Raw genomic sequence first — 71,213 nt, forward strand, 5'->3', positions numbered from 1 at the left:
CCAATAACTAGCAACTTTCATGACAATAATTTTAAAATGTTATAAGTTTGCGTATTTCTGTGCACGTTGGGTTTAGACACCGTCTCAAAACAGGACGAGGAGTGGACTTCTTAAAGTTTCGGGTTCACCCCCCCATCATTCGCCTCCAGAGTCTTCCAAATTGAAACCTGCTGCATGTTCAAAGGAAGGATCGAGCGTCCTGCCAGGGTGGATCCTCAGGAAAGTCCTGACTTTACCATGAAAAGGGAGCAGTGGGGAAAGCAAGTGTCATCACCGCCGGCTCATCAACATTGGATCAGCGCGCAGACCGTCCAAAAAATGGAGGACGGAGAGTTCCAAGCAGCTGACCGAACCTTTTTCCTCTCACGTGTAGTTCTTAATGCACAAAGAGCCTCGTTTCTCGTAAAAATAGCTCTTAAAGGCGAGAGAACGTAAATGCTGTAGGTTAAGGCGGGGGATCAGAGAGATGAGTCGGCAGGTTTAACACATGGAGCAGATTCTGAGGTCTGAACTTTCACTCCGTCCCTGCAGAGCGTTCCTTCCTTGACTTCAACCCGTTAATGTTTTCTCCGTTTTCTTCAGCTGAGCCTGTGAATAGAAAACAGTAACTCCAATCCGTCCTCCCTGATCTTCTGCAGCTTTGGGTTGACCTTTGACCCCTGCAAACCGATCAGGATCTTCTGCAGGGAAACATCCACACAGTGCGATGTCCACATGGTGAGGAGGGTGTGTTTGTGGTATTGTGAGTGTGTCTGACTATTAGGGTGTCTTTGTGTCAACACACCAATAAACCCATTCCCAGCTGACCTTGGACCCTCTTACGTGTCTTTGATGGAAACCATGGGGAGATTTACCTTCATTCTGTCACACTTCTGTTAAGATCTGCCCTGTTTCAATCATGCGATAGATTGTGATTCTTATCAGAATCATCAGCAAGAACCTTCTGTCAGTGCTCTGTTCTTTTTCCAGGTTTAACAGCAGTGGGGGGGCTGCTGCAGCAAAGGTCGCCCTGGGAGGATCGGCAACGGCTTGACTTCTAATAAAAAACAACAACCTGGGGATTATACAGACACTTGGTTCCTGGAATTTACTATATGCAGTATAAAAAGAGCTCCGGGGGGGGGGGCATAGATGAGACTTGTGATAGCCACAGGGAAGCTGTAAATCATCTATCTTTCATGCACACGTACAGGAGAAACTGGCAGTCATGTGACCTCAGGCATTTTCCTTCCAGTATTAGAAATCATCTGAGCAAATACAGACCAGAATTCCCTACTGTTGCCCCAACGCATGGATTTGTCAACAAAACTCTTTTAGAAGAACTGAATACGTAATTCAAAGCAGATAACTCAAATCAGACAATCATCAATCCTCCTCTGAGCATCATCGGCTGGCTGACAGGTGAATTTAGTGTTCAACCCTCATGGGCTTCACATCTTTCTGCTGCAGAAACTGTACTAATGTAATCGTTTGCTGAGAGTCCAGCTGTTACACGCTCGATGCAGCACCTACACTCATGCCCCCTGGAGAATGCGAACCCCTGCTTTTTTTTTTACCCAATTATTTCAGAAGAGCAACATGTAACCATAAATCCTGTGCACACTGCTTGATACAGCTTGATTCAATATCACATATTAACCTAAAGGGCAAACTGTACATGTATGATGGGTTGTATGATTCTATACCATCACCTCAAAATGAACAACACAAACGAATGTGTCAAAAACTAAATGGGCTTATGACTGAAACTAATAAGGAGGGTGTTGCCTTCTTATTAGTTTCCCTTTCTACCGGTTTAACCATGAAGAAACTTAAAGTATCTGGGTAAAGCTCAACAACAGACACACACAGACAGACACAACAGTGTCTGTCTGTTTTGGCCATCGGGTCTTCCCATATAAGGGCAGTGGCGGCGGTCAGCGGCGGCGTTCGGGGGAGGTTGGGGCAAGGGTTGGGAGGGGGATCGGCTGCGGAGAGATGAGGTCAGATTTGGTGTCATCACACAGACAGACAGACAGACAGACAGACAGACAGACTGCTGAGAAGAAAACATCAGTTATGCCACAGCAGCCTGAGAGAATGTGTGTGTGTGTGTGTGTGTGTGTGTGGGGGGGGGGGGGGGTTGTGTGTTTTGCTGATAAAGCATTTGTCCTGACATTTCGCCTGTAATGTTCTAATGTCAATCATGTATGAAAAGCTTCAGATAGGAGCCTGTTTTCCACATTTCTTGCTTGTCACACGCCATAAATGGCAGCGACCATATTTAATGCCGCGGTGAAGTACGTCACATCTAACTCTGGGAGGAAACCTTACATTCTAAATCCAGGAGATAGGCAGATGTTTTGTAATCGTAAAAAGCCCTTCTTTCTATACGGATGGCCAAATCCTGTAAGATAAGACGGTTATTAGGTCATCGGACTGGATGTCCTAACCGTGGTCTCAGCTTTTAATTATCCAACACACCTGTCCATAAAAGGTCCACCTTCTTGAAAATGTGGCATCCATGTCAGAACTATGCAATCCTGCTTCTCTATCATCAGTATGCCAGGAATGCTCTCGAGAGGTGACTGCAAGACCAACCGGCCTAAACCAGATCCACAAAGCGAGCATTGTTCCTCCTGGCTGTGATCCTAATGACTGACAGCTACACTGACCACGCAGTAGCAGAACAGCCTGTGTGTGTTTGGTAAGCTGGGATGCTTCAGGTTGTGATCCCAATTATTATTAATTACCACATCAGCTCTGCTCAGAGATGTACACAATGTATGCACTTTGCATACATTGTCAGGAAAAGAGCGTCACGCCGAGTCCCAACAAACACGCAGCATCGGCCGAAGCCTCTTACCACACTTCCTGCCCCCTTTCACAGCTCGCGTGTGGCTGAACTCATCGGGGCGCACGCACATTTTGGACTTTTCCCGATGTCAAAATAAAACATCACGGCACATTTCGAAAAGTTCAACAAAATAACTCAGGAGCCACAAATACTCGACTTGCCGAGTCTTCACATGTGCAGCTGCACTCGTGCAAAAAAAAAAAAAAAAAGCTCAGGCTAGCTTGTTTTACAGTTGGCGGTGATGTAAATGCTGATTAAATGCTGAGTAGCAAGCCATCAGGTTTTGCATTTCAGAGAGGAAAAACTTTGAATTAAATGTTTGTCTTCCTAAATCTCTCCTCATCTGTGGTGCAAACAATACAGCATTGATTCACGAGTGGAACGAGACCACCTGGCTGCTCACACTCTGGTGCCGCTATGGCTCCTTCCACAGCAGACCCGAGGTCAGAGCGCATCCGATGGTTCAAGTCGAGCCATGAAATGGCTCTAATTGAATTTTAGTGAATCAGCGGGGATATGAAAAACAAAAAAGAAATGTAGTGAGTGGTGTCAGTAGCGTTTGCACAACCAACTCAAAGATTTAATGATGGGAGCAAAGTTTCAAAGGATCGGCTTAATTCCCAGTTGCCAGTTCTGCCATTTTAGAATCAAACGCTATTCCAGCTGCAGAACATGGAAGGTTCAAAGTGAGCAGGTGGCTAAGCACATCTGAGGCAACAGGAGTCCGACCACGGAGGATGAAAGAGCAGGAAGTACACAAGAAAGAAAAACAGGTGAAATTCATGCAACTGTTGTCACTAATAAGGGAAGCTAAAAGACAAAACATTAGCTACAGCTTTTTCAAATAAAACATTCATTGAACCTGTGGCGATACCTGGTTCAGACACTTCAAATGCCCTGAACTTGACCTTTGACTCATTAAGTCCGTATAGCCGGGTGACTAGATCATGTGACTGGACAGGAAGTGACCCTTCCAAGATGCTGGTATCGCCTGTCTGCAAATATTAAGGAAGCTAGCTTAAAAAAACCTTCTTTTTCAATACCAAAGGAAACAAAACACATTTAACAGAGCTTTAAACATTTTCTTTATAAGGTTGATATAAAACAAATAAAGCAGAAGGAACATTTCTGTTTGCTTATTTTTGAATTAGGAATATATTTATGTCAAAGTTCCAATCTGATAAATACACCTCTATGTTTGGGCATCCATCCATTTTATTCTTATCTGGAGAATTTTGTTTTTAACTCCGCGTGCGTAGGTTGAATGTCTGTTGACAGTCAGCTGCTCAAGTATGATTGCACAGAATAAATTCCTCTGCCTGTCATGTCCATACAGCAGGAAACACACTTTTCCTGTTTATGCTGCCTTACGTACATTAAATGCACACACGTCAGAGGTCAAATCCCTTTAAAGCACCAGAGGACATAATGTGTGTTTTGGCTGAAATCAGTGGATATTTGCTGAATTGTTTTGTGGTTTTTGAGCTACAACACATACACAGAAAAATGAATTTATTTGGGAGAGCCAACCGCTCTTTAATATTAAAAAACAGTGGGGAAGTCTCATGTTGCTATTTTGCCCACAATAATAAAGGTAACAATGAAAAGAAAGTGGAGCTAATGCTGGACGGTGGCAGGTTTTGTGGTTAATTACTAACATTTTACACAAACTGACCTGATTGTGAAAACTGGTTGGTGACAAACTGGGAAATTTAGATGATGTATAGAAGAGGTATGTTATAATAGTACATATAGTGTTAAGGAAAAAATAATAATAATTGGTGAAAATAATAGAAAACTATGTTCTGACCACTAAGTGATAAGATTAGAAAAGTGTCCAATAAATTAATCAATCAATCTTTATTTATATTGTGTCTGTTACAATCAAGATTGACTCCCCTTTAACAGGAAGAAACCTTGAGCAGGACCAGGCTCCTATGGGGGGGACCCTCCTGCTGATGGGGGGGGGGGGGGGGGGGGGGGCTGGGTAGAGAGAGGAGAAGGGGGAGGAGAGAATAGGCAGAGATCATGCAGGTGCATTAATTATAATGAGCTGTTAGTATAAGAGTTGAGTGGCTTTGCGGGGTCAGAGGTCAGAGGTCAGCAGTTCAGCGTACAGCTATGTTAGAACTTCCAACAAATCCTAGTTTTCAAAGCAGGTAAAAAAACACTGACACAGGTGTGCAGCTTTTCCACAGGTCACTATCGTAACTATAGTAACCTGTGTTTGGTGTTCTGTGCAGTCTTATCATCCGTGAGTGAGACAGAACTCCCCAGACGTCTGTGATTTCCTCCAAGCTTCCTCGCTCTGAATGAGAGGTTTTTCTCTGAGAAGACGCGTTCCCGGTCTGGCCGTCACAGTTATGGATCCATCTCGAAATCATCCCGTGCACCCCTGAGAGGAAACAGAGCCACAGAAATGGCACTTTGCATTTCCGTACTCATCCCCAGCCGCTGAAACATCAGGTTGGAGGTTGGAATCTAAATGGAGGCCAGATTTAATTAGTTTCCCTGTGACCCTGCTGGACAGTTCTGAAAAAGAAAACAGGTCCTTAATGTTGTCACACAGACAACAGTTTACCTACATGGGCTCAAGACCCAGAGAGGAAGGTGGTTAAAAAAAAACCTTGTGGAAACTGTATTTGAGAAGATCCAGAGGTTAGAAAAATGGAATAAATGGGCTTGGTAATGTCAGAAAAAGGCCGAGATGTTAAGCAAACACAGCGTATTCCAACACTGAAAAAGGGAACTGACGTGTCGCTTCTCAGGTGAAAGAACACTTCCGTTGCTGACATTTTTAAAAAATGAAATAGTAAATTGTTGAAAACTACTCAAGCAGAAATAAAAAGGGGTTCATCCAAAATGTACTGATGGAGGACAGAGAAGGTTTCTCCCTGAGCAACCCTGAGCCCGACCCCCCGAACAAGCAACAGTGGCAGAAAAAAACTCTCAACTTTCAACAGGAAGAAACCTTGAGCAGGACCAATTTTTTTTTTAGCTTTGGTGCTTTAGTCCGTTGAATTAAATGCTCATCTGTCATGAACCACCTGTGGCTCTAGACACAAACAGCAGAAATGTGGTGGCTCTCATGACCACCCGCTCTGCCCGGACATTAACTTTTATCTCCTGTCTGTGTTATTTGGCACGCTCTTCAGCTGGAGCGTTCATTCCTCACATCCACTGTTCTCCAACGGGCTCGGGCCACCCACTGCATCGCCAAACATCGCCGACTCTGTCAGACGCTGGCAGCAGTCAAGCATCTTCCTGTTGCAAACACACCACCTATTATGCCTGCGTTTCTCTCTATTCAAAGCTGAGAGGCTGGAGTGTTCTGGATATCGCACGATTTTCACACCAGTGATGTCACCTGGGGCCTGAGACCGTCCGTGGAGACTTGAGGGTTGCTCAGAAGAAGCTTAGCTGTGCTGTCTGTTGTGGCCAATTAGCTTTTGTCTTCATTGCTGAGCCGTGTCTTTAGCTTGCAACAATCCTGAGGACATCAAAGTGATGCTCCCTGTGTGACCAACGCAATATGGTTAGTTTTAAAATGTAGATTACTGAAGTCGCTGCTCTTTACCATCAAAGTGTAGCAATATATGCACCACAGGGAAGCCTAAGAAAGAGAAGAACACTTACAATTTTTAAAATGTTAGCAACTTTCAGTCAAATCCTTTCATTTGATGCTATAGTTGTGTTTACAAATGTAATTCAAATCTCTCCTGATCTCCCGGTGGAATTCACAAAATCTGAACACATTTGTGATCCGTTCTTTGTTATTATCTGTTTATAACATTGCAATTTGGTCACGATTCTGCACTCATTCAACAACCAGCAGCAGAAGTCAGGAGCACTGTGGCATTCAACAGATGTTCAGGTGTCACGTGGAATCGACTCAGACAACAAAGGCCTTTGGAGGAATAAAAGAAAAAAAAGCACCTGGAATTTGGCTTTTTGTCCTCGGACTGTTTACCCCATCTGTTCTAGAACATTTGGAGATGTCAGTGGCATTTGGTTAGCCTGTAAATTAAATCCAGCATGGAAAAATATCTCCCCTCTAAAACATTGACAGAGCCATTACATCCCTAAAATAATCCCACAAATGCATTTGCATTTAGGTTAATTCCAAATATTTCAACAATCAATCAGGGACCAAGTTTGGCAATTTCTTATTTTCCATCTTAGGACTCCAACCGTTATATTCTTTACACAATAATGCCAGGTCTTCCTCTCCAAGGTCCCCCCCTAAAGTTTTAACAAAAGTGAAGGTTGTCATACATCATTACAGGCTGAAGGGTGCAGAAAGTGAGAACAGGAGGTGGGAGAAAACCCTCAAATTAGGAGGAAATGGTCCAGAACTTTAAAAAGGGGAAACATATTATAGCCGTCCAAGCTTTGGAAGCAGTTGGAAGTGCATAAAAAAGAGCCGAAAAGCTGTACATCTGCCAAAAATGTGTTTCCATAAGGAAGAATGTAACACAGCCAGCATTCACGTGAGAATGGGGGAGGTTTGGTGTCATCGACACAGATGCAAAACCTCATAAGATCATAAGTAGGTGATTCTATCAGGTCAAAGCTGCAAGAGAGCTGAAGAAAAGAGCTCCTGAAGACAAAAACCCAACATGAAATATTGCGTAATGTCAGTACATATCAAACCATTTTACAAAATGTACTTTACAGACTTGACAAAATGACTTGATGTCACACCAGCAGTTAGATGGAGCCAAAACGTGATCTACATGCACGCAGAAGAACAACCTCTGGAGCTGCTGATCTTTTGTGCTTCTTTTTTACCACTCTAAAGGCAGAAAACAGTCTACAGTTCTGTCTGGAGTACTCGGTACCCCGAAAGGCCGGGGCATAGACTAAGACCAAGGGAATCAATGAATAATTGGTATTTTATTGATTCAGGGAATTTTATTTATTTCCTGGACAAATATAGTAAGAAATGTTGCTAAAAACATCATCTTGACCTTTGACCCTATAATATATCGTCACGTCATCAGGAAATCAAATGGAGGGCGGTGATTTATGTGCAGTTAACCACTGGGGATGGTTCCAGGTGCTAATGTTAAACCATCAACTCTGTCATTACATTTTATACCCACATTGGACATGAATTCCTCTGCACCATTAATTAATAATACCAGTACCTGCCAGAGGTGGAATGAACTCACTAGTTTCAAATATCCGGGACTAAGAGAGATAGAAGCATTTATTCTTCAAATTGTGAGTCTTTTTTGTTCATAATATGCTCAGCTTCATACCCTGTATTCATCAAAATAACCACACCCATAACTATTAGCCGTCCATTAGCCGTTCTGACCCCAGGATCTGACGCTGCTTACACACATCCCAGGTTCACACTGATATCGGTACTCTCTAAAGGATAATATTTCCATCTGCTTCCTAGTAACGTCACAATGGCTCATTCCCAGGATTTGATTGGCTGTTGTCAGACTGGTCCCAAAATACCTGAATAGACCTGAATTCAGTAAATTAGGGGGAACAAATTAGTTCCTGGCTTCCTGTTTTAAATGTAAATTATAGTCGTCGGGCACAGAAGACATCTAAACAGGAAGGCTATTTGAGCACAACTTAGGTTGCTGGAATTTACTTATTTTGGTAGAATTTTTTGGCTTCATGTCCCGAACAAGTCCGTAAAAGTCATGTTAGTTGTTTCTAGGTCTCTGGTCTGTAGATTTTCATCTCTCGCTGTCGCCTCGTGTCCACGTGGGGTAACCCTGGCTGTAGTCTTGGTCACTGCGGTTGGAGGAAGCAAACTCTGGTTTGTTTCTCTTCTCTGAACCACCGAGAATCATCTGGGGTGGCAGATAGTCCGCTGAGGATCAGCCTCCTTGACCTTAAATGACCCCAGTGGCCAGTGACCCTGGTAGTCCTGTAATGCTGACAAATCATTGTAAACAGATGAGTTCTACACAGACATCTCTGCTTTCTAAAAATTGAAGCTTTGTAGGTCAAAAACGATCAGTATGACGCATCTGATAGTGTGAGAACATTAAAATGTATTGTATATTACATATAAACATATCACCTTCAGTGGGTGGAGAATAAAGCTATCAGAGGGTAATGATCGAGCATTTTATCTTTCTGTCCCTGGAGCTCTGTGTTTTTTCTGAATCAGCGTCTCTGGATCAAACACATTCTTCTCCAATCTGGGCAGTAATGCAGTGATTTTGTTCAGTTCCTGTGGTGCTTAAGGTCCATTATGTAACAACACTTTAGACTACTTAAGAGAATTTCAGCCAGTCTGTGAGGATTGTCTTCCATTTCTTTTTAACTGTAATCGACATAATCAGGTCAATGTGGTTTGGCAGCCCCAAAAAGAAAAATTAATGTAGTCAAGAAAGTATAAATTTTAAGACTTGTCACATACAGATTTCTGTTAAATTAAGTCACATCCTGATGGTTGATAACAGGTCTGATGACCGTAAGTAGAAGCGCTCTGGTATGTGCTAATGTCTGACACAATTATAACCTTTGGCAATTTGGTCACGTCTGATAGTGAACAGTCTTATCAGGCTGTAAGTGCTCTGAACTCTGGTCACGATCAAGGAGAAGTGCTTCCACTACAGCTCAAGAGCAGACCTGCTGTTGAATGGCTAAGAGTAATCTGTGGCCAGAATGAAAGGCGTTAAATGCCCCTCCAAAAAACAGGGGCATCTGTGTGACCCGAGCACACTGACCCCAAGAATTTCTGCTATGTGACCAGGACAGAGAAGCAAATATCTTTTAATTTTCATTTCAATTTGCTTATGAGGATGGGAAAGATGTGATTTAATGGTTGACAAAATTATAACCCTTGTTGCTGTTGTGGTGTTCTTGGACAGTTTGCTGCAATAATAGCTGAAGATGTTAGAAACAGTCAAACAGGAGACGAGGGAAAATGAGACTCGGTCTTAGTCAGATGATTAGATAATGGATCCTTGGTGCAATGCTGGCATGAACCAGCGATATCAGGGCACATAAATGTTTCGCAGTTATGGGAAACCAGAAAGACACTATTAGTGCAAACAGCCATCATTTACAATAGATGCGAACTGACAAATGAATTCCTTCCATTTTGCTAAATCTGCATTTTTGTAACCACAGAAGGACGTGAAACCGTTGACGTGAGACTTGGTGGTATGAATCCATCATATTTGTGGAAAAGCTGCGCAGGATTTCCAGAGATTGGATTATTATGGGTGGAAAATAACCTCCAGTCCTGCAACGATCTGGTGCAGTTGACAAACAAGCTTGTAAACTGGCATCCACACACATCTACGTTCTCCACACGCCCACCCGCTTCACACCGGTCAGTGAAAGTTAGAGTGGGTGGAGAAGACGATGGAATCCAGACACCCACAGCTGAAACTGCCAGATTATAAATCACTTAATTGCAACCAGAGAAGAGACGGTCCTTCTGTAACAGCGTCGAAGCTTTTCCACTGCAGCTCCGGGCACTTCGTTCCACTTCCAAACACCACGGCCAGATGATGGGGAAGAGCTGTGTCAAAACAAGGAGACTGCATGGAAAATCTAAGGGCACGTCAAGATCGCAGTTAGATTTCCACCAAGCGTGACATCCCAGATCATACATTGTCTAAACTTCATGTTTCCTCTGGACACTGCTTTTAAAGACTGAAAAAGAGCTCCAGATTGTCCTGCGTTACACTCCGAGATGGAATGTAAAATAATATATTTATTGAAGCATGGTGTTGACATGTTGGAGTCCTTTCTCTTTTCAAAATTTATTTTAACAATGTATTTTGATAGCATATTGTCAAACTGCTTTCATTACATGTGATGTCCTTTAGCCTGACCTATCTATAAGGTAGCTGATCCACGACACCAGGCTGGTGGAACCCACCTGCAGCCTTTGTTTAGTTTCAGTACCTTAAGGCCATGCAGAAAAACTTAAAACAATTTTACCAAAGTAAATAAATTCCTGGTAATAAAAATTCCCGGAAATTTAGGTGGAAAAGCAGCGACTGATGCTGATTACCTGGATGAGTACGAACATTTTCACGTGCTGCCATATCTACAGAACACCACAGCCACAAATTTAATATCAGCAAGATTTGTGGTAAAAAATACTTAAAGGAAGTATGTTTTCACACTTTAATGAGTGGTGACAACCCGGATGTTGTCAACATCAGGACTCTGTACGGAAGATCAGGGATGAAGCCCGGGACAGGCTGGATGACTGCGATGACAGCAGGTTAGAGGAACAAAGACGCGGTCAGACAATCTGAACATCGGCAACAGCGTTTCAGGGACAAGAGCGTTTCATCTGATCAGGATCCTCGGCTATTCCCATGAGTATCAGTCTCACAGAGGATAAAGCTGAAACTGAAGACAAGCAGAAGCCATGAGACAGTTCATACGCCTGCTGAAAACTACCAAAAAACCCCACCCAAATTCATCAGAGAGGGCATCAGATGTACCTCGACACATAATTCTGGACACAGACCATAAAAAAGCCGGCACAGGTGAATGGAATGTCGTTGTCTTTTGTAAATTTGACTGCAAAGCTGTGTGTTTTCAGCCCAAATCAGAACATGGGTTTTGTTGTTGTTGTCTTACAACTCAGTCAAATAAATTGCAATGTAATGCAATAAAAGAACAAAATTTTGAGCAAATGAAATTACAATGCCAAAGTGAGAGAACCACACGCTGCAAAAACAGAGGTTTCGTGCAAGGCTCTACTTTCCCCTGGAGGCTCTGGTCCTTTAACTTATGCAACTGGATGCTCCGGATGTCCTATCGGTCTGTCGATAAAGCTGTGGACAATCTGCGGAGGTGCATCGACCACAGACCGACCCAACCTTGCTGCTCCAAGGATTATAATTATTCAGCGCCACCAGACTTTTCAGTGGCTCAGATCAGATCTGGACTCAATGAACTTATATGGAGAATTCAGCAACTGCACAATTGTACCACATCTCATTTTGCACATATATTTCCTGCACCTTTGATAGATTTTATATTATTTATTTTTATTGAGTATAGAGTATATGCTGTGTGTGTGTGTGTGTGTGTGTGTGTGTGTGTGTGTGTGTGTGTGTGTGTGTCTGGCAGCCGACAGGCGGCTGTGACAAGATAATTTCCCTCTCAGATTAATAAAGTCAGTCAGTCAGTCAGTCAGTCAGTCAGTCAGTCAGTCAGTCAGTCAGTCAGTCTGTCTGTCTGTCTGTCTGGGACAGGAGGGCTGAAAATGGATGGGGTGGAGACAGTCACACAGAGAGGAACCAACAAAAGACAATGACAAGGTCATGAAATACCTCCTAAATATGAAACTACGGGAGAAACCTGACAACGGGGACTGGCTGAGATAAAAGGATGCTGCTTGTCACTCTGGAGTAATATGAGGAGAAGGAGAAGCATACTTCACTAATCCTCTGAGAGGTGTCAGGGCTGTCTAGCGTACACCCACATCAGGGTTGGTACAAAAAGTGCTTCCTGGTTTAAGACAGGAAGCAAAAACCTGAATTTGTAAAATGTATTATGTAAGGACAACAACAAAGACAGAAGGTAACAGGTGACATCTACCCTGAACAAACCTAGAACCCAGCAGAAAATTAAAATCCATCTAATCCAACAGAAGATGTGTGGAGTGCAGAATAGAACTTTATCTATATACCATCTCTTACAGTCAATGTCTATAGGTTCTTTACAGATATCCATAGTCTGACCACCAACCAAGCATCAGTTGCTGGAAAAACTCTATTTATCAGGATGGAACCTCGGCTCATATGGAGGGACTCTCCTGCTGATGGTCTGCTGGGTAAATGAAGAGGAGAAGAGGAGATACAGCAAGTTTTGATGTGTCTCAAAGCTCTAGGTCACATAGTAACATAAAATACTTACCGAATATTTGTCTGGCATATTCAGAGGCAGCCAAAATATGACGCTCTGAGTAATGAAGAGATTGTACTGGAGATAACTACCAGCTGCTTCGCCCTTCATTATCACCTTTTATCCTGCAGATTCCAGGGAAGATATTAATTCCAAGAAGTATGTTCACGCCCCTTAGGGTGGATATTTTTGTACTCCCAAAAAAAGGAACATCATGGAGTGACATGTTCTGTGAACACCCAAAACAAGAAGAAACCCAAGGCGAGCAAAGTGCTAATTATTTTTGGGAGAAAACCGTTATGCTGTGAAAAAGAGACATGGGCCAACAGGTTTAAACATTTGTTTGGGTCTGAGGCGTTTGTGTTGGCGTGGCTGTGTCTATACCATAAAGGCGTTCTGCGGCAGTTTTTTGTTGCAATAGCATCATTAGCACATACCAATGATGCGCTGACAGCCGCTGAGACGGGGAGGAACTGTTTATTTATGAAAATGTATCTTTGCACTTTGAATACTTACTTATAATCCCTGACACAAGTGTGAGGAATTTTCAGGACGTGTCACACTGTCGCAGCAAAACGTCACAAAGCATTCCACTTTTAGAAGCTTCAAAACTCATGAGACGCAAAACAGAAATAATTGTTGCTCCTTGTTACTTTACATCATGTTCCCATAGCCTCCAGTTGTCAATTCACAGTATAAAATATAATTAAAAAATATATATATATATATTCCATCCGTTAGAAGCCATCGCTCCAATTCAAACTGAGCTAACAGCTAAAGCTAAACCCACACCTACAAGCTCAGTAATTTGTGGCGGCGTTACTTGTCAGACACTTAATGGCTGCAAAAATATGTTGACAAAACAAGACAAAGTTTTCATAGAGTTCACAACAGGATTTCAAGCGTGCTACACACTGTGTAAGCGCGCCAACAAAAATGCCACAGTTACCAGTAACGCCCAGTTGCTGCTCTCATTTGTGTGTGTAAAGATGTCTCGAAGACGTTAACAGACAAATTAACAAATTGCGGAAATTACGCTTGAATAAAAGTTATTGTAACACTGACACGTGTGCTAAAATCAAAACGTGCAGACCCACACAAGGAGAGAGAGAGAGAGAGAGAGAGAGAGAGAGAGAGAGGGCGAGAGAGTTCTGCATAGTTCTTCTCCTCTTCAGTCAAAACAGGCGTATGTCTGCTGTGTCTCAGGAGTGAGACAGGAATGCAGGCTCGGGCTATTTTGAGTTTTTTAACAGCGCGCCAGGGTTTTGTGAGGTCTGACCCTGTGAAAATGTGACGTAACACTTTGTCAATATTTGGAGGCCCACTCTTCTTCTGTCAGTGGTCAGTCTTACTGACCACACAGTGCTCAGTTTCAGGAGATCCCATCACAAACACACACCAAGAGGCCTCAAAACACACATTTCCTATCTTCACGGGAGTCGCTGAAGAACACCGTGTCCTAATATACACTGAATAAACAGTCAGCAGCCTTTTGGGCTGCGATGGATGCGTGTTGCCTCCATCCAGGTGTCAGAAGGCACAGTAGGATCACACTCACTGGTTGGGTTTAGTTTGGGTTTTTAGTTCACAGCCTGAGCTCATTCACGTGTTTGAATTAAGGCCCTTGTCATAAAATGTTAATAAAGATGTTGCATGAGGATGGCAGCATTTGTTTGTGTAATTAACACGTATAATTAGTTTTACGGCTTTTCGCTGAAAAGTGAAATATCACAGATGTGAAAATACAGAAAAACACTTGGATGAACATGACAAAAGCGTCCCTTCATGTCAGTATTCAAGATGTTATAGTTATGAATATGAAAAGGGCAACACCAAAATCAGGTGAACATCATACAAGCGTACATGTAGTTTCTGTCAGAAATAAAGAAAAGCCAGGCCTTTAAGAGCATGTTCGCATGCTACAGTTGTGTGTGGCTGCTATACTAAAGTCTTAGAGTCAACTAAAACCATTGTGTAACAGTTTGGGCGAATGAGGCAGGACAAAGATTAGGTGCAGATGAATGGCAGATTTAACAGAATTTATTTGAAATGCTTATGAAAACCCATTCAGTACAAACACCTTTGAGTGAGCATTAACTTCAGTTCCCATAACAACACAAACTGTAGTTCACAGAAGAGTTGAACAGCTAAAACAAACTCTGCATCCACCTCTGCTCTGCAGCCTAAATAATCAGTCTACACAAACACAGAGGCTACGGGGAATGTTTGCACTTGGTTTATAGCGAGTTTCCTGTTAATTATCTCCACCTTGGCAGTGTAACAAAGTCTAATTAGTTCCACCAGTTATATAATGTACCAAAAATATTTTAACGCTGGTCGTGCTAACATTTAAGATGGGGGATGAAGAGCCGAGCGAGCATCTTATTCTGGACCCCCTCCATCACACTCTGTGACCCCCTCCATGCACTCAGAACATTGTAAGCAGGGCTCGTGTGTCCTTTCACAAAAGCTGCCAGAGTTTTCAACTTGGATGAAAAAACCAAAACAGTCAGAAGTGGCGAGGCGGAACCTGCGTTCCTTCAGTTAACGCAATAAAGAAACCTAATTCTCCCTTTCGCCAGCAAATGCGACTACATTTATAACCATTAGATTACACAACACAGCCGAACATTCGTGTGCCAGCTAACTTTACTCACATGAATAACTACAACTAATGCGTTTGACAGCCGTCATTTATCAACAAGAGTTCATTCATGTTAAGCTGATGGATTCACGTCTGGAATTTGTGCTAATAGTGAAGTAACTGGCAATGACCAAATCCTCAGACACAATGTTTACTGGCTCATTTTTCATAGTTTGTGTGTAATATAATGAAAGGTGTCACGAGTGGGTAATGGTGTGAGACTGCAACTCATAAGGGACGGCCTGCTTGTTACGATTTGGGTGTTAACCCACGTTGGCTGTCTCATAACAGTACTAATATTTTCTCTTTTTATCCTTTCTGAAAAGCAGATTGTGAGGAAATACAACACAGAGGTTTGGCCTCTCCGCTCGGCTACTTCGGCCAATTTATGATGTCAAAAATCAGTAACGATCAATTGGTTTCATCACGCATTATTTCCGAGAGGGGAAAGGAAATCTCTGAGCTATGACATCTGCATCACAGTGGTCGTAGTTAGCTTTAGAGCAGAGCGTTAGCATTTGAATAAAATAAAAATAATAAACCTTGAGAATAAACCTTTTAGCACAAACCTGCCGCGGGCAGTGAAAGCTTTTCTCCTGATGCACACGTACATACAAACATCGAGTTTATGGTCTACAAATCTCAAAATAAACCTGAATTTGAAAAGAGGTAGATTATCCACCCTTGAGTGCAAAGATTCCTCCTCTATTTCGATGCTGTTGGGCCTGTAGAAGACATTACAATGTCTTATTTTAATGGAATTATGTTATTATAGATTGCCGTAACCAAAACAATTGTCTGCTGTGGGAAAGCAAACGCTAAAGCTGGAAAACTGCTTCAATCCCATTCCCACAAACCTGGGAATATCTTGGTATCCATGGCTAAAACCCCGGAGCACTTCCTCAGTCGAAGAGCTTTTCTCCATATGTTTGTCATCATCATCAGCTGACTTGTGTTTATCCCTGCAATTTACTCTCCACATGGCCCCGCCTGTCCTGCACGTGCACGGGGACTTCTGGGTAACGACCGTGGAGCCGTAGGGGTGGTTTTCACCGTTTTACGTGGCCACAGGGCCTGGACGGATCTCAAGAAGAGACACTTTGAGGCTACCTTGTACTTCAGTTATACACTTCAGACAATGTGGTATCGATCGGAAGCGGCTCACTTACTTTGGCAGCTCGTGTCAGACCAATGGGAAAAGACGAAACACAGACTGATTCAACAGCTGACAGCGACGGGCCGTGCAGTTCATGGACACACAGCTGCCACTCACACCTCTCTAATGTTCCTGTCTGCGTAATTTGCTACAAATGAAGAAGCAATTTCCAGGCTTCTTCACACAATCGGCACTTTTTGGGGTGCAACATTCAGGATCCCAGAAGAATGATGAAACTGGTCCAGCTCCAGATTGATCCCGATCCTGGAAACTCATGGACACGCGGATTAAAGCTGAAATGAATGTGTGGCACCGGGGCGAGTGTGTTCTCTCACTGATGGATCTGGACTGTCTCAGTCTCAGTGTGTCCACCCTGTCCTCCTGGTGCAATATTTCTGCCCTGATAAATTACACGGCCATCACTTCCTCGCCGCTGATGGTTTATTTGTTCTGTGAAATAATGACAGCATTTCGAGCCTGGTTTAAATCACCGATTTATGAAAGCCTCTTTATTTTTATAAGGAGCTGGATCGCTCCTTATAAATGTTAGTGAAATTCATCATAATCACTACCTGCTTTGGACTTTGACAGAGTGAATAAATCAAACGCCACATGTCTCGTGTCACAACTGCCTGTTCTGAACTAAAGTCATGCAAATTCCTCTTCCTTTCTGGAACTTCTTAATCTTCGCTCGCTGCCATTCTGCGCGCAGTTGCGCAATCCTTATTAAAAGGTGAAAGTGGATTTTATCTATTTTCTCAATCAGTACATTTGCAGCCAGTATAAAGTTATTGTTGGGTTTCATGTCTGCCTGTCATCCAGAGAGGAGGAGAAAAAACACTCTTGATGGGTCAGCTGAGCTTTGCTACTGCACTTTTTCCACTGCTGTCTACGGGTGCAATAATAAAGCAAATTTTATGACTCCAACACGTGGCAATGGAAACTCTGAGAGAGAGAAAAATTATGTGTCAATTAATATACAGAGAAAGGTGTCTTCTGGTGGCGGGCTTTACGGTACAAAACAGAGTTTACGAGCAAAATATGGCGAAAAAGATGCAACACGTCAATGTTCCCTCAACAACAGTGGAAAACTCATCAGCCCACCATCACTTACAGTTAAAGCTGACCTTCTGGAGGCTCTAAATAGGCAGCAGTGTCTGCAGGGTGACTACATGTGCATGAGGAGCTGTGCACGAGTGTTTAATTCACCGCAATGACCGTAACATTGGTGGGAATTCCAAAAAATGGATATTCAACTAACTCATGCGGTCATCTCTTATTGTAAAGAGCCATGCAGAACAGTCAAAGTGAGGGCTATGGATGCAGCTGCAGCTCACACGCGCTCACTTCCGCATCGACGCTTATCCTGCACAATCTTTCTGAATAATGAACAGGGAAATGGTTTCTAGCAGGGGCGTGTGAACACCGGGGCTCTGCTCCTAACGCCGCTCCAGGGGGACAGAATTAGGATGGCTACACTGTTAGAAAAAGACCGTCGTTTTTACAGGAAAACGCTGGCAGCTGGGGTTACCAGAGAATTCCTGTAAAAAAACCAACAGGACAGTAAATAAATTTACAAAGAAAATATGTAAATGGTTTTACAGTGAATGCCAAGGCTGAACTGTTAATTCTACAAAAAAAATCTATCAATTTCATGGATCATTGTTGTATATAAATAGATCATTTCCTGTACTTTTTACATGTAACTACTTATTATGCGTCAATAAATTGTAAAATTAACGTGGAACTACCAGGCAAAAACGATTTAAACTGGTAGAACAACAGTAAAACTTTGCATGTTAAATGGAGCTGTTCTGTATATTATACATACAAGCTACTCATTATATGCAGTAGCTGTATGTTTTAATAATCAGTTTAAAATGATTAGAACTACACCAAAAAAATGCAAAAATACATCATGATAAAAGACAAGAGAATATCACTTTTAGGAAATTTATTGAACAGCCTTTGTGATTAGTTGCAAACAATTAGATTCATTTTTTCAAAATATAGAGCATGCAAAGAAGTTGGGGCCCAGGGTTGTGTTGCTGGTTTCTTCCTGCAGTGGGGTGGAGGAGCCACTCATCAGCCACGGCTGGCGCCGCAGGCAGACGCACCTGCGGGCTCTCTTCAATCTACCATGCTATTTACCATGCTATCTTCCCTGCTTGTTCGAGGTCTCCATGTCGTCTGCTGGATCTGTGAATGTGCAGAATCGGACTCCTGAGATTCCTGCAGTCCAGGAGGACTGCCTTTGTGTCCTTGGTGTCTTCCCGGCACGGTCGAGGTCCCTGTGCCGTCCGCAGGACCGGTGAACGTTCGCAGGTCCAGCAGACGACATGGAGACCTCGAACAAGCAGGGAAGACGCAAGGGAAACAGGCAGAACAAAGCATCAAAGCCACAACACACAGGAGTTCTGTCCTTAAATGGCACGGTAGATTGAAGAGAGCCCGCAGGTGCGTCTGCATGCGGCGCCAGCCGTGGCTGATGAGTGGCTCCTCCAAGCAACTGCAGGAAGAAACCAGCAACACAACCCTGGACCCCAACACAAAGAACTTTCAAGCATTGGCTCTTTTTAACTGCTGAACAGACAGCGTTACAGGTCATACTTTATCTGTGTTATTTTTTGCTAGAACATATTCTATTTGAGTAATTGAAGATAGACAAGATTTTTACAATACTGTGGAACATTGTTGGATAACAAGGACAACAAGCAGGTGCCAGACCCTCTTCATAGAAAGTTACAAAATGCACCTTTAAAAACTTGCATGTTGTACATTTAACAAAGTGAAAATTAACAGCACCTCGTCTCTAGCAGTCAATAGAGTCCTTGTTTAGCCTTCACGCCACTCATGATCAGCGAGATCCTGCATCAGGGTCAGAACTCGAGGGTTCACGTTGAGACGACGCTTTGAGTTTTTATTCTCTACTTTGGTTCCTTTTTCTGGGTTTATCAAGAAAAAACACCTGTAGAATAAAAGCATATAAAAACATATTAAGCATTTTAATGAGTTAAAAGAAGACTACAGGAATGAATGAATACACACATCCATATATAAACAAACAGTCTGAGTCTGGGTCCGAGCCAAGACTCAAAGTCATATCAAAACCAATGCTGCACCCAGAGCCAAGGCCGAGAATCAGACCCACACCAAGACCAGGTGTGATTACGGCTCTTAGTCTGGGTCTGACTCTTGGCCTTGGCTCTGGGTGCAGTCCGGACTCCAGGTCCCAGGAAATGTTTACTCACCTTTGAAGAAACTCCAGTGTAGAAGCCAGCTCAGATGGATAATGGATGTTGAAACAGTAGTAGCTCCCAAACATTAGCCACAATGCAGAAATGAAGGAAGAGATGTTTGTGTTGACAAGGTTCCGATCCAGACTCAGCATGTACCTTGTTGAGGAATAGCAGGACTGGCCTATAATTTAACAGGTTATATTAATAAGTGTGTGGTGGTCATAACTCAGTCACTCACATAACAAATTCAGACACATATGCAAGAGACTTACCACAGACAATAATAGTGGGTGTCAGAGGCACCTGCCCTAGCTCAACCTCTTCTGCCAGACATGTATCATCTACATGGAAGAACATGGGCTCCTCCTTCTCGTCAAAGTAGCTGAGCAGAAGCAGCAGCATCTCCTTCACATCTTCTGAGCAGCCACTCTGCTGTCACCGCATCCTCTGAAGCCTTGCATAAGTCTGATGGAATCTCTTGCGGACACAAACTGTGGTCAAGTAGTTGAGAAGCCTTTTCCCCTTCAAATCCATTCTTTATGATTCCTACACATGTGAGAAGTAAATGTGGATTTTTTTGTAAAAACGTGCTTACAACCACTTACTGGACATGACACAGACCTGCCTTCGCCAATGTGATCCTTTAAGTGTGACACTAGCTCTTTCACTGTTTGAAAATGGCGGACACACAATGAAACCGCACATTTTAAATCCGCAACAACAGAAACAGCTTGTGGCTCAAGTATATTGTGCACACGGTAAAAATGGCCCTTGAAAGCCGAGTAAGTAGTAAAGGTTTTATTACAGTTGGCGCCAACACATTCAAAAAGACAGCGTGGCTCATTCCTATGCACTCTGCAATGTTGCACATAGCATCTTAACGTAACCAATTTCTTTTTACAAAAGACACAGGTGATCATTTTTAAAATTTCAAGTGTTTGTCTGTCTCTTTCTGCTTAATAATTACGAACTGATGTACTGAAATATGGAGAATTGCTAACTTAAGCCATTTGCTATTAGCACACATTTTTGCTAGGTCTCCCAAAGAAAGTAAGAAAACTTACCGTGCAAACCTTAGACTTTCCAATTGCGCAGTCACTATAGACCCTGCAAAATCTTGTATGTAGTGTGTCGATTTTTAGTAAAATCTTTTGAAATGAAAAATTTCTGCGATTTCTGCTCTGTTCCGACCCGTTCACGAGTGGTGTCAGTTGTGTCCGTCAACGAGGAGCTCGCGCCTTTTCACGTCTTTCCATTATTATCCAATCAGAGACGAGCGTAACCCGCGCAATTTTAAACTCAAAAATAGAAGTATCGGAAGGAGGCGGCTTTATTGCCCAGGTATCAGCCTCTGGAGAGAGGCGCTGTTAGGTCGATTAGCCAGTGATGACGATGCACTGCCCATTACGAGTACAGTATTATGAATATTGTACCGGTATTGGCTTTCTATTTGAATTATCATATAAATAAATATTATTATATAAATAATAATAAAAATAATTGTTGTTGTTGTTATTGTTGCTGTTATTATTATTAACATCAATAATAATAATGGGCTGTAATGCATTCAAATTTAAAGACAAAAAATATATAAAGCAAGGGTTAAGATTGAACAGTACAATAGGCTACTAAAAACAATGTCATTATACGTTTATATTTTTTAAAAATATAAATAGATAGGCAGTAAACGGTTTCACGTTACAATGAAATTTTGTGTGAAATCACATTTGGTTGACCTCAATTAACATAATTTCATTAATGTTAAAAGGAATAATTTTGATAAAAGAACAAACTTGTGAAGGGAATAACATATAGTTTTTGTATTTTTTTAAAAAAAAAAGACTAAAACAATAGTTTTTGCAATATTTGCACGTCAATTTATCAAAGTTGCTTTGTTATGAGTATTGCAGTATTTCCCGGTTTCTTTTACCAATATTTGTAATTTTAACAAATAAATTCCATTTAAATCACATATTGTTGTAGTAAATCTAACAAAAAATTCTGTTTAATAGTTTACAAAATTTCACAGTGATTTAAACAAAAAATATATGTATTTGGGTTTACAAGATTTTTTTGTAGGGATTTTACAATGTTTTTATGTACATTTCACGGTCTTTTTTTAGAGTGTAATATAACCCAGCGGAACACTGACGAGCCCGTGTTACCCGTTTTTAAGCGTGCGCATCAGAAAGAGGATCTGGTGTTTGACAAAGGTGAAAGGTCATCGCAGTAAAATGCACAACACATCAGGTGTGGAAAAATGATGTCCGAGGGTTTCTGTGGTGAAACCAAGATGAAACAGGCCTGAGAAACTTTGGATGACCTCCACTATTGCCATCAAAGCAAAATAGTTCAGGTTTTTACTCTAAACGAGATGAAATAATTTCTCTTTCAGAAACTTCTTCAGTGATCATTATCACCTTTTTTATTCATGCTGTACTTTTGGATTATTTTCCCCATTTTACTCTCAAACAAACATCGAGTCCCAAAATCAGACGAACAGCAAACAGGGAGGATTAAGGGCTCACAATCTTTATCTTCCCTGTGATATCGCCATGTGTTTAAACAGTTTGGAGCAGTCGGCTGTATGTTTTCCTGCAGTTTGGTGCTAAGGCTCCCTGTCCCATCGCTTCCTCTTGTTTCTCCTGAAGGCTCCATTATCCTCACATCTAAACGAATCCCCACATTTTCAAAAGGAGCCTCAGACGGAGAAGAGCGCTCAGTGACGGCTGCAACACTGGGAGCTGTTTTGGTTTTGATGGAATCACATTGAGAGTGTTGAAAACGGACATTCCATCACATTTCCTCATCGGCAGCCCGATCGGGGGCTGCTGTGATCCGTTCTGGTCCCGGCGTTATTAGCTTTATCTGTGGTGGGCCTGCCACTGAAATATGCTGCTCCGCTGTGCTCCTGAGACTACATTTGCAGATATGATCTGAGTTTAATTTAACCCCGCGTCTGCAGTCGGAACGTTTCACCAACAACTGGGCATTTGAGGCGAATGCTCGCTCGGCTGTGGGCATCTTCACCGTTCAGAAGCAGGATTTGTTCCTTGGGATCAAAAACCAAACAAAGCAGGTGATGATGTGAAACGAGCAGCTTTTTTGTGCGGTGAATGCAGAAGCGGTTTGTTTAAAATGCTCCAGCAGCTGCTTTGCATGATGGACAGCTGAAACACATAAACATCAAGCCCAGAAGGTTTTAAGCATATTTAGACAGCAGAGATGCCATCAAGGCTGTTAAACCCCCCCCCCAGAGGAACTTTGACCCCCTCTTTTTCTTCAAGAATTTTCACAGTAACCTCGTTGCCTTCAACAGAAGCAAAAAAAATCGCATTTTTGTTTACCACAATTTTTAACTTTTTTTCCTCAAATTCTTTGGCCTTTGACCTGTTGACAGTGGCGAGGGGCTTCACTCCAGGGCGACATCACTTCTCATCTGAGAGACTTCTTTAGATCTGCTTTGATATGCACAAGAAAGCACCCAGCGGACAACAATGTGTTATATTTAAGTTTCAAATGCAATTAAATGTCCTAACTTGCACCTAAATCTAAACTGGTCTTAGATATTGGTCAATCACGCATGATTGTGATGATTATGAACCAGCGATTTTGGCAGTTTTGTACATCTCCTGTGGTCAGCTTTGCCTCAGTATGTGTGTGTTCCAGCAGCCATCTGCCTCTCCTGTTAGCAGATTCCTCTTGTTGTTTTGTTAGACACTCAAGCCCAGTGGTTCTGGTACCTCTGTCTGATCTAACTGACCACATATGAAGCGGATATAGACCGTTTTCGGATTGTCATCTTTCCAAACTCAACACATGCACACAGCGAAGCCTTCATTCACAGATTCAGCGGCCTCTTATGACAACAGCAGGTAAAAGCAGGGCTCTGCAAAAGTAAGTAAAAAAGTAACAAATGCGGTTTAACAAGAGCGAAACAAAAGTGTTTTGACGTAAAAACACACGTCTTCTCAGCCACAGCCTTCACCTTTGACGGCTCCACCCTTCAGACGTTTTTCCAGTCTGTATAATGAAAACACGTGCACATTCCTGCTAAACTCCTGCTTCACCTTCAGATGGCATTGTGTGTCAAATTAAGTGTATTTAAGCCTGTTGTGATGAATACCACAGGACAGATGATTCATGCATGAGCCCCAATAAATGTTCTCTTTCAGGTGGCCGCGGCAAATTGGGCAGAATGTTGCGTAATCGTGTGATACAAATAATGACTTTAAAACGTTCATCGGCCTTTAAGATTAGCAGATCAACAGCTGCTTCGATTGCTTCAAGAACTTTACACCGCGTTATAAACAAATAACCTTTATTTCTATTGTGTCTGTTAGGATCCAGATTGTTTCTAAGAGCTTTACAGAAAACCCAGCCTGCCCCCCCCAAGCAAGCAAGAGTGGCCAGGAAACCTCCCTTTTGAAAGGAAGAAAACCTTGAGTAGGAGTAAGAAGTTACTAAATTGGTTTAAACCTGGTACTTTTAATTTGTTCATTTTAAGTTTACAACATATATATTTTTATCCATTATTCAAAGGAAAAACCCAAATACCCCAAACGTAAAATGTAAATAAAAGCAATTTAGTTTAAAAAATCTGCTCTTTTGCTTGCACATATTGCTGTACAACAGGTTGTGACAGCTGGGAGGTGCTTATTATCATTTTTTTTATTTAATGGGAGCAAATGGAGCCGTACAGCGTGCACATGCGTCTATGCAAGGCACAGACATGCCTCAGAGTAGCGTATTTACGCATGCATTTTTGGCATAGCTTGCTATCCAGTCGCAGGACTTGCGGGATGCCAGAAACATTCATCCAACCACCTCACATCTGAGAAACATCCTCCGGCCCGTCACAACATGCCCCCTTCAATCAGCTCACATTTATTTTCCTCCTCAATGGGCCTTTATGGACCATTTTCATCGCACAAAACCACCTTTGTCCGCCACGCTGTGTTTCTTGTATTTTTTGCATTGAGAGTCTTTGATGTGTGTACGTTTCCACTGGAACAGACGGAGTCCCTACAAGCCAAACAGCTCTTAACGTGAGCGGGGTTCACAGGTCCTCCACTGTTTTGTATATTATGTAATTCAGTCTGGCAACTGAAGAAGGTCGATGGGGAGAAAAGTCCTGGGATGCAATAAATCAACCAGAAGGGAGACGGTGTCTCTTAAATCCAGGTGTTGCAGGCCAGAGTGCATGAGAAGCCTGAGTGAGCCTTCTCTGCGTGACCCACCGCAGCGAACAGGGTCGGTATGTGCTGAACCTGAATGCTGGGAGACAGCAGGGAGAAGCTGCTGTTTTGTCACAATGGCATGTTTTTGTTTGTAATTGTAACTGGACCTGGTTTGGTTCCTGTCCCGCCGTTACTGGGGCGACTGTTTTTGACTGGACGTTTGCAGCACCAGGCAGATCACAAGGTCAAAAACTCAATTTGTGACAGGACTGAATCAGCATATTTCAGCTGCTTTCCTGACTGTTTCCTGATTAATCCTGATTAATCCCTCGGATGCTCAATCTGAGACACTGACAGACAGAGGGAAGCAGGGAAACTGAGATAAAGACTGGAGGAGTTAATTAAAAAGTCAATTCCCCTCATAACTAGGTTTGGTGATGGGGGGGGCGTTGAGCAAGGCAGCACCTGGGATTGAAGCATTTAAGAAATGTGGTCAGGTGATGCGAGGGCACCGCCACGCTGCCAACGTTAAAACAGCGAGACCTCATGACAAAGCATTTTAGCGCTACAAACAAGATACAAGGTGCTATCGATTCAAAAAGAAGGATTTTGATACTTGCTCATGAGTTCTTCTAGAAGCTGTGTTACAATGAACAATGGAGCCCCTTTAGTCCCTTTAAATATTTAAAACGGTGCTTTTTGTGTGCAGTATAATGGCTGCTGTTGTTAGAATCTCTATCAAAGCCCTTGAATGACAGCGGAGCCAGCAGACCTTCACCTCTCTCGGAGTAAAGAGGTATCGGGGGGATTTTGAACGTATGTGTGGGTTTATTATTCGGTAAATTGGCCCCCCATGAAGGCTTTACGTCTTTAAATACTCAAGGTTATGGAACATTGCCTGCTGCAACATTTTATGACAAAGTTCACCTGCCTGTAAGGTTTCAGTTTAAGCCTGTGCATTGATCCTTTTGTCACCACAATGATCGTTCTGCTGTGTTTAATTAAGCATGTGTGAATATCGGTACACCGCAGGAATTCCAACAACGGAAATTTGGTTTTGGGACCACAGAGCAAATCTCTCAGAAGTATTAAAGTTGCTATAAAAAGTAATTCAAGGTCATAGAGGGTGTGACCCCGCTCTCCCTCTGATCTTGAATAATCCCTGTTCATTAAACCCGTCTCACTGGAGCTGTGATAGTTGTTACATTGTGTTGGTTAATTTCACACTGAAATTTCAAAACGCAGCTCTGAGCCAATTTTCCAGTAAGTTGACTCAAACAAAAACAAATCCCAGCAGATATCCAGTATTTATGGGTAATATTCAGCTCCATTTCTTCTACTGGAAGCTATGGAGATGCAGATCAGAGCTGAAGGCGCGCTGGCAGGTGTTCATTTTGGAGTTACCGCAGCAGAAATAGCAGAAAGAGTTTCTCCGGTGGGTGGTCAGAGAAGCTAGCTGCCGTGGCCCGATCTTCCATTCCCCTATGAGGTGATTTCATCACTGGGGCCTAATGAAGTGATCCCTCTAAGCTCTATTACTTGTGAGGTTTTTCCTTATTCTCTCTTTCCTCCAGGACTCCTTGGCCTCTCCATGTCCCAGAAAGGCTCATAAGTATTGAACCCTGAGAGGAAGTCACTGTTTTTCTCCCATCCATCCAGACATCTACTCGGTTTCTCCCCCCCTCTGAAAGGGAATGCAGCCGCTGGCATCATCTCTGCACAGCCTGTCATTGTGGTTCATATTTTCCCAAGGATTATTGTCTCTGACCTCTTCCTCCCGGACAATCATGGTATCACTCGCGCCGTCCTTGATTACAGCGGCTGACTGGCCGACGTGGAGGGAGGTAATCGCCATTCACCGCCTAATCCCCAATTCTTTTCTAGGAGAGCTGAGAGGATCTTCTCACCGGCCATCACTCCTCTCACTGCGTCTCACTTTCTTCCATTTGCTCTCATTTTTGGGAAAAGGAATGAAAAATGACAAACCTTGAATGATATACAGGATAAAGATACTTATTCAACCACAAGGTGTGAAAGTAAGGTTTTTAAAAAAAATCAGAACTTTGTGCTGTAGTGCAAGTGACACGGGAGGAGTATAGAAGTTGAAGTTCATTATTGAACCATAATAAATCCCTTTTAAATGCGCATGAGTGCCCCGTTCTACCAGCTTGCATACTGAGTGATATTGAATCAGTTTGTTTGGCAGTTTCCCCATTAAAAATTCAATAATTGTGTCTTTTTTCTGATCACAGACCATTTCTGCTTCTCTGCCTTCTTCCTTTAAGATCGTCAAGGACAAACAATAGCAGCAGGTTGGCTTCGAAAGACACAAACGTTGCCCAGAAACTCTCCGTAATGTTGGACTCTGTGTGCCATTTCCAGAAGATGATTGCAGGATAAAACACTCATTACTGTCTCACATCAATGTGCTACTGATGGTCTCTTTTAGTGCAAGCACATGTCACATGCATGACAGAAACACAAGCGCCACACTGCTCGCTGAATTCATTAGCGTCCTGGTTGCCGTGGCTTCGCCAGCTGCTCACACTGATAGATGTAATCAGTGTGTATGAACGTGTGAAGGAGGAAAACTATGAAATATTAAACAGCAGATGTGATGAAGTCGTGCAAAGCCTGAATATAAAACTGACATTGAGATGAATGTGCAGCAGATTTTGGGAAGTTGTCCTGGTCATGTTTGTCTGGTTGTCTGTGTCATCCTGTCAACAGGATGTGTAGCGTCTGTCTGTCTTCCAAACTCTCCTGCTCGGAATCATCGTCTCCTTTTCCCACTCAATCGGTTCGTTCATTGAGGGAAACATGAGTTTCAGACTTTCCGTGGGTCATGTGTATCCAGAACTGCTTTAATCAGCAGATGTTTTTCCTCTTCTTTGGACTTGGATCACGAATATGAGCTCTGTGAAAAGCATGTTGGGATGTTATCAGTTATCAGAGGGATCAATCAGGTTTTTAAGCTTCACTTAATAAACACCACATGCAGTTTAGGCTGTTGTTGTTTAAAACTCGATATGAATCTGGTGGACCTTCTATAATTTGTTGTATGTTACTATTAATGTACAATCAAAAACAATTACTGTTGCTTCAAATTTCCCACAATGCAGTGCTGTAGTATTAGCTTATTCTACTCTCTCTGTGACCCTGTTTTCCACGTCTTAGGCTGCCTGTATGGCCACACTTGTGAAGTGGCTCTACTAAACGGGTGCTAGACTCTGGAAGCCCCCTCTGATATAAGATCGTGATTCAACATTCCATCCTTTGATCTTGGCGCTAGAATACTATATGGGGAGGAAGGGAAAAACAAGGCTGGTGTAATTATGGGAGAACTCATTTCTCCTGGCTTCCTGTTATTGAGAACAAGCTGCAAATAGGCTGATGGCACGGTATCAGCGACATTAACAAGGTTTCCTCTGATGGGGTGACTGCCCTCTTTGATCTGAGTAGAAAAAGCCACACACACACACAGCCAGGGCAGCGGGATATAGACAGGAGGAGATTTAAAAAAAAAAAAAAAGAGTTTAACTTTGAAAAACAACCAGAAAGTGAGCATCCCCATATCGATATTCTTTGGTTTTTGTTTTGAAAATGGCTCCATAGCCTTGAAATGACTCGGATGTGATATTATTCTGCTGATGTTATAAGATTCTCTCTTACTTCCATCCCGTTTCCCCACACTGCTCTGCCTTATACTCTCAGCTGGAGCTTACCTGCTCAGTCACTGTTCCAATTACCTTTGTAACAAACCTCTGCATAGAAGCGAGTTTAAATTCAGTCTGTTTGAATCAGACATCTGATTCAACCCACCCCAACCCTACAGTAAGGCCAAAAGATAATTTGAAAATAGATGTACAGACGACGTGTCCACACTGATATATATATATATATATATATACTGTATATGTTTCCTTTCTTGCATTGTTGCCGTCAAGACTTATCTGGATAATATCTGGATATGAGCTTGGACTTAAACCTTAACTGCGTCTGGTAATCTGTGGCTGACATCTTCAATGGAAAATGATAGATCCCATACAAAAATTGGATAAAGTGAAAATAAAAGGAGAAGACATATCCAAATATTTATATTTAATCCCAAATTGAAATGTTTGCGTATAACATTTCCCCAGAACTGTGGTTTCCCACGGCTCCCAAGTCAGAAACGATGATCCGATGGTGTGGTGGCGCGCAGGCTGTAATATAAACGCAAGCACAATTAGAAAAGTGGGATCCACCACTATGATTAGTGGTGCACGTCTGAAGCGTAAGGGGAGCGCAGGGTAGAAGATTCGTATGGGGACGGTGTTTTAAGGTTGTCTCCTCGTGCATTTGGAGACAGTTTGGAGACTGCTTTGGTTTCAGTAAGTAATTCCTCCCCAACATCCTTGAAGCCTTAGAAAGAATGAGAAAGAAAAGCTCCCAAAAATGCAAAACAAATTCAAAAGCCTCAAACCGTCAACTTAGAAAAGGGATCTGTTTTCTGAACCAAGAAAGCAGGGTTTTTTGGTTTTTTTTTTAACAATCCAGACCTCATTGAAACCTCATCTAAAGGTTTATGGCAACTCCTGTGCAGATGCAACTGAGCAGCATTTGTATTTGCAGATTATTTCATTTTCATTTAACTCGATGGTTCCATTAAAAACCCAAAGTCTTGATATTCTTGTTCTCTGCTGATTCACTGAGAAGCGTCCTGTTTATTGTATGGTAATGTCAGTGGAAAACCATTCTCAGCCAGAGTTTCAGGCTGGCCCCCTGTGACAGGTGTGCTGATCTGTCATTACGTTCCTTTTCTCTGGTGTCTGTGCCTCCGTGTAGAACTAGTTGGCCCTAAAGACCCTCAGTTTAGGTCACTCTAAGCTGTTAACCATCAAAAATCCAACATAAAGGATCCATCTCTTGCTGATTTAGGTCATTCCAGCTGGTTTGACATATAGCTAAAACATTTTGATGAACCTTTCTGTCTTAAATGTATTCTTTAATACAAAAAGAGTGTGAAGGTAATAATAGACTCTGGGTCTCTTGTACTGACCTTCATATCATCTTGGGATTGGGAATTATTTCAATACCATAAATCTGTCCTCTTTTGTTTGATGTTGTTTGATGCAGGTGATCACTGACCTTTGACCCTGCCTCCCCAACTGGTTTTGTGTTTAAAGCACTTCCACTCAGGACGTCTCATCCTTATCCTCTAACTGATGTCCAGCTCGCTGTAACGTGCGACTCTGAGGGCTTCTTCCTTTATTTTTCCCAGGGATTCTGTGCAGTTTTCCCAAGAACTGACACGAGTCATTTCAACGAATTGGTCACAAAGATATCTCCTGCTAAATTGCCTGTGCACTGTGAAAGAACTTGCCCCAGGCTGGGTGAAAATGCTTAGTCACAGGGCCAGCAACGTGATGGCTGTGCTTGCACGGGCAGGACGCGTGAATCAGGGCTTTAAGAGGGGAATTTCACGAGAATTTAACCCGTATCAAGGTGTGTGTGAAAATGACACCTGTACTCTTAGAACACAATCACCACAAAAAATGTGCTTTTGTCCATAGACGAACAATAATGGTCTACTAGTTCTTACTTGAGCTTAACGCAACAATAATATAAAGTCAGTGTGTTAATTATATGAGTCTTCTTAAGAGGATTGTGTAAAAGCAAGGAGATGTTATGAATGTGGGAAGATCCTCCCTCTCTCCAGTGGAATAACAACGTGTTCATCTCCCAACGGATTTATGCAATCTCGAAACACTCAAACATCAACTAAACAAAAATACCAGAATGTGCTACAGGGTGAATGCAGACGCGTCAGAAGCATAAAGATTATGGCAGGAGCACGACTTAAGAGGAGAACCATTAGCTCTAAAGGCGTTGATCGTCACACTTTGGTATTAAATATTCACATTTGATCGTATCTACTAGGACGATCTTAGACTTTTATTTTCTTAACTGCTTAAATGGTTATTTGAAACATAAACAAAAAACATTCTTCCGCTCTACTGGTTCATTATATTTAGTCACAGAGTGCAGCACCATTACAGAAATGGGGATCTCAGCATCCGTCCATCTGCTGATTGGTTGCTCGTTACAGAAGCACCTTTCATTTAGGGACAAACTCAAGCACCAGACATCCTTTAGATTCCTCCTTCCTACCATTAAACACCAGCCGGGCGCTCAAAGCTTCTTTCAGGAGCCTCGCCCGTCTAATGAGTCATGTTGTGATTGCTTGTCTGGGCTGCTTGAGTCGCCCCTGTATGCAAATCCTCATGACGAGAGGCAGACAGATGTCAGCCACATGTGCTTTCATTTTCATCTGTTCTCTGTCTCTTTCTCCTATCTTCCGCCTCTTTGTTTCAGACCACAGTAACCGGCGTCGCTTGTAGCGTAATCACCTCCCCAGTGAAAAGCCACTGGAGTTTCCCAAAGTCATTGGGCTGGAAGCAGAATTGTCTGATAAATCTGCAGAATATCAGAATCAGAATATCCCCGGCCATAGCAACAGTAACTAACAACTCTACCTCTGCAAAGCTGCAGGGAAATAAGAAAGATGGAGGTGATTTTCACCAACAAACTATGGATTCATTTGAAGAAATAGCGTTGGGTTTGACGATATTGGACGTTCTGGCACAGCTGGCACGAGTCTGTGTTGTACAACCAGTAAAGAAACTCATTGTTCTGCCCCCTCATTTTCTGACTGGCCCTGCAGGTTCCCACAAGAGTTTCCACTCTAACTTGTCAAAGCAACCTCTTTCTTGATCAGCAAAGATTTTCGGTCCCCCTCTCTCTCTCTCTCTCTCTCTCTCTCTCTCTCTCTCTCTCTCTCTCTCTCTTTCTCTCTCTCTCTCTCTTTGCCACATTTAGTGCAGGAAAAAAAAATCAACTTTCAGTTTCTTGATTCCTTTCCAAAATCGCTGGACAGAGGAAAAACACATGCTCATGTCTGGGGTCGGTTTCACATTGACATTAGGTAACGGGTCTCAAGCTCTGAAGATTAAAATCAAAACTGTGATGTGAGTTTCTCATTAAAATAAGTAATTGGATGAATCTGAGCAGAATCCTTTTGAAACAGAACAGTCACGTAGGGTAAGTCACGGCCACTCTTGAGCATTTTACCTGCAAATATATGGGATAAACCAGCCAAGATATGTTGGAATATTGCTCTCTTAGTCTCTAAAATATACTGACTTCTGACCAAACGACTTAGCCAAAATATAAAACTAACACTCCTTGAGGTCATAGAATCTGTTGAATCGGTTAATGAGAAACCTTGAACCACCAGCAAGAGCTGCACAGATGGTGCACATGTGTGCTGGTTATGCAACATCTCGGCGAAGGTGGAGTTGCTGTCTGCACTTCAAAAGCCAAGTAGTGCCAAAAAAATGCTGATTCAAGATGTCAGGCCCAAGTGGAGGATAGACATTAAACCAAATGGCTCTGAACCAGAGACAGAGGACACGAGCAGGCAGCTGGCGCACGGACTGCCTCTCCCTCTTAGACGCAGCAGGACAGGAAGAGCTGAGGGGAAATTGAAGTGATATTACGTTGCTGGCTTGTGGCCTTGAACAGCTCACGCGTAGTGAATACTGTCTGATCACAGAAAAGTGCACGGATAAGGAAAAAGGGAAAAGGTTTAGAGCAGGATGAGCTGAATGAGGGAATCCGGGTGGGTTGAACTGAGAGATTTAAACAGTCACAGAGGTCAAAATACAGCCCTCAGAAAATGGCCGCCCTCAAGGACGAGAGGCACCTTTTTCACACGCACGTGGATCCGAAATGTTGCTGTTTTTATTTTTTTTTTCCAATGAGTTTTCCAGTCAGTTGAAACTTTGATTATTTCACTACCACTGCGAACTGTGTATGAATAATGGGATGGCTTTTATTTGAAATTGACCGATCGGTTATTATTTTCACATCTAGCGTGCTCGAAGCAGGAATGATAAATGGCACTAATCAAGTGTCAATAAACTGATTGGAGGTTGCTGGAGAACAGTAGGGTAGTGGGTTCTAATTTTACAGGATACCGTCACAGAGGGTGGAACACGTGAACCACATCAATCCTTCTGAAATCAGTATCACATGATGTCCACAATTAAACCGTTATCAGTCTAACACTGAAGTGCTTACAAGCACGCGGACCCAGTGGTTCCTCTGCATAACAAACAAGAACGTTTTCATGAATACATGAGCTGATTGGATGTTTTTGTTCCTTGGACTAACAGATGGCCACCCATGTTTAATATGGAGCCAAATGCCTCTTTTTTGTTTTAACTATCTGAAGGAGCTCTGTTCTATAACTATGTAACTAAATATTTTGAAACATTAATGGCAGAAGTTTATCCACCATGCAGAGAGCTAGGGAGCTGTATATTTTACCGGACAGACCTGTAATATTCTAAGAAAACCCCTCACATGGGTGCTGTAGTTCTGAACAGTATAGTCAGGCCTGGAGGTGTCTCCATACTGTATGGTGCTAAACGTAACAGTAACCATTTGCTGTCTTTTCCATTATTGGCTGCTGTGACCTGATGTGAGCCACCTACTGCGTTAACATCATAAGGAAGCAGCCATGACAGTTTCACAGAGATCAGATCGGATCCCAAACGCAGCCCTGGCAACCCCAAATCCCTGAGACAAGGGGGCCGAGGCAGGTGCCGATTCTATCTGAGCCTGATCGTCTGTCGAAGGAAGAGTTTTAGAAGAGTTCCTTGGACTAACAGATAGCCACCCGTGTTTAATATGGAGCCAAATGCGCCGAAGAGTTTTAGGAACTCGTTTGAATTTGAGTTGATGGATGTTTGGTTCTTTCAGCACTTTGGTCTTTGGGTGGTCAAAATTCAAGGGATGTTTTGCCATTGAAACAGAGCAAATGCACAATATGGTAAAATACCAGAACCATAATCCTCAAGTAAATGTATTTGGTGGTATTAACTCAAAATAAATCTCTAAAATGGTTCAGGAATGTTGGAGGAGCACAACAACCTGTTTGAGGTGTTGACTTCTCCTCTAAATTCCCAGATCTCAGCCCAGCGAGCATCTGTGGGATGTGTTGGACAAACAAGCCTGATCCACGGAGGCCTCACTTGTAGCTCACAGGACTTAAAGGATCTGCTGCTAACATCTTGGTGCCAGATACCACAGCACACCTTCAGGGGTCTGGTGGAGTCCAGGCCTCTGCGATAGTCGTCAACTTTGACCCAGAACCGTGTCTGTCTGCTGAGAATCTGCCTTCTCGGCACAAATGCCGGAGTTCCCGGCCGTCTGTTCCAGCTGGAGGCGCCCAGAACGTCACCGGTGGTGCCAGGTTGACTGAACTGTTTTGTTCCTCTGTCACTGCAGCTTCAAATTAAGTGCAGTTAGTTGGTTTAAGCCTCCTTTGTCCAATGCTGCTAAATCAAATCCACAGTTCTGATCAAACCCTACTTGACTGGTCTGTCCAGTATTTGGTGGGATTTTAAACTTTACACATGTACAGTCCACAAACACGCACGGGCACATGCAATCCTGCGTGAAAATCCCACGCGAATGCATTTCCCATCTGTCTTTGAACGTAACTCTTCTCCCGCTCTCATCCTGTTGTTGCGGTGCAGCAACACGAGCGCGACCGGCCGTCGCTCTCTCTGCTGCGTCTGGCACGCTGAACCGGTGACCTGGGAGGACGTGAGGACGGGCTGCAGGAATGCAGCCGGGACAGGTGCTGTTGTTTGTTGTTTGTTTGTTTGTTTCTTCCACAGGACCGAGCGGCGGGGCCGGTGGAAAGGACTCCAAATATCCGCTGGTGAGGCAGTCAAGTCGCTTTGCAGAGGGATTTGCTGCAAAAAGGAAGAGCTATGAAGTCTGACAGCTGTTTCGACGACAGATCCAGTTTGTTATAATGAAGAAAGAGCAGGAAATGGAATTTATACTAATGATATATGGCAGCTATAAACAGATATTAACAGGTTTTATTAGTCTTATTAGTTTTCCCCCTTGTTTTCAACAATGGAGATCTATTAAACTCGTTACATGCAGTAACAGCAAACATGCACATTTAAAAGGTTCTTATGAAAGCACAAAATATATTTTTAATGCAATTATGGACGTCATAAAATAACAATAATGTATAAATATTTCCATGAACTAATATAAAGCGATAAAACACCCTATTTATTAAGCAGCTATTGTGCTACTCAGTGATGCAAGTCTCGACTTTTTTGCTTCTTTCTCGTCCTCAAAGCGTCCAGAAATCATCTGATTGTAGCCTGGGGAGACGAGCTGACCCTCCTGGATCACCCTGGTGTTATTTCTGACCTTTCAGAACCAACTGTGCTGGTCCGGAACTGTGAGTCAGGGCTCTTTCCTCCAATTTGTGTTGATTTTGTTGTCTTTATTTGTATCACAGACACAGACGTGAAGCAGCTTCTAGTGTTTTTTTAGAGACTTTTCAAAATGCTTTTTTGCACCTGTTTAAATCAAACACGGCAACTCGGAGAAAGACGGGGTCCTAATGCTTAAATCCGGAGCATACAGCGAACATGAAACTACAAATGTGGACGCTTAAAGTAAACATATGAATGAACGTCTGCGTGACGGACATTTCAACGCAGGTTTTGTCAAGAGGATTTAGCCGACAAAAGAGTCGTCCCTCGGAGACCAAAGACGCTGGGCGGTTCTCAGTAAAAAGACACTGGTCCCATACAAACCTCGAGGGGAGACGTTAGGTGGAGGAACATCCTTCTGGAGACCACCTGAACATCTAATCGCTGATAACATGAAGGGACACGGGATTCGACCACAGACACGCAAACGTTTCCTGGCTGAATAGAAGGTGGAAGTTTGCACACAAGTTACTGACAATGTTGGTGTACAATAGGACAAGACTTAATGTCTGGCAAGAAAGCCAAGCAAAATATCCGACTTTATGCAAATAATCTATAATATGTGTCGTATCTCCAGACTATGTTGGCGTTGCAGTGTAATTACATTCTGATTTATTTAACGATGCTACATCTGATGAAGTTACATCAAGTTCCCACTCATGTTATTAAAAAAAGACTGATGTGTTAGTGTGGTCTATTATTGCCTATTCTGTCATGAGGGAAGTGCTGGATGTCAGTTCTAATGTAATAATATGTAATTACTTATTGTAACAAAGCATGACATGTCGTACACAAACATTCAAACCTGAATCTGTGTTCTGGATTGTAGCTCTTTTGGCTCTCTTTGTCCAGAAATGGAAGGCTTTGGGTCTTTTCTTCGCCTCATTGCAGCCCTGACATGTTCTTTAATCCTGGTTCAAAAATGAAAATCACTTCGGTACCCCAAATAGCTGTATAAATTCACTTTGTGGTTATTATTATTATGTTGATGTCAGAATATACGCACAAGCACTGCCAGCCATTTGTCCTGAAATGCTTAAAGTGACCTATCACACAACTGTAATGACAGCGAGGCTTATTAATAACGTTCTCTCAGTGGAACAAACAAAACAAACAGACTGTGTGAATTTGATGTGGTCCACATCCTCTTTCCCACCAGCAGACAAGTATGGAATTTTAAAGCACCGGTGGTTCACTTCACATGTTAAAACACACGTAACACATACTAAATCATGTTAAGCAAAACTGAAGCAAGAATCTCAGAGTCAGAGCGACCAGAGGGGAGTCACAGAGTTCGCCTCCCCTCAGGACACTTGTCCAGTCATGAAGAAACCCCAGAAGAAACACACACACACACACACACACGTACAAATGATTAGCCTTAACTGAACTTTGAGGACAATGGAAGGGGTGGACCGGTGGCCGTTGCTGCGGTTCACCACCAGGGGGCAGCAGAAACGGTCCAGTCCAGTTTTTGACCGAAACTGCAACACGAGAAAATGACACCAGAATAAAGAGAGTAGGTGCTGCAGATTAAATCTAATGGGGATGTGGGTTTCTTTAGCTCTCGTTGAGATTCCAACGAGCTGAAGATGTCAGAAAAGTTCATTGCTAGCATACTGTGCCCGCATGCAGAGAGCAAATGTGCCCACGCTAACAGGATAATTTCAGCCTGCATGTCCTTGCCGAGCCCCGGTCCACATCTGTTGCCCATAACTGCATCTGCATCATCTAATTTTGCCGTTCTTGATTCTGGCTGCACAGGTTCAGACCCATCCAACCTCTAGTTCGTGACCCCATCCCTCTTGTACCACTCTGGCTTTGTCTATTTTTTCCTCCCTTTCCTATCAGAGGGAAAGGCTTTGGGAACGTGACAACATTGGCGGCACACCCGTCGGTGCAGGAAAACCATAATTAAAAGGTTTTTTTCCCCCCTCGACCCATGTGCTTCTGAACGTGACGGTCCATCAGAGTCAGCTTTGTGAAAACATTCCGGATGAGGTCAGATTTGCTTGCACTGATGACGCAGGGACAAGGAGGGCTATTGTTGCACCTCTTGTTGTGTTGATTGAGCTGAGGGGCAATAAGAGAGATTTCAGTCCAGCCTTTGGGTTGATTAACAGGCAGATGGACCAAGGCACCCAGGATATTTATGTACGCTGAGGAGTTATCTCAAGAATGTGGACGTGGCAGGTGACCTCTCTATCACCAAATAATACCGGCTGACAATAGTTTATTGCTGCTTTTGCCCAGGGGTCAAAACAGCAGCTTGTGTTTGTTTGCGCAAGGAATGTGCGTGGAACCATAAAGCACAACCACTGTTTAAATTCCCCCCGAAAAATCACATCTGGAGCAAAAACAACACGCTCACAATGACGTCTGTGGAGATTTGGAGTCCTAGAACGCATGAACTCGTTATTAAATCCATCCTTTTAATCGGGATTTAAGTCATTACGGTATCAAAGTGTTTGAACAGGTAAGTTTATCCTCCGTTAATAGTATCAATGTGTTGTCTTCGAGGGAACGTCTCATCCTCTGGACATTAAAGTTTCCACCTGTTGTTTCTCTTCTCGCAGCCAAAAAAACGTCGACCGGCTTTGACAAACATTTACAAACTGAGCCAGAAACACGATCCTCTCCGTTACTGTCAGCACGTGCATACGGTTCAGTTTCCCCAATGTTGTGTGTGTTGTGTGTTCATCCGATATATTTGTAGTGTTTAAATGAATCTGAATGTCAGAGAACGGAACATTAAAGGTATTTATTCAAACAGAACTGACTGGAGACCTTTTTCATGCTAGCAACAGATAGCAACACTTAACCTGCATCTTTTAATACATATTGAATAAAATGCTAACAATCACATGCTGTTGACGAGCTTGTTTACTATCCTGTATTCACTCTGCCTCCATATATCCCATCATCCTCTGCTGCTGCAGAGATCAGTGGTTGTACGCTACATTTCACAATGCATTATGGGATATGATGAGTGAATTAAATAGGGTTTGTTGGTCATTAACATCCGGACACTGCTACAAAATGGCATACTCACTAATTAGTGCACTATATAGGGAACGGGGAGTGGTTTCAGGATCCACTTTGTTCCCTAGCTGTTTTTAATGTGAATTCAATGTGTTGTGTATGTGTAATTACACCTGAACTTCTCTGTTCTATAACAAAATGTTCATCAACAACAAAAAACAAAACAGTGATATGAGACTGACATTAGCGTCTGTTTTCTTGGCGTAAACAGCTGGTCAACAGATGCGACACGGCTGAGACAGACCCCTGAATTAATCTGCCAGAGTTCACTGGAGACCCCATTAGAATGAAACAGAATTGGCAGTTACGCTCTCAGAAGCAATTATATCAGGTCATTCAGGACACCCAAATGTCTTTTCTTCCCCTGAGCTCTGGAATGCAAATTACATTGTCCATTGGAAGCCCGTGAAAAGAAGCTGGCGCACCGTGACCTCCTAATGGGCCTGAGATGGAGCTGGATCAGATGTACATTCCTAGACACTATTGGATATTTAGGAATCACTGAGGGGATGAGACGTCAGCGGGCTCAGTCTCTCTCCGAGCACAAGGACCAGCTAGTGACTCCTGCACAGCAGCGTCGTGGGCGAACACACTTAGGTAGGTCTGTCTGTCTGTCTGTCTGTCTGTCTGTCTGTCTGTCTGTCTGTCTGTCTGTCTGCCTGCCTGCCTGTCTGCCTGCCTGCCTGCCTGCCTGCCTGTCTGCCTGCCTGCCTGCCTGTCTGCCTGCCTGCCTGTCTGCCTGCCTGCCTGTCTGCTTGCCTGTCTACCTGTCTGCTTGCCTGCCTGCCTGCCTGCCTGCCTGTCTGCTTGCCTGTCTACCTGTCTGCCTGTCTGCCTGTCTGCCTGCCTGCCTGGGTGTTGCACGTAGTGCCCTAACCTCCGTGATCTTCCCCGGTGACCCCAGGCAGAGCAGAGCGTAAACTACAAACTCCACACAGCACCTGTGTGTGGTTGTCAGGTGACTCCCCCTGGTCAGGTGGCCTGACACTCATTTCCATAATGAACATATCAAGTTTTAATTTCATGGACATCACTTCAGTGACAGCCGATGCGCATCATCTCAGCTTATTGAACAAGGCCAGTTCTGAAGGACCGAATCATATGTTTCATTCCCATGGTCTGGCGTTCAAAGGGGCCGATCCTCAGCCTAAAGCCATGAGAGAGAGCGTCATGAGAATGCACGTCCTCCTCTAATCTGCACCAGTAAAAGAATTCTGAAACTCTGAATCATCAGTTCTCTGAAGCTGCGAGGAAATCTTGGCCGAAGGAGCAGAAAGACAGAGAGAAGATGGAGAAAGGATATTGGCAACAGAAAGAGGTACAGAAGGTCAGAGGTGTTTTTCAGCTGTCCCAAAAAGTCCCTGAGGGACTTCCTGTACCTGAACTGACTGGGACAAAGAGAGGACAGTGTAACACACATGAGTGTGAGACACAAGTCTGCCCTTTTCTCTTCTGCTTTCTCATGAGTCTCCTTTTCCTTCTATTCTTTCAGTCATCCCATTTCCTTGACACCATAATCAGCTTTCCCGTGCAAACGCTACATTTCTTCAGACGTGTCATAAAGTTGGCTCTCCAACTGTCTGCTGTCACCTGTCAAAATGACAAAGTCTGAAATGACTTTCCAACAGCAGGTCTAACCTTCTGGACAGAGCTCATAATTTGTCATTTTAGGGGAAATATGAATGAAATTTTAAGAGGGTGAAGTTGGGAATATCATCAACGCAGTAGAAACGTGTGCTGAAGAACAGCAGAAGAGTAAATGGACGTGATTACATTCCACGGCGGCGCTCACACATATCAGAACAGGCGCGCCTTTATTTTGAACTATTTCAGCGTACGCTACAGACGTGCTGACTGTCCTGCTGCCCAGGCACTGACAGTGTGTCCTGCACAGGCTGAAACAGGCCGCCTTCAGTCTTCGTCCACATCCTGAACGAGACAGAGACACTCAGGCACCAGTCAAGTCAGCTCAGCTGTGACCTCAGGACCCCTCGGGGGAGAGCTTCAGGTTTACCTCCAGTCTGCTGTGATGACGCTCTGTAATCTGTCAGTACATCTGAATACCATCATGTCATATGCATCATATAAACAACAGACTGTGGGTAACTAATCGTGCATGTGTGTGTGTGTATATATACGCTTCAGAGCAAATCTGAAATGTGACACTAAGTTAAAGAAACAGGAGGTGATGCTGGACAGTAAATAGGTTTGTAATTCAACTCAGTTAATGGGTGATTCTGGTTGAGTATAGGTTTAAGTCATTTCTTTAACGATAGATGTTCAATGACACATCGATCTCATTTAAATTGTGTTTTTATTTTTAAAAGTTTAATGTCCTGCCTTTCTTTTTATTAAAAAACATAAAAATAAGTAGATAATAACTGAGTGTTGCTCAGTGTTGCTGAGTGTTGCTGTCTGAACATGCAGCATCACTGTAACCAATCACGCCCATTTTGCTACATTATTACAAATATTATTTCAATAATCGTTAGATTCGATGCGGGCGCTTCTGTTGTCACTCCAGTGAACTCACGACGACGCCTAGTGGCGGTGTTTGGTAACGGCAGCAACGCGCACCCCGTTGAAACTTTGCAGGTCTGAGATATTGCACATAAAAAGATGTCTGAATACAATGAGCACATATTCTCTCGCGTGTGCGTGGTGCATTGTGGGACACATAGTTCATTAGTGTTATATTACACGAATATTTATACTATTCAGGTGGGCATTCGGGAGAGGTGCTGATTGATGGAGGCTGAGAGGAAACAAGGATTCTTTTAAGAGTCTGAGTGCATCTCTCTTTCTCTCTCTCTTTCTCTCTTCCTCCCTCTCTCCCCCCCTCTCTAAGCTCGTCCCTTCTCTCCCTCACTATGATTGGACGAGGCCACTTCTTAGGAATGGCACCAAACTATTTAAATAGCACTTTGTCCCCCTTCAGCTTGAAAGGAACGTTTTTAGCCGCACGGGAATTTTTCTATCAATTAAATAAAACTTCTGAATAACTTTATTGGACTTTTTTTTTTGCTCGATATATATTTTCCTTTTAATATTTCACTAGAAATTCCTCTTGTTTGGATTATTGACGGATTACTTTCTGGATTTTATTGCGTTATTTGAAGTGCTGTTTGTGAAGCAGGTTGGTGACAAATATCCTCAGACTAGAGTCACGCTAAATATTATTTCCAGGTCTAACCTGTGCAAAACGTTGATTAACCTGACACTTGTGGTCGCTTGTTGCAGGCAGCAGGTCGGTGTTTCACCATGAAGCTGACTGGGATATTTTTGCTTTTAATACTTTGGACCTGCGAGTGTACGAGAGAGGCAGGTAAGTTTGGCTGCGCGTCAACCTGAACTTTATACACTCTTAAGACCATGACAGTTTATTTTGCATGAATTATTAATTAATAACTAAAACATATGCGGTCCACCCAACGTTCTTCTGCTGCTCAGACTGCTCTTTTCATCTTGCAGAGAGCCGTGATGACAATAGTGTCTATGACTTGTTCGAGCTCGTCCAAGTCCCCAGGAAGAACCACGGGGTCACGCTGGTCAAAGGCGATGATCCCTACAGCCCTGCCTACAAGATCCTCAACCCGGACCTGATCCCTGCGGTCCCCGATAATGCTTTCAGTGACCTCATCGACTCCATTCACGCCGAAAGAGGGTTTATCCTGATGCTCAATTTCAAGCAGTTCAAGCGAACCAGGGGAAGCCTTCTCACCGTGGAGAAGAAGGATGGCTCCGGACCCGTGTTTGAGGTCATCTCCAACGGTAAAGCGAACACGCTGGACATCGTTTTCTCCACCGAGAACAAGCAGCAGGTGGTTTCCATCGAAGATGTGGACCTGGCGACGAGCCACTGGAAGAACATCACGCTGTTCGTGCAGGAAGACCAGGCGCAGCTGTATGTGGGATGCGAGGACGTGAACACAGCCGAGCTGGACGCGCCCATTCATAGCATCCTGACGCAGGAGACCCCGGCCAGTGCGCGGCTGAGGATCGGCAAAGGCGCAGTGAATGACAGGTTCATGGTGAGAGTGACGGGGGGGCATGGGCAAAACGCAGAATTTACCCTAGAACATTGATCGTTTGTTTCAATTATTCCTATTATAGTAGCCGATTAAGTCCTAATTTGATGATCATTTGACGGTTGCAGGGCGTCCTACAAAATGTGCGCTTTGTGTTTGGAACCACACTGGATGCCATCCTCCGTAACAAAGGATGCCAAAACTGTGAGTAATTATTCCAGCCTGTGATATTATTTACCACTTGTCATAAAATTAGATAAAATTCTATTCTTTTCAATTTTGCCTGTGGTGTAAAATGTATATATTTTATACCAAAAACTGTTTTGACACGTCCTTTGTTTTTCAGCTGTTACAAGTGAAACTATGATCCTGGAGAACCTTAATGGCTCCTCAGCCATCAGAACAGAGTACACTGGACACAAAACTAAAGGTATCACATGCTACATGAAAGTCTGATGTTCTGTGAACTGCCGCTCAGCTCTGGTCTGACTGATCTGTCTGGTTTTGTCCCGGTGAAGACCTGCAGATGGTCTGTGGCTTTTCCTGTGAGGACCTGATCAGCATGTTCAAGGAACTGAAGAGTCTCGGCGTAGTCGTGAAGGAACTGTCCAATGAGCTCCGTCAGCTGGTGAGAGAAGAGTCCAGATGTCTGGTGGCAGGATGCATGAGACTGCCTGCCTGTCTGTCTCTCCGTGTGTCTGTTGGCCAGTTGCCTCCTTGTGCCGTCAGTGCGTGTGTGCACTTGTCCAACACAGTCAGACACTGAATTTTCAGCTGTTAATGGTTTTTCAAATGTTGCACCGTCATAAACAGAAAACAGACAAATGGACAAAGGAGCCTGCAGAGGCGGGCTTGAAATAATTTACATTATGCTGAGTTTAAATCTATTGAAGAGTTGTATTTATTCACATTAATAAATGTAACAAATACAAATTATATTCAATTTTTTGGGCTGTCCTCCCACTTCCTGAGACATATGAGCAACAGCCTCTATTGCTCCATAATTTTAATGTGGTGGAAGAAATTAAAAACCAAATTCCATCATTAAGAACACATAATTGACACACAAAACACCTGTCTCCGTTTCATCCCCCTTCACAGACAGATGAGAACAAGCTGATAAAGAATCGCATTGGCATCCACAACGGCGTCTGCATCCATAACGGAATCATGCACAAGAACAGAGACGAGTGGACGGTAGACGACTGCACTGAGTGCACTTGTCAGGTGAGACTCCAGAGAGTACTTAACCACGTGCGTGTCGAGCTGGTCGCACACGTTTAATCTAAACCCACACTCAAGCAGACAGACACACACTTACCAGCTCTCAGCTAATTAGTGGTGTGAAGAGCTGGGGGAGGACCAGTGGTCTGTTGTCAGAAGAGCAACTTCAGTGTGTCCTCAAGAGACTTGACTACACATTAGGTGATAGATTGCCTGTAATTAAGAATAAATCCTTGGCTTTGACAAAGTGGAACAAGGAGAGGAATACAAAATGCTTGGTGGAGAAGCCAAAGGCTTTTTCCTGATTTCCCCTCCTACTTATACAGCAGTTAGCCCCTTTTTGGCATTTTTCACATCACAGTTCCAGAAAAGGGAACAACAGCAGCGCAGGAGGCCTTTATTACTGCTGAGAGACATACTGGTTCCACAGGCTGATTGTGTGTTTGTACTTCAGGGACTAGTCTGGCCTCTATTTACGCAGATATCGATGCGCCTTTGTTTGAGTGCAGCAGCTTATTAAATATGTAAATGTACAATATACTATGTAAAATATGGATACTGAGCAGACACGAGTAATAATGAACCAACACTGCAGCAATGTCAGTTGATATCTATGTAATTAATCATATACTCCATCTGGGGTTTTTGCAGAACTCTGCTACTGTGTGTCGCAAGATCTCCTGTCCGGTGATCTCCTGTACTAATGCTACTATACCTGATCGGGAATGCTGCCCGCACTGTGGAACACGTGAGCATTTCTGTTTTCTAATGACCCCCTCATTGTCAGCACCTTACTGAAAGGAACACCATAATTACCATGACGTATTGGTGCTCAAAGCTGGTGTATAAATGGACTATATGAGCTACAAACTAAACTCTGAACTAATGGACAGCCTTGAAACACTAACTCATTCATTGAAGCTGGGATTTTTTTATTATTTTTTTGCCATTTTAGCAGAAAAAAAATCCATGAATATTTCTTAGGATTTAGAGGTTTCTATTTAGAAGAACGAATGCTAATTTTAGAGATGATTTAGCTGAAATAACATCTGAAGAACTGAAAGGGTTCCTATATGTTTGGAACACTGCTGTTTTGTATCCCCTAGCATCTTTTCGTTCTTAAGTTCAAATTGTTTTCATTTGCTAAATAGGCCAATGGTAGAGCAGAAAATTGCTTGGCTCTTAGGTGAAGACATCATTTCCTTGAAAGGAAGTGACAAGTGGCAACATTCATTCAGCTTCGTGTTTCAGCTACTTGTTTTAGTTATTGCTCACACACAACATTGTGCAGGAAATGGGCTTCTGCTTTGGGAATTCAGAATCTAATGGGCTTCTCCATGTACCCCAAGGAGAGTGTTCCTTTTAATGTCTTACTCTCTTAACACCAGCCCGTTTCTCATTGCTATTGTCTTGACTTTTCAAGCAGTATCTTATCATTGTTGCCTGGGAATCTGTTTGCAAATCAGATGCTGTTGCCCTGGAATATCTCTGTTATTGTCTCCACATTTCCCTTTCCCTAATATTATCTGCCTTTTGCTCAGCGAGCGACTCTGCAGAGGACAGTTGGTCACCATGGTCTGAATGGACCCATTGTTCTGCGTCGTGTGGGCGGGGCATCCAGCAGCGCGGGCGCTCTTGCGATCGTATCAATAACAACTGTGAGGGCACCTCAGTGCAGACCCGAGACTGCTACCTACAGGAGTGTGACAAGCGATGTGAGTTAAGCCAAGATGATCTCTATTGTCATTCAATTTTTCTGCTGTTAAATGCAATTTTGTTTTGGCCACCATTGTTGGACAGTTTGCTTCTTGATTACTGACCTCTGACCCGTATTTATGGCCTTTAGTCAAGCAAGACGGCAGCTGGAGTCACTGGTCGCCTTGGTCATCTTGCTCTGTCACCTGTGGTGCTGGTGTCATCACCCGTATCCGCCTGTGTAACTCCCCCATGCCCCAGTTTGGAGGCAAGAGCTGTACTGGAGAGGGTCGGCAAACTGAGAAGTGTCAGAAGTCTCCATGCCCAAGTAACTTTCCACCTTTTTGAATCCCTTAATCATGGTACACAGCAAGAATAGTAAAAAAAAATCATTGATGTTTGCGCCTTGTTGCCCACAGTCAATGGGAACTGGGGGCCCTGGTCACCATGGGACACGTGCACACTCACCTGTGGTGGTGGTGTCCAAATTCGAAAGCGTCTCTGCAATGACCCCGAACCGAAACATGGTGGAAAAGAGTGTGTTGGTGATGCCAAAGACATCCAGGCTTGCAATAACAAGTCCTGCCCTATTGGTGCGACATCAGCTGTATTTTTCAATCTTCATGAAGAAAATGTCTTATATTGTTCTAGTTTAACACATTAAGAGGATTGAGTATATAAAGCACTACACCTGAATGCCACTTGATGGTGTTACTAATGTCTTATTAATGAGCCTACATTGCTTTTTTAGATGGATGCCTGTCTAACCCCTGCTTTGCTGGAGTCAAGTGCACCAGTTTTCATGATGGTTCCTGGAAGTGTGGAAAATGCCCTGTTGGCTACAGTGGTAATGGAGTTAAGTGTAAAGACATTGATGAGGTACGATAAAGCTCCTTCATGATTTGATGGTTTATCAGACTATGTCTTTGGAGACTCAATAGTACCATCTCTCCTAAAAACAGTGCAAAGAGGTACCTGATACTTGCTTCAAGTTTAATGGTGTACACCGCTGCGAGAACACAGATCCTGGTTACAACTGTCTACCATGCCCTCCTCGTTACTCAGGACCCCAACCGTATGGTAAAGGTGTTGAGCAAGCTGTTGCAAAGAAACAGGTAAGAGTTGTCATTCACAGCACAGTGAAAACTCAAATGTTCCGGCAGGCAGTTGAGGTGTGAGCCGCTGTCAGCCTGATTACTGATCAATCGCCTCTCTTCTTTAGGTCTGCACTCCTCGTAATCCCTGCCTCGACGGAAGCCACGAGTGCAATAAAAATGCCCGCTGTAACTACCTTGGACACTTTGCCGATCCCATGTACCGTTGCGAATGCAAGCCTGGCTATGCTGGCAATGGCCATATCTGTGGAGAGGACACGGATCTAGATGGGTGGCCCAATTCGGACCTGATTTGTGTGGAGAATGCCACTTACCACTGCAAGAAGGTACATAATTACTTACTCAGCTGTTTTCAGTGTTTGTGTGTTGTGTTTTTGATCCAATTCTGTTATTGGTTATCCAGGATAACTGCCCCAACCTTCCCAATTCGGGACAAGAAGATTACGATAAAGATGGTATTGGAGATGCGTGTGACAATGATGATGACAATGACGGCATTCCAGATGACAGGGTAGGTAAGACTGTTCAAATGGAACCGGGAGGAATGTGTTCACATGGGCTTTTTGCTTTCACTATTCATGAGAGTTAATAAGGAGGCTCTCTAGGAAAACAAATGTCCCTTAGAGCCTGAGCCAAAACCTCAAATTCCAAAACTGAAGTATGAAGGAAACTGCTGTATGGTTGCTAATTCCAACATTAAAAATTGGGACAGGACCTAAAACTAAAGGACCTCTTCATTTGCATCACACTGTATTAGAGCTGTTCAGCCTCAAATAGGCAAGAATTTCAGTAGAATATGTATCCTAAACTTGCTCTCTAACCTTCTTTTTCATATTTAAAAAAAAAAAACAGGACAACTGCCCATTTGTGTACAACCCCAGACAGTATGACTATGACCGCGATGATGTGGGTGACCGCTGTGACAATTGCCCCTACAACAGTAACCCAGACCAGACAGATACAGATAATAATGGAGAGGGAGATGCCTGTGCTGTGGACATTGATGGAGATGGTGAGTGCTAAAAACAACAGTATTTTTAAGTAAATAACTGCACTGTGTGTTGCACCTGTCGTTATTTTGCATCTTGGATTCATAATCCCGAACTAGATTGTAATGTAGATTAAATATTTACTCTGTGTTTTTTATTGTTTCCCAGGCATACTGAATGAGAAGGACAACTGTCCCTATGTGTACAATGTTGACCAAAGAGACACAGACCTTGATGGTGTAGGAGACATGTGTGACAACTGTCCTCTTGAACATAATCCCGATCAGGTGCGTGGACGCCACCAATGCCCATTTCCTTCCACCTCAGCCAACCGCAATAATCCACATTCACCTCCCTGCCTTTTTCTATAGCTCAGCAAATATCTGTGTTCCAATTGAGACAGAGCCTCTGTGAATAGCCCTGAATGGCCCTGTAACATTGGAAGCAAATCCTGCATGGAGCTCAAGGGCACATCAATTCAATAAGGCATAGCGGGAGAGTGCAGGGTATTTTCAATGGCCCATTGACATTAGCTACCTAATGTGAAGAAAGAGGCCCCAGCCTGGGGAATGGTCTGGCCTTAGGCTGTGTACATGAGCGGCCTCCACACCATGGGCCAGCTCAGTCCACCTGCACTGTGCTACACTGAGAAATAGGAATGTGTCGCACAAAGCATTGAGCAAAACAGAGGGGAGTCTAAATCTATATCTAATGCTGTATTAAAAGAGTGAATTACAAACTTCAAAGCAAAAATGAACACAGACAGAAAAAGAAACAGGAGCAGTGTATAGACTTTATCTAAACTTATCAATTCTCCAATTTGCCCAATAGGGCCAGATGTTGAATCAGATTTTGTTGTTTGCACATAATTACTGAATATAAGGACCTTTTTCAGCATAAATTGAAATAAATCTTGTCTTAATTCAGGTGGACTCAGATGACGACCGTGTAGGAGACAAGTGTGACAGCAACCAGGACATCGATGAGGACGGACACCAGAACAATCTGGACAATTGCCCATACATACCTAACGCCAACCAGGCTGACCATGACAAGGATGGAAAGGGAGACGCCTGTGACCATGATGATGATAATGATGGCATCCCTGATGAAAAGGACAACTGCAGGCTCGCCTTCAATCCAGACCAGCTGGACTCTGATGGTGTGTAAAATAAATCACCTTCCAGCTCTAAAGGATCCTATTCCTAAGACACACAGTCCACATATGACATATGACTTAATGATATTTCTTTTTTAGGCGATGGTCGTGGTGATGTCTGCAAGGATGATTTTGACCAAGACAAAGTGCCCGACATCTATGATGTGTGCCCTGAAAATGTTGACATTAGTGAGACAGACTTCCGTAAATTCCAGATGGTTCCTTTGGATCCCAAGGGCACATCGCAGATTGACCCTAACTGGGTTGTTCGTCATCAGGGCAAAGAGCTGGTTCAGACAGTCAACTGTGACCCTGGCATTGCTGTTGGTGAGTGAAGTTTGTAGTAGCTGAGAGCAACCAATTATTCACAATATATAGTATTAAGCATTAACTTCTGTTTTTACACTCTGACTTGTGTCTGTACTTTAGGTTACCATGAATTCAATTCAGTGGATTTTAGCGGGACGTTCTTCATAAACACTGAGAGGGATGATGACTATGCAGGTTTTGTGTTTGGCTACCAGTCCAGCTCCAGGTTTTATGTTGTGATGTGGAAGCAAATTACACAGACATACTGGTCAAATAAACCCACCAAGGCCCAAGGTTATTCTGGCTTGTCCATCAAAGTGGTTAACTCTACCACCGGCCCAGGGGAGCACCTCAGAAATGCCCTCTGGCACACAGGAAATACTGCAGGACAGGTAAGGAATAATTTAGCCTTGGTATTCTCCTAGATGACTGGATGAATTTAACGCAATATATATTTTGTGACGCCTTAGGTTCGCACTCTCTGGCATGACCCTAAGAATGTAGGATGGAAGGACTTTACTGCCTACAGATGGCATCTGATCCACAGACCGAGAACTGGGCTCATTAGGTAGACAGAAGATCTTATTTCATTCATATGCAACTGTGCCTTTTATATATACACTTTATCATTTTTTCCCATTGTTTTTTTTACAGGGTTTTGATGTATGAAGGCAAGAAAATCATGGCTGATTCTGGAAACATATATGACAAGACCTATGCAGGAGGCAGGCTAGGTCTTTTTGTCTTCTCACAAGAGATGGTATACTTTTCAGACCTCAAGTATGAATGCAGAGGTAAGGATTTCTTTTTGTTTTTATAGGAAAAAAGCTTTTTAGAGATTTAAATTTGGTCCTTAAATTGTGTGTCTCTTTCCCAAAACAGATGCCTAATTCCAGGGCAGACTGCTCTGAGGAATGCACCTTGTCTGTATAAAGTATGAACTTATGTATTCTTATGCAACGTCCAGGGACCCTTTTTTATTTTTTTATCCCCGCAAGTCTTTCTTCTTTGCGGTACGCACACTGAGATGGGGCAACATGCTTGGCCTCGGTAGCTGGAAACTGTTTTGGCGGCAAACCACCAACCTGTCTACTACCAGCTGAGGATTGGAACACCCCTTCTCCTCTATCCCACAGGAGCATGGAGAGCCAGGCAAAAACAGAAAACAAACCTTCCAGCTTCCACCATTAGAATACAAACAGCTTTCTGTCCCAGCTCTACCTGCGCTCACCCTCTTCTGAAAGACTTTATCTATCTCTGTGCGGGACTAGCTCCCTATAGACAACTATGCACTTCCAAGTCTTTATACCTCTCTTTTTATAACTCAATTCTTTAGCCTGTGTGTCTTCTGGATGAAGATCCCAAAGAAAAAGACACCTGATAAAATAGTCCCGTTGCTTTAGTAGATCTGCCAAAATGTGCATTTGTCATGATACGACTCATGAGGACTCAAAAGATGAAGGCAACAGTAGCATTTTTTTAGCAATCTCTCTTGATAGACAAATGTTTGGGAATGGAGTCAACATAAGGAGAATTTGGTGTCGTGGATGTTTGTATTCATGTGTGCTGTATTTGAGAATGTAATTGAAAGAAGAAAGTACTTTTACGTGTCTACCTAAGAATCTCCAAGGAAAGAAACTGCAGAGAGGAGAAATGCAACATCAAAATTAGGGTAGCTGTCCTAAAGTTAGCATGAGCTTTGTTTATGTTGTCTGGTTAACTAAACAATTCTCAGGGTGAGATGGAAGTGGCAACTTTTCTATTTCAAACCAGTCAGGAAAGATCTGTGGCCAGTTATCTCAACACCAGTATTGCACCCAAAATACTTCCCATCTTACACTCAAACCTTTGGCGATGAAGAGATCTGTCTTCCTCAGCTTCGGGGGATTTCAATTTAAAATTTGTAAATACATGTAATTTATTGAGTCGCGCCTACAATGTAGGCAGCAAAGCAAGACTAAAAAATCTGAGGAGGTCTGAAAATATTCAACATCACATAGAATGCATAAAAATCTGTTAAAGACTGGTGTCTAATGCCGGATCACCTTCAGTTGTACAAAATGTTCTTGTTCTTGTATTCAATATTCTTCTGATAGAGCTGTTTTGGGGCTTGGGTGCCTTTGACTTAATCTTTGATTTACAAATGTTACCTCATATCGTTGTACGATTTGATCAAAACCCACAAACAAGCAAAAAAAAAAACACCCCACAACACAAAGTATTTTTTCATATTTTTCTGACATCTTAGTGCTACTGTAGCATAGCTGTAAATAGTGTCGTATCATTTGGGGGGAGGGAAGAAGAAAAGAGGCTCCCAATCATAAGATCTGCTCTGTTGAAAATATAGGTAAAATGGGAGATTTGTTCTTTTATAAAGAATTTTGCTTTATCACATAGGTCCAATGCTGTCTGTAGCAGATAAATTATTTTTCTTTTTTTGATATATATATATCTTAGTTGTTTCTGAGAGGTCGATTTTTGTGTTTGAGTGATCGTGTGTGTAGAGGAATGCTATTTAAATAATTTATCGGGATTTGCTGCCTCCACGAAAGGCTCGGGTCCATCTGTATAAACGGTTTGCACACTGACGTGAGGATGTTCTGTTCTTTATGGTTTTTACCTTCTTTTTTATTGTGTATCATTTTTACCATTATTTTTGTATGATTAGAGTTACTTGTCTGTAAACAGTTTCTTAGTTGTACAAAGCGGAACGCTGTTTTTATTCATAGCGCCTATTTTGCTACATACTTTAAGACAATAAATAGTTTTTAAAATTCCCAAAAGCGGCCTCCATTTGTCTTGAGTATAGCTTCTGGAATTTCAGTAGAAATTGCTTTAATAATGTAGGAAAAGCTCCAGGAGAAGCCTCACTGGGTTGACTCTTAGACTAGTGGTTTTCATTAGGTCTGTGGCAGCCTCGAGGTTTCAAACCTGAACACTCCAAAGTCAAAAAGAATGCCAAGTTCCCTGAAGGCACGGACAAAGCGGTACTTTCAGGCCTTTCTCTGTGCAGACAGGCATGCATAGACTCTATGATGAAGGCCACATGAGGAATGTGACACAGATGTCTGCTTCCCAGCTCCATCTCCCTGACCCCTCTGATCCGCTCTGACCTCTGCACATGGCTGAACAACACAAAACGCAAATATTGGCCTGACACTAACCTTGACATTGGCTGCCTAGCTCAAAGACACAGACACAGAATATCAAATGTCTTAGATACAATAGCAGAAACTTCATAATACAAGATGGTACATGTTGGTCCAACCCTGGTGAGCAACACAATCAAATTCAAACATTTCCAAAGTGAGGACAGGCTGTCCTCAGGAGTCACTGTTGACATGCAGGAGAGCTTACTGGTTAAAATCTTTGGTTGTCCAAACATTTTTGAAAAGCAAGCACACAGATTTCTGTGTTTGACAGTAGGTGAGCAGGAATACACACAAACCCGCAAATAATTAACAGTTTCTCTGGCATGGAGAAAATTAAACCAGGGTATGGGATGTCAAATGTAATGGCTGTAAATATAATGTTAAAATTAGCCAGGGGAATTTTGACACAGCTGATTTACTACATTAATTTTTCTATTTAAGCACTAAGAGATTGCCATATAGGGGGGGGGGGGGGGGGTCCATACAAACAATATTTCCACAGTTGTTTAGTACTTTATTGATTCTGTTATTGAGATACCTAATATAAAGAGAGATATTCCTAAACTCTCGACCTTTGTGTGAGAGGATCAGGAACCTTCAGAAGTGCAGGATGGGTGTTTTTTGGCATTCGTGTGGTTCATTTCTCAGGACTCAGATGTAGCTGATTCATAATTTCCTGCTATCTCAAGGAATCAATCAAGCAAGTCTCTCCAGTAAGACAGAGCCGTTTTTCATTTTTGCTTTCTAAACATCTGTCACTGCCTCCATTTTTCTTTCTACGAGGCTACGCTAGTTTTAACCTCACCTGTTCCCTGAAAGTGTCAGCTCGTTGCTCGGAGCTGCGGACCAATAACAAAATCACATTGTGTGATCTAAGACGATGATGGAGATGATGTTTTGTTGTTTCTTGTACTTCATTTGTCTGTTTGGTCATGGTGGCTTCCTCTCTGCCCATGCATGAAAACCACCTCTTCTTCAGCTTATTCTGAGAAACAAAAGAAATCCAACTTTGTCCATGCCAGTGGTTGAAGAATGACTTACCATACAGCTTTTAAGAAGTTGAGTGAGAGATAACGATCTTTTATCTCTTTCTCTTGCTACCAAAATTATCTTTGTCTATTGTTTATATTCTGGAGAACTACAAAAGGAACTATTCTTATATCCACAATATAAATCCACAGTAATTATTCAGAACATAGCATTCTAAAATTTAAATGTTTTTGCCAATTGATTCCAAAAATATTGTTCCAAGTTTTAAGGTCCAGATCCTCTGTTACAGAGACTGCTCTGCTACTTTAAACTGGAAGCCTTCCGGAATGAAAATCGGTGGCCGTTATTACGCGCTGCACACACTCCTCAAATAATGACAGACCAAAGCTGAAAAAGACCCACCTGATTACTTCCAGCACCTTTTATGTGTCTGCAAAAAGCACCTTTTGCAGCCAAAGAACGCGATACACGATCCTTTAAGTATCGTGACTAATGCAAAGTGCTGATGAACAGAACAAAGGCTACCCACCCTGGGGTTACAACAGCTTTATTTAGCTCCTGTAATCCACCCAGGGAAGTGGAGAGGCTGCACAACCCGCTGCCACAATTGGCCTCAAACCTCAGACTTCAAACCTAAAACGTTGCATTTGATCTGGCCTCCCTCCTCCAATGGTCTGTCATTCCACACCTCTGCTCCTGCTGTGTGTTGAGGTGTTCAAGTGTTATTTCAAGTTGGGAGACCCCCCACTAAATACCCCAACCTTTAGCCACCGTGCACTTCTATAAGCTCAGGAACTGTACGACACCACCTGTTCATACAATATTTCAGCTTTACAGCATCAAATACCAGTATGTAGTAGTCTGGAATGTGGCTGAGCCAAAACATTTTCTTTCTATTATATCATTAGTTGGGTGTGTATTGTGAAACCGCAGTTTCAGCCAGAGTCACCGAAAATATTAAAAACATCAGCCGTGTGGGTATAAAACCTCTGCACTCCCTGGATTAAACACATATAAGTTTTGCTATTTCCACAACAGACTGAAGGTGCTTTGGGGGCAACTTCTGCAATGTTGTACTGTTACGTATATATTTTTTTGCATTTTCAATCAATCATTTGCACACTCGTTGATGTAAAGGTAGACAACAGGGCAGTTGTCCCTTCTCCATGTCTACAATCAGAGAAACAATAACACAGGGGTACAACTGCTGTATTTAATGCAGACGCCATGCATCCAGCTCCAACTGCCATGGTTGTTGGGGCGGGGGAACTTAACCCTAGAGCACTTTCCAGAAACCATGTATGCCAAAAATAAGACACCAGTGCTTTGTAGAAACCTGTCACACTTCAATTTCAATCAACCGCCTGGATTCACTGGGAACATACAGCTGAAATTTGTAGCCTGTTGATCAACCGATGATAACGCCAGACATGGCATTGCTATAACAACGATATAACTAAAAACATAATTAAGCAGAATTACGGTTCAGGTGGTTGCATCACCCAGCGCTTGTTGCAGCTGGAAAATTCATTGAGTAAATATGTTGATGGAAGCAAGAAAGCCACAACGCTGAAAATCAAAACAACGTCAACTGTTCAGTAAGTTATGGGTGTCATTAATTTTAATCCAATGATGAAATGAGAGTTTGGGGGGGGGGAAGTGGGTGAAACATTGATGCCACAAACTGTTGATCATTTTTATGTCTCTGGTATGAGACCTACGTATTGAAATTTAATCACGACAAACATGTTTGCCAGGTACTTGAACCTTGTCACTTTATCTCAGTGTCTCTTTTGTGCTTTACTGATGTTTGTTTTTCCTCCCTGCTGAGGCAGAGTGAGAGATTCAATAGTGAAAATGTGACAAAACAAGTCAAACAATATCAAGACTGGAATTCATGTAAAAAAAAAAAAATAGAGCAAACTTAATTCACGCCTTTGGCTTCCATTTTCACTTTAACAGGAGATGCTCATTTGATACATTTTTATCAGACTGTAAAACCCTTTATTTAAGGTCAAAGGTCAGGAATGGCATTCAAATAGCCGATCCTTATCACCCTGCTCTTAGGTCCCTTTCAGTTGGTGTACCAAGAACAGCGGGACAGCTCAGGTGAGTCTGTTGCCTCAACACTCATGTGCAACACATCTCCTCGGTGTCCTGTTCTTCTATGTCTCCTTCACTGAGTCATGCTGCTATAAAGTTACGCCACTATCATAGAAGTTCCAAAATGTTCCAATGCTTCAATGAACTGCGCTGCACCTTTGCTAAAAAAAAGGGGGTGTTTTAATCTTTTAATGGCTAACCTCTATGGAGGAAAGGGTCTAGCAGATTTTCTTTCATGTTTAAATGTTCATAAGCCTGACTTGCCATTGTAGAAGCCACAATAAAAGCCATGTTGTCACATTGGTGCTGCGACTCCCGACTGCAAAGAAGGCGAGACAACATATGTCCTCATATATCAATGGTGATGCAACAGTGGGGCCCGTGATGCCGACAGCTGAAAATAAAGACCTCAGCTGCTGCTGTGATGTGCATCAGCCAGTCTGGCAGCAGATGAGAGGAGGATAAGGAGATTTAAGGAAAAAGCGATGGCTTTTAATTTCCTGGAGGGAGCACACCCTGCTACTCCTCTAGAGCTTCTGTTTATCTGATGGCCTGTAATTCCTCCTGGCCCTGGCACTGTGCCAGGTTACAAACTGCACTTCGCATGCACGTGAGTTTCCGAGCACATCCACTATCAATATGACTTTGATACTCTGCTGTATATCTATTAACATCCCTTAGAGACATGCCTCAAATGCTACCACTATGTTTGCAAAGTCACTGTAAAAATTTGATACAACCGATCAACTTAAAGTGACTGAGATGACTTGTGCTACCTGGCATAGAGAGAATCTACATTGAGTTTTAAAAATATACCCATAGGAAGAAGTTTTTAGCATACAGCTGCTGTACAGATGATTTTTTTCAAATGCAACCTGTATTTGTTGGGGTCAGTGGCTCAGCAAATGATTTAATTCAATGCCCCAGGCCATTAATAGCAAATATTTTAGGGCGAAAGGATAAAAGCTCAAAAATCACAATGTTTTGAACACCAACAAGTTGAGACAAACAGAGAACATGACTCATATTAAAACTAATGAAGAAAAACCTACGCGATCTCCTCTGTTTCACTGCTGTGTCATGGACTACGGTACCTGGTCAGGTATTAAAGTATTGTCTGTGATGTTGACCACTAAATGTGCGCCCCCCCACCCCCCACCCTGCTCTGCATAGAGGTGTGAAATATGAGATAGAGCTGTGGAAGACCAAGGTCCGCACAGGCACTGGACTTCCTCACAGGTCGGCCTTGCGTGAGAGGGACGGATGTAAACAGCTGAAATAGAGACACCTGTGTCTGGTTTATGTGTTGCCTCAAAGTTGATGTATGATGCTGTTTGAAGTGTTTTGGATTGACATGTGTTATGATGGTGCAATTCCGCTGAAGCACCCTGACTTACATATGATGTCTATGGTAAAAGCAAAGAGAAACACGCTGACCCAGTTTGTTTAAAGTTAAGTTAAGTCACATCACGTTCTATTGATGAATCATTTCGATGTTTTGCTTTTTTTTGACCATCTGATTTCCGAACCGTTTTCCATAAAATGTACCATTTGACACGTGATACCAGTCTAGTGTGGATCTGTTTTTCTCTATTTGGTAGGAGTGGGAGTTCCTCGGCCAAAGCCGAGCCAGGAAATAAGTAACCGAGACCAAACAGACAGACGGGCGACCCTCCAGGCTCCAGCGGCAGCCAGCGTGATGACAAACTTTGCAGAAGTTGCTAATGTAGGCCACGGGGCCAGGCCAGACCCCGGGTTTCCATTCAGGATGGAAAAGCCTCCCGTGCTGGGCTGTATGACAGTTTGGAAATGAGGAAAATTGATGGAGAAAATAGTTTAGGCTGACAAATGTGAACAAAATTTCACAGTCTGTTCATGCAGAATTCCTATTTGTTCGCCAGATGTAAAGTACCTTGATTGCTGAGTGGAACCACTGGCTACAACACAGACAAAGTAATAAGAACAGCAATGAATAAGCATTTTGATTAAACATAATGTGACAGTGGTGGACTCTGGATGTTCCAGAGGAAAAGGACTTAAGGGTTAGAGCAATAGTTTTTAATAGCAGTCATTGTGGGGCTTTCCCCCACGCCACCACGAGGGTTAGCACTGAGCAACACATCTTGATTTACCACATATGAGATACTCCATTATGCCGCATACAGATGAAGCCCAGTCTGCACCGGCTCAATGTAGTTGGGGTAAACTCTTTGGTGAAACTCGCCAATGACTTCAACTTAATGTAGACTTTGGTTGTAGGCTGCAGTTTGGTGACAGCAACAGTCTCCAAGTACAGTCGACCACAAACCTGGGCAGGTTGCTTCAGGCCTATGGCTCGTTTCTTGAGAATTTCTAGGGTTGAGTAAAGTAAAACATTACACACACCCAAAATACAGGCAACCCTCCCCCCACCTTCCCCAACAAAAAATTAATTCCGGTATTTCAGAGAAATATCTGTGCCCGTGTGCTACAGTACACTACCAGCAACCGTTCCCTGTACAGTTTCATAGGTTACACATTCTTTTATTTGTTAAATGGATTTGATAACACACATATCTAATAACAAACCGGTGTTTACTGCCAAAATTCCTTCACCAAAAGGTCCAAATCTTGTAGAGTGGTGCTGCTAACAGGAAGGAATTCCTCTCACATTACTGGGTCAGGGTCATTGCTTTCCTGGGCAGCCCACCAGGACAGTCTCAAGAGTGGGTGGGAAATACCTCATCTAAAAGTTAAGGAGACATTGGTACTGTATACGATATGGAGATTAAAACAAAACCCATAAAAGAGATACGTAGAGGTACGTAAATTAAAACGTTGATATTGTTTGTACGTGATCGCCTCGTGAAAGCACTGATAAGATCATGACATTTGTTACTGCGTCTCTTTGTCAGACAGCTTAACTTTCCTGTGACTGTAACCTCCACGGGGTGATGAGAAACGTGAGGGTGTGGTGTTGAGTTCCCTCCAGGCCCATTTTCTGTCCTCGATCGGTGGCGCGAGACAAAAGGACCACAGTAACCAGAGCCTGAGGTAGCTCTGCCCTTTTGCCGCGAGTCAGGAGGGACGGAAGAATGAGCCCTTTCTCCGAGCGGCCCGGCCAGCTCTACTGTACAGCTTTGGAGAAGCACTCAGCACTGAGGGAGATGGGTTCCCTTGATAATGAACCCGTCGAACACACAGACACACACTACCCTCTGTTTGCAACGCATCGCAAAGACATCGCAAAGAGGTTGAGGTTGGAGCGCCAACAGTGGTAAAGACGAGGGTGCAGATATTTCGCGTTCATAGAAAAAGAAAAAAAAATCACTCGTCGATCTGCAGAGTTTGGGGGTTCTTCTAGATTTTCACGAGGCTCAAACATACCACAGGGCTCATTTGTTGGTTTTGATGCAAAGTTAATTAATCCGTGGGTTGGGCCCACACCACACCATTTCATTCAATCTGGATCCCGAATCTTCTAGCAGGGCTTGATCACAACCAGATGTGAGTCAATGAATCCTTGACTCTGCAGGGAAACAACAACGTGAGTTATGTTGGTGAAAGTCATGCAGCCTTACACAGGTGGAAAGATATCGACCTGCCAACACAGTAACAGGCATGGCCACACACTCTGGTATAAGATGGGAGTGTAGTGTGTTTATATAATAACTCATTTTTGGTGGTAATCAGTGCCAAACATACACAGCTCAGGATCACCGGTGTGAGATTAAGAAATATGGGTGTAAATATAAGAAACGAGGTTAAGAATCCTGCTCCAGCAGGCCTCAGGATTGAATCCGATTTTCTTAACGTGACACTCAACTCATCTCAAAGCATGAATATTCTCTATGCTGCATATAACATAAACCACAAGTTTTCAAACAAATAAAGCCTGCTTTCACTCGGTTTAGTCAGTTTAGTGTTGCTTTGTTGTCATGGATGATGTGGGAATTAGAGCTGCAAAAACATTCAAAGTCTCATGGGTGAACTGAAGATTTGTGATGTTCCATGGTGATGATAATATATAGGTTAGCTTTTTTGGATCACCTTCAGCCATTATACCTTTATATTCATTTTACTTATTTTATTCCTTTACCTCTTGTTGGTGCTTTCATGATGTGGACAGATGAAGAAAGTACAGATTCCTAAATATGGTCTAAATCTGCTGGATATATTCCAAAACCTGACATGTTTCAAGCCTCAACACCATAACGAAATAAGATTTCTCCAAAGCCATATTGTAGGGCTGAAGACTTTCCCCCAACGATAACGACTGTTTTCCTGCACATTTCCCAAAGCTTGTGATTGCAGAGCTAATTACCAACATTCCTTGGAGAACTTACAGGCTACTGCTCGGAACACAGCAGCTTAAGAGAACAGTGAGCTCCTTATACAGTAGAACAAACAGACGATATGCTGTTCTGTCCCATAAAACGACTCTTAATGAATCACGTATGTTTTTTATTTTTAAAAAAATGCACCTAACATACCCCAAATTATGAAACCATAGTCTGGTCTAGGTTAGTTATAAGAAGTCAGACTTAATTAGCAGAACTTACGCATACTGCTCAGCTTTTCCCAGTTGTAGTGTTCCACACCTGTGAACTTTGCTGAGTCCCAATGAGGGTCACAGGTGGGTTACTGGACTCAGCAGTTGCCAGGAAACGTACAACCAGCGTAGGTCACCAGTCAATCACTGGTGCATTCACTCACATTTGAGGGCAGGTTAGAGTCACCAGGCTAACCTATTTGCACATTTTTTTTAGGGGGAAATTGGATTAAACCCACTCTAGGGAGAGGATCTCTTACATATAGCGAGTCTTTCTGCGAGACCCCCTGAGCCCGTAATCAAAGCCAGAACCTTGTTATAACGTTGCTAACCACTGCACCATCGCAGGCCAAACCTTCACCATAATCACCAAACCCATAGTTTGTTTTCCTGATTTCGATCTAAAGAAAAACAAAATCTGTTAGCTACGATAAACGTGGACATCATGCTTTTACAAATGCTGCCAAAAACAAGGACAGATTACTCTAAACATTATTCTGCTGGCTCCACCATTTATAACTATAGATCCTTAGAACCGTTTATGGGACGTTTGCGTTTGATTCTTTGTACCTAAGCTTGTGGTGGAAACCTCAGGCAGCCTCCTGGTCACTGACAACAGTGTGACCTAGTGCACCCGCGTCAGCTGGGCAGACTATGAAAATGACAGGGTGGCAGCCCTACAGACACGTGACGGGTTTACGCAGCACGATCCCCAAAACATCTTTTATCTGCCGTCCGTGCACGCTAATGTCCTGAAAACAAGGTTGAGCCACAATCTAAACTGTTTCAGCTGTCACGCGCAGAAGGTAAATAAAGCACACAAAAAACAACAGGGGAATGTTTTTATGGACACAGCGCTATTCCATAATGTTTAATTTGCTTAATTAAACTAAATGAATATTTATTTATATGCCATCTGCTACAATTAAAATATCAGCTGGTCTCTAAAGCCATTTAGAGATCTATTTGCGGCCATTTAGCAACGAAAGGGAAAAAGTATTTAAATTATTCATCAGCTAAAATCACTTCTGAGGCCTAAAGACAGTGGTCAAACAGCACATGTGCTCTTAAACGGGTTAGTCATCCTCCTCACGACTGAAGCCACCCAGCCTGGATTTAACCATCACCTCTGTAAACTCGTCTAAAGCAGTGAGACCTAAACGTGCCTCCAGTCTTAACAAGGAATTAGATTTAATCTGGCGCAGGGGTGTGGGTGTGTGATTATAAGTCTGGAAATCATCCATTCAACTCTGCTGCCTGTTTGTTTGTGTGAGGCTCCGTCCAGAGCTGCCGGTAGGACCCCCTGAAGGCAGCGGGTGGGTTTCACGAACCACAAATGAGGCCGGTAGGGTGGCACCTAAAGACGAACCAGCTGTCTGTTAGGTGTGTGGTTGGGCCAGAACAGGCTGTCTCCTACCTCCACACCTACTGTATGAATTTTAAGCAGCTGCATCTGTGAGCGCGTGTTTATACTGGGAGCACACCGGTCAACATTTCTACTGTTAATACTTTTAATATCAGCACACACACTCAAGACTGAGATACTCCTTTTTTCTATGGTGCTCCTTTTAGGGAGCAATTGAGTTTATTGGGCCTTACTGAAGGATTCGCAATGGTGGGAATCAAGCTGTCAACCTTCCTTTTTTTTTCCCAGCCCATATTTATTTACTCACTTTATCATATGTGCACAAACTTTTTTATTTTCTGCTAATTACCACTTAACAGCCAGGGTTGGAGGTAGCTTGGGTCTATCACAGTGCTGGACACCAGGATCAGATCCTGAGCACGGCAAGTAGGGGGTCCATAGGGTCTCCAGTCAGCATCATGCACATCGTTTTGCATTTCCTGTTTTATTCTGAAGGCTAATTGCTCCTCTCATGTCGGATACCTTTACCTTCTGCCCCTGGCCCGTTCCCCGCCCGTGATTATCTGGCTCACTCGCTGAATGTTTGCACCTGTACCTTAGTATTTGAATAGTGTGCGTCTTCCCTGTCCTGTGCCAGTTTGTCTTGTCAGGTCAAGTCTTGTTCTTTGTGTCAGCCTTCCAGCAATCTATTGTTAGAACGCCAGTGAAAGGTCTTGTTTGTTACTTCATTGCAGTCTGAAATAAACCATGCTTGGTCTTGCCTTTGAGTCTTCCTTCACTAAACTACATTGCTGATATTTTTTCTTGTTTTTTCTTGCTATGTCAGAAAAACGTTGGCGAAATATCCTGCCTATTGACGGTGCACGACATCCGCATGCGTCAGTCTACGATCCCCTCCGAGCGGGGTCAGCACGCTACATCAGCTCCTACTTATCTCAGCTGACCTGTGTGCTGCGCCTGACTGGTCAAAGATAATCCCTCTCCAGCCGATGACTGACGCTGACGTCTTTGGTCTTCATCGAAATGAGGATTTGTTAGCTTTTCCAACCAAACCAGCATGAGTTTAGCTAAGTTATCCAACAGTTGTGCAGATGAAGCAATTGAGAAAGTAATTCAAGCTTCACTTAATCCACAGGACCAACACAAGATAAAGCAGAAGGACACCAGCAAAGGATCATTCTAACTTTATTTTATGGTGTAATTTCTGCCAAACCTTTTGACCCAAAAAAGTCAAAAAGTTTACAAGGTCTTAAAAGGAAACATCAAACTGGTTACTTGCATCAAAGGAATTCTGTGAGTCTGAACATGAATTAAGGCGCTGATAGATTCAGCAGGTTCACCGAAAAATAGCTAAATGACATTTTTAATGAAAACTGGTCTCAGAACTGACGGCTGTTAAAGAGGATTTTCCCCCAAAGTCGACCTCTTCCTTTTCTCCACATTAGCGTCTTGAGAGAGCAACAATTATTTTTTACTGTGTGTTGTAAAATACATTTAAGCGAGAAGATAGCGGCGTCCGTGCGCCTGTGAAGCTGCTGCCTGATGGTTTTCTGTCTGCTGTTCACATTTGGCCAGGTTGGATGAAAGTGCTGTTTCCAGGGCACATCTGCCTGAGGAAGGCCCTCGCTGTTGGCTACTGGAGGGTCTGGCTGCAATCAAAGTCCAATAAGAGAGGGACAGTTTCCCATGAGGCCGTTGCCCAGAGAATCGACGAGCCTTGGCCATGCCCGTCTCTGCTGCTGGATCACCACAGTCCCTTTCCTGAGACACGTCTGATAAATATAACTGCAGACCAGAACCCCCTCCCAAAAAAAAAAGCTGCAGTGTTGGAGATGTTCTGACCTGGTCAGACTAGGCCAAAAGTGGATTACAGCCCTCTGTTATGCGGACTCACTGTTGAATGAGGTGATTAAAGTCTGCTCTGCTTTACTGGAACGTCCTAACACAGATTAACCACTGGATCAACCTGATTAGCTACTTTGGTAACACAACTAAATCAGATTGGGTCCCGGAAGCATGCAAACAGACTAATTGGTAAATACATGGGGTGGTTTTGAAATTCTCTAGTGGTTTTCTGCTAAACAAAGACCTTATGTCCTCAGCAGAAGGAGCAGGAAAGGAGCAGGACTGAACGCCACAACCGTGTTGCCGTTCAGTCCTGTTATGTAAAGCGCTTTGATTGCTGTTAGCAGATTTAATTCTGCCACACACCATGAGAAAAAAGACCTCACACAGCAATGGAACAGATACAGGTTTATTCCAAAAGCTCCAACATAAAAGCCGAGATTCAACCAACAATTTCAATCTCCTGATTAAACTGTGAACTTTGGAGTCTCACTCCTTTAACAAACTGCTCTTAAAGTAAACACTGACCCTAATAGTGCAGGTATTTACCCAAGCCATCAGAAGTGTGCCCTGTTCCAGCGCTCAGGTTCACCCTCTGTTTGTGTTGGCTGGGAAGTCCTGATGATCCTTTTTAGTCCTTGTATTCGTCACTCTCTCTGAGTTATCCAGCTTGATTCATTGATGCTCTTGATGCACTAATTAAAATGGAGTTACTTTGGCACCAGTGCAGCAGAAAGGAAGACTGGTCCCACTACATCATCAGCACGTCCGTCTAGACTCTGTGCTGCAGAGTTAGTGAGGTCGCCCAGAATAAGAGCACCTGTTTTTCAGTCAGTCTGCTTGTTTGGGTCCACACTATTCCACACCGCAGCAACATTCGCCTCATCCGATTCTCTCTCTGATCAGAGGATGTGTACCATCAAGGTCAAGGTGCTTGATTAGTGTCACGACCCACCGTTTTAGGGCTGTAATTCAGTTGGTGGAGAGGTTGTTATTTCAATCCCAGAGAAAACCAGTAGGGTGCACAGATGGATGCTCATTCCTAACTCCGATTGGGTCGTCAGTAACGTGTGAATGTAGACTTTGAGGGATAAATCCTGAGCAGTAAAGCGCTATAGGAATACAGCTGATTTACTATACAAATGCAAGTAAAGACGTAGAACAGTCATCAAATGAAAGGCTTCAGCATTTCGCAGGCTGCGGTTTTTAAAATCTAGAGATTAGCCAGATTAGGGCAATAGTCCATGTTTCAAAAACAGCCTTTGTGTCTGGTGTTTGAAAGAGGACATTTGGGTTTCTCCATGGTATCCAAGCTGACCTTGGTGTGAAGAATTCTCAGACAACATTCAGATCCTCACAAATGTCAGCATATGGAGAAATCAGGACACTAATCGTCCTTTGTCACCCGGCGACATTCCTGATGTTCGCCCCTAGCAACCAGGACTTAGGGAAGCTCGGAGATTTCGTTTGACAGCCATGTCACCGGGCTTAGTGCTTCTCAGGGCGGGGCCGACCGCCTCTTGTGTTGGACCCCTATGGACTGTGTTTGGGGGAAGAGGGGGGAGTTCATATCACAACACAATGAGGTCCGGACAAGAATTTTAAAAAATCGTCATTCTGACAAACATCAAGCCAAGATTCCAGGCCTGTAGTCACAGTCGTTCACCACGGAAACGTCCTTCTTCTCCACACAAGGAATAAATACTAATCCTAATGATACGTACACAGTCTGGGAAAAAATATTAATAATAATTTATAAAACAAAATATAGGCCTTGCAGCCACTTGAGCTGAATTTTTGGGTCCGTCTAATTAAATCTTAGTGGTGAAATACAGACTATATGCAGGTTTAAGTAGGCAGGAGGAGGACCTTTCTTTAGAAGTGTGCTGTTTACATGAATTTATTAGATTAATATTAACCTCAGCTTCTGTTTTCTAAAAGGCTTACAGCAATGTTTTAAGAGTGAAAATATTTAAGTTTCACTCTTAAAACTACTTTCTGGATCTTTGATCTATGCATGGAAATGGTAAATGATCGCTTACCGGTCTGTTTAATCCCATTTTGAGCAAGTATAACTATTGAAGTCGTGACATAAGAACTTTTAAGTGCTTGACCGGCACGCGTGCAGATATTTGGGTTTTCTAAGCTCTCGTGCACATCTGGACCCGGAATTGTCTCTTTGCCACTTGTCAGCACATTACCGTGAAAAAGAATCCCAAACCACCGCGCAGAATAGCCCATTTACGACAGCTCAGCAAAACCTAAGCTTGTTTTAGATCCCGTTTTATTTCTTTAGTATACTGTAATTCGCCATTTAAAAATAATATAATTACAGTCTTTAATTAAAGACAAAGTCAACTGGGTAAAGCTAAATCGAGTGCAGAGTTTCCTGACCCAAAAATAGTCGAGGTCTAGTTCTGGCCGGCAGAGGGCTGTTTTATGTTACACTGCCACAGGCATCATTTCCCCACGAGCTCCAGATAAACACGTCTATTCTACATTTGCACAGACAGAACTGAGAGACGGTGATTATAGCTTTCGGAGTGTCGTAAAAATATCAGTGATGGCAGGGAGGGGTGCCCTGACAGCCACAGTTTCTCTTCCGTGTTTCTATTAAATATCTTTCCAACTTTCCGCTCTTGGACTCGGTGACCTGGAAGGTGAATTGTCTCTACACGTGCCCAACTACCCCAGCCTGGCTCCCCGTATGTCGAGGTCTCCTAGTTTTAAGGGCAAAGTGGTTGCATTCACTCATCGTTGAGCCACATGCTGCCGATGTCTGAAAACAGGAAATATCTGAATCTTCCTCACAAAGTGACGACAGACAAGAGTGAACAGCCTCCGAACACAGAAAACTATTAGTCAAGCTTAAATTCTACATGCAATTTTTGAAAAATAATGTGATTTTTCTGTAATTCTTGATAAATCACTGATAGTGCTTATCACAACGAGCTGTTGTTCTTAGCTAGAACATGTGACCCTTGCAGAATTATGTTCCTGCATGAACAGTGATACAAAACCATTAAATTAAAGTGTTGTAAGGGCAGTTTTGCACTTCCTGTTGATTTTTTCTTCCCTGCATGAAAGGCAAGAAGAAGAACCTGAGCAGCGGCTCCAGAGAAGCCGTCCCTGTCCTCTGAAGTGACCTCAAACTCACCCGGCCTATTTACACCAGGGGAGCTTTAGAAAAACACCACAAACCCCAGACAAGTTCTCATGTCAGGCCGACTCTGTCAGCTCATCCAAGAACCTCCACAGAAAAGAAAACTTCGACCACAGAGGCCGTGGTCTCGAGTGCAACTCCAGACGCTCCTGACTGTTGTGGTGGCGATGGGGATTGACTGAAGGGCCCAGAGAGGTCTGTGATGTAGCACGTTAAATCAGAGTGGATGCATCTCAACGGGCGGCTAACCGCAACGCGCAGCAGGCTCTGGAAGCCCCGAGCAGTGCGGAGCCTTCTGTCGCACTCCTCCTAATGACGAAACGCTTTATCTAAACAGGCCTAAAACGTCCAGAGAAAAGTCCTGGACGGCTTAAACACGGTAGCAGTTAAGGGAAGCAGTCAGATCCCCTGAAAACTCCCGTTCAGCCTAATATAAGAGTGGCGTTGGGTCACATCAGAGCTGCAGGAAGGTGGACGGTGGAGGAGCGGTAGCACCAGCTGCAATGAAATAGAGCTAAAGCTTTGTTGGGTGTGAGCTTTCCCTTCATGTGTGACGATGTAAAGCCACTATATTTGCATATATATTTAGCAATAGAGCAAAGAATATTATTTTTCTTCCACGTGCAATAATCCAGATGGTGTCAATGTGATGATTAAATTCCTTTTTTATCAAAACTTTGCTTTTATAAACTTTGGAATAAACATTATGTTATTGTATTTCCCAAAAGACAAACATCCAACCCCTTCGAATCCTCCTCCTGGTGTGCACGGGGCACATGCACTCCCAGAGTCCTCGTGTCTGGCTCCGTGTCCTCCCTGCATCACTTTGGCCCTCGTTCAATCCACCTCTCGCCTGTTAAAACCTCTTTTTTTTCTAAAACTTCATACTTTCCTATACACTCCTCGCCCCGAGGTTTACAATTTTTCCTGTTTTTATGGCACCAGTAAAGCATTTTTGGACAGTTTGATTTTTTTTTCCTCCTAAAATGTTAAATGAGAATTAAAAGGCACAGCGTACGATTCTGCTGTTCCTAATTTATATCCTCTGGAGAAGGTCAGGCCTGTTTGTCATTACAGCTCCAGAATACACAGGAGATTAGCATATCTAAACTGGATAATCCTCGGCTCAACATGTTTGTTTCCAACTGGAATCGGAACCAGTGATCCATCACTGCAGCTTACCGATGCCCAACTACAAAGAGCACACAGAGCTTTTAATAAGCCACAGATCTCAGATGGAACAGCCAGGCCCGACTCGTAACAGACCTCTGACTGTTGGCTTTTTTTGTTGAAATTTGTTTTTCTTTGTTCTCTTTTGGGGAAAAATAGCGGCAACGTTTCCCCCGCGGTCCAAAGGAAATTCTACCTGAAAAAATGTCTAAAATGCAAATACAAATGTGAATTTAACCTAAATAGGAGACATTGCTAAATTAATTGCATTTTTAAAGGCCTCAATGTGCGGGGAAAAAAAGGAATCCGTGGTTTTGTTGACATATTTAGCAGCTGGTAGGGAGGGCTAATCTCTCGCTCTGGTATCCAAACATTGAAAGATACAAACTCGAAAGGAATTATTTTAAATTACAGCTTATTTTTCCACCTAAATCCAGCGCCAGTATCAAGTGTCAACTTTGTGAGGTCTCGGACGGCGTTAGAGGCTACGGCTTTGAACAAAAACGGCCGTCATTTCAAGTCAGTTTATAGTGGAGATTTTCACCCTCCTCACAGCAGTAAAAACATGTTTTCACTCATGTTTTAACAGCAGAAAGAGTTTCTTGTGAGTCCTTTTCAACAGTGCTGCTCTTGTTTTAAAACCTCACGGGAGATCTCAAACCTGCCACTTCCTTTTCACTGAAAATATGAAATAAAAACCCTCCGAATTTGACTCGCCATCACCAATTGCTGTTTATTTCAGGGAACTTTCCCAGGTTCCCTCTAAAAATGCCAGGCTGCTTTGTAAACATGTGACTGTCACATTAGAAGCTGAGCAGTGAGGCTGTAAATCTCCACATACAGTAAAGATGAAGACACGGCGTGAATCTGCTCCTCTCTGCCCTCTGACCTTCTCTTCTGAATGGGGTTCAGTGTTCCAGTCACACCTGCTCTGTCTGGCCAGGGGGGTGGGATACGGAGAGGAAGGGGCATCTAGGGAGGGGAGAGGTGATCCCCGCATACCCCGAGAAGTCAAGTTCATGTTTTTAGAGAGCTTGTGGGTTTGATTCCTGCCGAGGAAAGATTCCTGACCGGTGGGTTTTCAGAGGCGTCACTGTCGGCAGAACCCTCAGTTTGACACACACACGTTATTTTTCAACCTTTTCAAGTATTAACCTGTAACTAAAACCCACACTGCAGGAAAAACAAAGCTAATTTATCGTGAAATTATTGTTAAAATTCACCAAATACACCTCTAACGTACCTTTAACGACATGGTGATGTCATGATGGCATAAAATGAATCCTATTTAGAATGATTTGTTGATATTAAATATATTTTATTACACACTAGACCTGATAACTCAATAAATTAAAATTAAATAAATGAAAGATTATTTTAGCCAATTTATACATTTAAGGAAAACAAATACTCTTTCATCTGAATCCTGCTTTTACAACATTGCATTTTGATTGAGAAACACTCATAAATATTACATTTGATATCAACAGTCGTCAATTTAAGTGTCAAAAGTGTTGGAAAAAAAGAATGTTTAATAAATTAGCACTATAAAAATTTGAAACATTTAAAAATAATCGGCTGCTGTTAAAGGAAAGCAAAATGTCTCTCTGAGTATTTATTCACGCTAACCTCTGAACTAGAGCGTGCACGTGTTCTAAATATGTCAGTTCTGCAATAAAAACACGCTTTGGCCCATCTCACACAGACAGTATGGGAGAAATTAAAGAAGTGATAGCAGCTGGAAGCCGACCTGACCGGGCCAGATAGCAGCAGCTACCTGTTTCCCTGCCGCTAGAGCCAGATGTGACCTTCCAGGTTAACACGGAAACACACACAGGCCAGGAAGCGCGTGTGTAGCGGAGCAGGATGCAATCAGCTGTCCAGCAGGTGTGTGCCACAATAGTGTTGCCCCAGAAACATGCTGCTAACCTCTAGGGCAACTCATCCAGGAGTGTTGGTGGGCAGAAATACAGGAAAACTTGTTAATGCTTTTTTTAAACTCAATTCTGCACTCAAACCTCAACTTTGATTCATTTCCCAGGTAACGCGCTTCTGTCAGTGTCTAATTTCATACTACATATGAGCTTTTATGCTAGCAGCAGGAGGATCCTGGGCTCAGTGGCTGAGAAGAGCGTTCAGCCATCACATGTGCACCGACGGTTACCTCACGTGCAGCAGATCACGCGAGGAACAGAGTAGTGGATTACCGGGGCCGACTGATAGTAGGTGATGTCACCCTGAGACATGCGTATCTAAGGCAACAGATAAAGCCTATTTCTTTAAGACGCTGTGTGTTTCGCGTGTTAAAAACTCACTTTTGTTGCTTTTGTTTCTTGTTTGTTGCGTTTCTACGAGCATTTCTGCCCGGCCTGTCATTATGGCCAGCTGCAGTCACAATCGTTAATTGGACGCCGCCAAGCCGTGGCCTCCCACATACCCAGTAAAACCAGCGGCTAACTGTGACTTCATACCCGCAGCGTGTCAGCAGTATGGGTTACGCATTAGTGGTGGAGGAAGCCAATGGGAATTCCCGCTTGATTATGATGGCGGTGCTGGAGATTGTATAATTAGAAGGCTGGCGTGGGACTCGTACGGACCGCTGGTTTATGCTCGTTACGTTAGCATCTCATCTGCGGTGTTATGGAACCTTTAGCAAAAACAACAGCAGTTATCACACCAGCTGAATTCACGTAGCAACATTATCAAAACTGTCCCTGTTGTCATTTCCTCTTTTGTGTCTCTCTGCTGACTGTTTATGGCCCAAACTCAGCAGGCAGCATCTTCCCCAATGCTGTATTTTCACCCTCCCTCAACAAGAGGCTGCTGGCAGAGTGAGCCGGGCTTTTCCTGATGCTGTGCATGTGTTACGCTGCCAGTCGGGGAGGCCTGCATAACCCTGGATTTGCATTTTAGACATTTAATCCTACTCTGCATCCAGCGTGAAGCCTGAGATTTTGCAGACAGATTCAGGCCGAAAAAGGTGACAACGTCCCTGTGGGCTGGTCGTGGAGCAGAGGCAGGACAACAGACCAAACGCATCAGATGTGTCTGATTCTGCTGAAGGTTTCTTCCTGTTAAAAGGGTGTTTTTCCTGCCACTGTTGCCATGGTGGCAACCATGATTTCGGGGTCCCGGGGAGGGTGCTGGAGCCTATCCCAGCTGCATACGGGTGAAGGCAGGGTCCACCCAGCGGCGTCTGAAGGTGGTCTGCCGCCTCTCCTGCTTCCAGCACACCAATTTTTGGACATGAACCAACAACCCTCTGCTTCTCAGCTCAGACCCCTGCAGACTGAGGAGCAACAGACTCAGACTGAATGTGTTTTTTTAAAAAAAAAGGGTGCAGACAGCTCGCTTACCTTCACCGCTTCCTTCCTACAGTCGTGTTTTCACTCCAAGTGCACGTTCAGCATCGCAGAAAAGGTTTCCAAACAGTGGTGCCCTCCGGCGGGCTCCCGCAGAGCACAGGGGGTGCAGGTCGCGGCGTGCTAGCTGCGAAGCTGACCAGACGTTTCCTGGATGTCCTGCACGTGCTGGGGGAGGGGGGGACACCAGCGCCTGCTTCCAAAGTGAAATCCACCAACCTCCGTCACTTTATGAAGGAATGCCAGTGGTGCACTCTGTTCCAGAAAAGAATAATCTGCTCTGACAACTCACATTCCCGTTCATCGAAGGGGCTGCAGAAGTATTTAAACCTCCAACAGGGGAAACAAGACATGTACAAATGTTTTGGAAAGAGGATTCAGGATTGTGTTTTTACTGCTTCAAACGTCCAGAGGAACAGTTCATTAGCATCAGACCACATGCTGAGGCACATTTAGTGACTGCTTTCACATTAACGTTGCAATGAGCAGTTTGCAGGGCAATTTGACGAGATGTGCTCACGACTGTTACCATCGAGCCACCAACCCAAACAGCTGCCTGTTCGGGTGTTTCCCACAATGATCAGCTGCATCAGTCGCTTTTCATGGCTGGAAGGTTTTATGTGGAGTCTGATTGGATAACTGATCTGAGAAACACTCGGGATAGTTTAAAAACCGTGTCAAACACTGCTGAAAAAAGAATCA

At 43.2% G+C, this 71,213-nt stretch overlaps 1 protein-coding gene and 1 long non-coding RNA gene across 2 annotated transcripts; both read left to right on the forward strand.

Annotated features, from left to right (window-relative positions):
* Positions 1 to 34,345: 34,345 nt before the first annotated feature.
* On the forward strand, positions 34,346 to 36,273 carry LOC115252979 (uncharacterized). The gene is made up of 3 exons (XR_003891276.1): positions 34,346 to 34,604; positions 35,127 to 35,231; positions 35,497 to 36,273. It is a non-coding gene; the product is annotated as an uncharacterized lncRNA (long non-coding RNA).
* Positions 36,274 to 41,230: 4,957 nt separating this feature from the next.
* On the forward strand, positions 41,231 to 51,612 carry thbs1b (thrombospondin 1b). The gene is made up of 23 exons (XM_003971762.3): positions 41,231 to 41,446; positions 41,551 to 41,635; positions 41,782 to 42,341; positions 42,467 to 42,542; positions 42,685 to 42,768; positions 42,857 to 42,966; positions 43,440 to 43,565; positions 44,214 to 44,310; positions 45,104 to 45,277; positions 45,409 to 45,585; positions 45,677 to 45,850; positions 46,009 to 46,136; positions 46,220 to 46,372; positions 46,480 to 46,698; positions 46,776 to 46,883; positions 47,225 to 47,384; positions 47,530 to 47,648; positions 48,289 to 48,523; positions 48,620 to 48,847; positions 48,950 to 49,221; positions 49,300 to 49,397; positions 49,484 to 49,623; positions 49,712 to 51,612. The coding sequence occupies exons 2-23, from the start codon at positions 41,572 to 41,574 to the stop codon at positions 49,717 to 49,719; spliced, it is 3,510 nt and encodes a 1,169-aa protein (XP_003971811.1). The 5' UTR covers positions 41,231 to 41,446; positions 41,551 to 41,571; the 3' UTR covers positions 49,720 to 51,612.
* The last annotated feature ends 19,601 nt before the right edge of the window (positions 51,613 to 71,213 follow it).

This window comes from Takifugu rubripes, chromosome 16 (assembly GCF_901000725.2).
Source record: "Takifugu rubripes chromosome 16, fTakRub1.2, whole genome shotgun sequence".
In the NCBI taxonomy this organism is placed as follows: Eukaryota; Metazoa; Chordata; class Actinopteri; order Tetraodontiformes; family Tetraodontidae; genus Takifugu; species Takifugu rubripes.

Coding starts and splice junctions, on each gene's coding strand:
- thbs1b (XM_003971762.3), top strand. CDS start 41,572: ATGAAGCTGACTGGGATATTTTTGCTTTTAATACTTTGGACCTGCGAG. Junction 46,373..46,479: donor AAGCTGTTGCAAAGAAACAG/GTAAGAGTTGTC, acceptor TCTCTTCTTTAG/GTCTGCACTCCTCGTAATCC. Junction 48,524..48,619: donor AGACCAGCTGGACTCTGATG/GTGTGTAAAATA, acceptor TTTCTTTTTTAG/GCGATGGTCGTGGTGATGTC.